Source organism: Pleurodeles waltl, chromosome 1_1 (assembly GCF_031143425.1).
Source record: "Pleurodeles waltl isolate 20211129_DDA chromosome 1_1, aPleWal1.hap1.20221129, whole genome shotgun sequence".
NCBI lineage: Eukaryota > Metazoa > Chordata > Amphibia > Caudata > Salamandridae > Pleurodeles > Pleurodeles waltl.
The window spans coordinates 354,276,941-354,349,029 of NC_090436.1; positions in this window are offsets into that span (position 1 = coordinate 354,276,941).

Below are 72,089 nucleotides of genomic sequence, written 5' to 3' on the forward strand. Positions count from 1 at the left end.
AAGTAAATAATAATAAAAAGATTAGTAGTAGTAGTAATAGTACAAATAATAATAATCTTACTTTTTATATGGAGTTTCATACATTATTTTTGAAGTTTCTAAGTGCTTTAACTAAGGTGTTACTATTGCCCATTTTAATGGTGCACAGTTTAATGACCTTGAAAGGATGGAAGTGTGAGTTGTCCTTGTCAGGATTCAAAGTTCTGATCTGCAGATCACATTAGTTGTCAAGGATGACCATTAACTTACTGGGCCATTTTTAATTACTGTCTCCACAATATACATACCGTCTCTGAGGCCTGAATAACATACATTAATCAGGGGTCTTCAGAGCAAATATCAGACATCTGGAATATGCAATACATATATCAGCGGCCTGAGTAATATATAAAACCTAAAGGCTGTGCACACTTTGCATATATCAGAGACCTTCTGAATACACTGTGCATACATTAGAGAACTGCATGCTGTGCATGTACACACGAGGGAGTGCATACTTGCACATGTTTGAGGCATGCATGCTGTTCATATGCATTTATGCATACTCAGGTTTTAAGTGATAAAGAGGGAAAACTGGATTTGTCCAATGATTGAATTTGGATGGTGGATAATTAAGAGTGAAATAGTAAAATACTCATTTTTGTCAGGTATTTAATACAATGCAGACATGGCTTCTAATAGAAGTAGAAGGCTTTAGAGAGAACATTTTTATGTAGCAAGCAAATCTCATAAATTACTTTTACCACTGAAAATTATATTTTGTTTGGGGTCAAGAGGTGACAAGACTAGAGAACAGGATTTTGTGAAGGGGCAAAGAAGTGTGACACTGCAGATTGAAGCGTAACATGTTTATCTATTATTTTCATAACTTACATTTGCAGGGGTGTAGCTTGGTCAGTAAGATTGGGGGGGGTGAGATTCAGATTTTCCAGCAATCACACTGGCATATAATGTTACAATACAGGATGCATGGGAAGGGCTTAAGAGGGCAGTGGAATGGGAGAGGAATGCAGTTTGGTAGGGGTACTAAGTGAGAGAAAACATAATATTTTGTAAAATAACAAAACATTTTGAAGACTTTCAAAGCAGAGGGAGAGAGTGTGTGTACGCTTTTGTCCGTGTGCGTGTAAAAAACTGACAGATACCTCCCCATACCTGACTGCAACCACATGTACCAAACTATTCACCAGAAAATACATTTATTAGGGGGGGTGTAACACCCTAAACACCCCCCCAGAGCTACGACCCTGCCTATTTGCCTATATTTTTTAGGCCAAGGAAGAAAAAGGGTTTCTCCCAGTATCACAGAGCGTGTTGGCCAACCATAGAATTGAGAAAGACTGAAACTGCAAAAGCTCACCTTTGTCTTTAAGTTGCAATAGAAACTGCATTGCATGTTAAAACCTAATCACACTCAGCAAAATATTTTGAACATTCCTGCATGTAACAGAGCTTGAACCCATGACCCAATAAGCATTGTTTGTTAACATTTTATTTACATCTTTTATACAAATTTCTTCAATGGGGGCCATGCCACCTTAAACCTAGGTACCTGACTACGGCCTTTGATCTTAATATGCTAAGAGCGCCCGAGTAAAGGCCTGCTTTAATGTTAGGCTGAGGATTTTCTCTTTCAAAACACTATAATGGCTTATTCCCGCTACTGGTATCTATAAACTTGGATAATATTGGACCAAGGTTGAATTTCACCATCATCCTCCTGGTTGTGATGGTCAGCATTATATTTTAACCATAGATACTGTAGCGAATATACTATTGTACAACTGATACACCTATTTTTTAAATTATTTTATGTTCAACATATTCTGATACACCTATTTTTTAAATTATTTTATGTTCAACATATTCTCAAAATGCTGCGCTGCACTTATTTTGGTATTAATATCCCCTATCTCCTATGACAGAAGCCCGCAACTACTGCTATTAAACATATGCCACCTAATAACTTTAAGGGAAAATGTATTGGTCTTTGTATGATATATCAGTACCTACTTTGAACTTGAATTTTGGTTGGAAGAAACCAGACCAGTCATATAATACTCCCACTTTAAAAACTGCTCCTCTGACCAAACCCTGAGTCTGCTTAAACATGCCCCACATCCACTCCGTCCAAATGCCACCACACAGGCAAACTAAAATATAACAACCACACCCAAATATGCTACCGTCCTAGATGCCAAAACCCATTACATCCCCTCCATCTGGGAACCAAATAACCCAAAGAAAATCAATGATGTATCTGCCCAAGTAACCTCTGAAGTATCACGTTTGTATATTTGTGAACAAGCACTCATTTATCATGTCACAGCTGTCTTCCTAAACTGTAGGCCCACAGTTTCCAAAGCCACATCTCCATCCACTCCCATCCTATATGATGCTTTTCACACTTTTAAAATTCACCTCATTCTCTATACTAGTTTTTGGCCAGGTTACAACAGTTTCCATCTCAACAGAATCAATAAATTGATTTGGGATTTTATTCATTCACAAGGAAATTTTCCTTACAAACCTCCATTGGGAAAAGAGTGAAGACTCCTATGCATCCCTTTTTAAATCCCTTTCAGCTGACAAGAACCTGTTCTTACATTGTACTTCCCCTACATACAAAATTGGCTCCATCTTGTATTTGATCTTCATAAAGAAAGAAATTTTACGAATCTCACACCTTCTACAAGTGCACTGCCCAGATCACTTCCTCATGCCCTCCAAATTATTTACCACAAGACTCTGGGGGTCATTCTGACCATGGCGGTAATTACCGCCATGGCGGAGGTCGGCGGTCGCACCGCCAACAGGCTGGCGGTGCACCGCTGGGCATTCTGACCGCGGCGGTTCAGCCGCGGCCAGAAACGGAAAGTCGGCGGTGTACCGCTGACTTTCCGCTGCCCGTCTGAATCCTCCATGGCGGCGGAGCGCGCTCCGCCGCCATGGGGATTCTGACACCCCCTACCGCCATCCTGTTCATGGCGGCTCTCCCGCCAATGGCATGGGCACGGCAGGGGCCCCCGTAAGTGGGCCCCAAAAGTATTTCAGTGTCTGCCCAGCAGACACTGAAATACGCGACGGGTGCAACTGCACCCGTCGCAACTTCCCACTCCGCCGGCTCAATTCTGAGCCGGCATCCTAGTGGGAAGGTTGATTTGCCCTGGGCTGGCGGGCGGTCTTTTGGCGGCCGCCCGCCAGCCCAGGGCAAATGTCAGAATCACCGCCGCGGTCTTTCGACCGCGGTGCGGTGTTCTGACGGCGGTACCTTGGCGGACGGCCTCCGCCGTCCGCCAAGGTCAGAATGACCACCTCTGTCTCCATATCTGTAAGAAACTGGGTTAATGGATGAGGGGGTGAAATCCTTCCCAAGCAGCAAACACAATTGTTCTCCGGGTGAAGTCACAAGCAAACCCTAAATTAATCTGTGCTCAGCCCTCGTGTACCTTGGCACAGAGCATTCAGGCTTAACCAAGGGACAACGTGTAAAGTATTTGTGCAACACTTGGAAAACCCTGAAAACACATCACAGGATGATCCCACACCAGTTTAGGAAAATGGGGTATTTTTAATAAATAAAACAAGTCCAAAATGACAAAAATTTAATTAGTAGAATCAGAGATATTGCATTTTAAATATTTTAATAAAAATAGTGCTAAAAGGTGTAAAAGGCCAACTGTGTATATTCGGTCAAAGTCACAAGTTCAGACAGACCATGATAAAATGCGGACCAGCTATAGAGGCTCAGGACCAGATGTACAAAGCTTTGGGTTTGTAATTTCTTAATAGCAAAAGTTTGGCATTCACTTTTAGGAAATCGCAAACAGCTATGTACAACAGTGTGTTTCTACACTGTTAGCAATTCCCAGTGGGTCGCTATTGGCCCACCTACTTAATATTCATGAGGTAGGTTGCAATTTGCGACCCATTGGGAATATCTAAGAACACAGGGATGGTGGCCTGCTGGGGACCACAGACCACCATATCTTGGTTTACGCTTCTATAAAGAAACATTTGTTTTATTGTTTCCTTAAAGGAAAACAGGATGCATTTCAAAAACAGGTTTTTTTTCTTCATTTTTTAAGAGTAGGCAGTGGTCTGTGGGACCACTGTCTGCTCTTAGAAAATGTGTGCACCCACATTCACAAAGGAGAAAGGGTCCCTTTGGGACCCCTTCCCATTTGCGAATGGGTTACCACCTATTTCGGTTGCACAATATTCTTACACCCCCCTGTAAGCTGCTATTAGAAAGGCACACTCTTAGCATGCCCCTTCCTAATAACATATCACAAACCCATTTTGCAATTCAGTAATAGGTTACTGAATTGCAGAATGGGGTTTGTACATACCAAAAGGCTTTTTTGTGTCCACAAACAGCCTGATTCTGCTAATCGGTTTATTGGCGAGCACAAAAAAGCTACATATGTCTGGACCTCAGTTAGGCCCACTGAATAAAGTACCTTATATGCTGGTTCACGGAGTGTTATGAGGATCTGCCATAAAGATGCGTCACACAGCCGAAGCAATGCATCAGTTCCCTGGTGCAGCGAGGCTGCAGTGTGAGGTCCTGCATCATTGGTAATGGTGCCATTGACAAGGGCTTGTGATGCAAAGTCCAGTGTCAATGATGTGTTTCCCAGTCAGGGTGATGAGTTGCTTCAGAGGCGGTGCCAGGATGCTTTGTGGAGTCGGACGTTGTCATTGAAATTGTCGTTGACAAGGGATGCAAGGGCCTGCACCAAGGATGCATTGCACAGTGGCAGTTCTGATGCGGCGACGGACTGTGATGCAATGCAGGTCTTTGCAGCAGTTCCAATCCACGCAGTAGATGCAATGCTTTAGATCTGATAGGGGTTGCGCTGCACAGCAGAGGAGCTGCGTTGGTTCTGCTGGAAACACAGAGGCTGGCAGAAAAACTAGACCCACCTCCAAGGGTCCAGAACTGAAGTGGCAACACTTGGCAGTGTAGAATCACAGATGGAAAAGCCCAGGAGCAGGTTCAAAGTTGTTGGAAGCCTGTTGCGTCCCTCCAACTTTAGATCAGGAGGCCAGCCAACTAGCCCTTGGAGTCACTCTGGGTTTCTGGATTCAAGAGATGTAGGTTCAGTCCTTCTCACTCAGGCAAGAGGGCAGCAGGTCAGCACATCAGGGCAGCAGTCCTTCAGAGCAGCAGTCCAGCAGAGTGTCAGTCCTTTCAACAGCACAGCAGTCCTTTGTGGCAGAGCATCCAAAGATCCAGAAGTGTACTGAAGAGTTGGTGTCTGAGGTCCAATATTTATACCTGGTGCTTTTCCTCTAGAAGGTGAGAGAAGCTTCTAGAAATCCCTTTTAAGTCCCTGTTCTGGCTCCAAACTAACTACAGAGGTTATGCAGACATTTATGTGGAGGCAGGACACGGCCTATTCAAGTCTACGAAGGGCTGTGCCCAGCTCTGCCCTTACATCCTGCCAGTGATGGCCCATCTAGGCATACCTAAGCTCTCTATTGTGTGTGGCTGTCAAGAAGGAATACACAAAGTTCAACTGTCAGCTACACCCAGTCATGAGACTGGCTACAGGCACTAAGGCCCTCATTACAAACCTGGCGGTCAAAGACCGCCAGGGTTGAATTGGCAATCGTACCGCCAACAGGCTGGCGGTACAATTCCCCATATTTGGACCGCGGCGGTAGCGTGTGGTCACACCGCCGGGACCAGCGGTTTTCCGCCATTGTTGTCCCGGCGTTTATGATCCACCAGGGCAGTCCTGCTTGCAGCCCTACCCTGGGGATTATGACTCCCTTTCCCGCCAGCCTGTCCCAGGCACAGCCCCACCCTGCTTTTCACTGTCTGCTGTGCAGACAGTGAAAAGCGCGATGGGTGCAGCTGCATGGCCGCAACACCGCCAGCTCCATTAGGAGCCGGCTGCAATGTTACGGCCGACATCCCCGCTAGGCCGGTGGGCGGAAACTCTGTTTCTGCTCGCCGGCCCAACGGGGATGTTGAAATGCACCCAGCGGGTTTGCGGCCGCATAGGCGCCCGCTTGGCGGTTCAACCTTGGCGGGCTTGTAATGAGGGCCTAAATGGCTAAGGCAGAAAAGTGCCAACTTTCTAAAAGTGATATTTTCATAAATTGTGATTTAAAATTCGACTTCATCTTAAATTAGGATTTTTCACTACAATTCCAAAGACACGGAACATAAACTGGTTACCTGCTCCCATTTGGAACTTACAGCCTATTACATGTAATAAGGTAACTCAAATGTTATCCAATGGGAGAGGAAGACTTTACAATAGTGAAAAACTAATTTAAGAGTTGTTCACCAGAAGGACAACTTAAAAGTACATGTCGAACGTTTCAAATACACTGCACCCTATCCTCTGGGTCTCAGGCCTACTGTAGGGGTGACTTATATGTAGTATATGTATTAAAAAAGAAGCTTTGAGCCTGGCAAAAGGTTTATTTCTGCACCAAAATGTGCAGTGCCACGTCACTTTAGAAATGGAGGGATGCGCTGTATTTACTAAAATAGGGCGCACCCCTGTGTTTACCCCGGCGCCCGCGCTACATTTAGCTGCCAACACAGACACGCTTGATCCATAGTGCAAGGGTGTCTGCGTTGAAAGAAGTGATTGTTTATGTGCAGGAAGTTGTCCCTTCTTGCACATAAACAATCCTCAATGGAAATTTGGCACTTCTATGTGTGCTGCAGAATGCAGCACACATAGAAGTAGCAAATCTCAATTTTTGAATGATTGGTTATGTGCAGAAAGAGACACTTTCCTGCACATAAACATTTATTCATGGCATTTTGCTCTTTCTGTGTGTGCTGCAGAATGCACACATAAGAGCCTGCTCCGCACTTCTTGAGTTCTGCAAGCAGCTGAAGACCTGGCTCTTCTTGTAAACACCTTAGGCACCTCACACCTACACACCTTCCGAAGCACTTGGATACCCTCTCGGGTGAATAGTGTGCTATGAAAATCAATATAACATGACATAAAATAGATTAATCTTTAGAACCTGACTTGAACTACAGTTTCCTGTAGTTATTAAAAATTCACCTAACTGAAAGTTTTTGATTGGTGAAAAGAATGACAACAGTCTTCATGTAATACACTATTACCAGCTGTAGTTTTTCTATGAATTTTAATTTCTATCCTAAAAGTGGTCGCAAAAAGCAGTCGCAAGTTTCGTACCAACTTTTCAAAACAACTGTTTCATTTTGTTAACCGGAATATGTAATAATAGGTTGAGTCACAAAATAAATTGTGGGTGGGGCGAAGGGGGTCACAGGACAACCGGCATAATTAATATTCATAGGTGCAAGGCAAGTTGCAACTCCCTGTTACTTTCTACAATGATGGTCATATTTGCCTGTGAGGGACAGCAGATCAATTTGCCTGTTATTGCATTTTAAAATGGAAATCTTTTCTTTGAAAAGCAGTCCTTAAATCTGACAGACAATTGGAGAATACACCATTCAAGGAATAGGTATTTTACTGTTTACTCTTCCTCTTACAGAACATATTGCAGACTAGTCCAGATTTCTCTGAGGAGTTCCTCGGATAGTGTACTTAGGCAAGATACTATAAAACTATTAACCCTGCTGCTGACCTTAACAAGACATAGATGTATCCCGCCTATACACACATGTGGTGTCTAAGGACCGAGGTATTTTCATGATATGACTTTACCAAGACAGACTACTTTTATAGAAACTAGAACTCAACTTCCACTAGGGAAGGAAGGAGGTTTTCAATGTTGTGATAAGTGGGTTGCTCTTGTTAATATGTATGGGATAAACCAACAATTACATAAAATTATCGGGGGGAGGGGTGCCAGATAGCAACATTAGAAAAGAGAATGCCACAGCCATCTGTTGGAGTGCATACACTGTTGGACTAAAAGCACACAGCAGGGGACTTATATGCATGTTTAGATGAGTACCCCTATAAATTATATTGGCAGAGAATCCCAGGGAAGGAGACAAACCAAGAAAGATGCCAGTGTTGTTGATGGAAAAGGAATTTAAGAAGGAGAACATACAGCACATTACAGATAAAGAAAAGGCCAACCAAATATTTCTGGAAGACATTAGTGGGGTTTCTAAAAAACAGCTAAAGAAACCTTTTTCTCAGACAGGGTCCCCAAATCACACCCAACTGCAGTAAAACTTGGAAAATGACAATTTAAGAGCAATTAGAAACATCTTTGAGTAGAGAAGAACTTGAGGTGACAACAACATAGCTCAGGGAAGTCAGTCTCAGGGAACAGATAGACTCCCACCTGAGTCCTACAAGGTAGCACCAATAACATTATTCAAAAAAAGCTTCGATGTAGCTAAAAAGGTTATGCAGAGTGATAATACCCACAACAAAAGAGGTTTTACTAATGGAGATGACCAAGCCAGATTTAGACCCATCAGATTTTCTTCATACAGACACCTAGCCATTATAAACAGAGGTATGAAAATTATTTGCAAAGCTCTGGTAATTAAATTTGCAAATGAAGGCCTACTAGGGCCTTTCAGGTTTACTAATGCACAAAAACATGATTTTAACCATCCGCTGGGTAGCACACACTCAATATAGCATATGAGAAAATGGGAAAGAATATGCAGTAGATTCCCCAGACATAGAAAATGCATTTGAATTGGTGTGCTAGGGATCCATGTCCCAGATGATGGAGAACTGTACCTCTCACCCATATATCAATGTAAGAAACTGGGTTATTAGTTTTGTGGCCTGCACATGTAATCGGTTCATAATTGCTCCTTACTGGGAACCAAGCACCCCATTGTAGCTCTTGACTCTCACAGGGTAAAAAATCAGCCGCAGGTTTTGTACCAACTTTTCAAAGAGTATTGAAGCAGATCAGTCCAAGGCCTACGTGGGGGAGGTAGTGTGGGCTAGTAATTACTATTTGTTGGAACACAATAACAACACTTCATAAATTATTCTCCAGTCAGTGCTTTTTCTCTAGAGAAAGGAAAAGTACATTTACTAGACACACTACTAAATACTACACAGTCATTTACAAATATATACATTGGCATATGGAAAGTACCAGTGGTGACATTGCATAATCACCTTTGACCCCCTAAAGGGGTCATGCACACGTAGAAGGTAAGTCGAGTGGCTTGGTGAAAGGCTCAAGATCAACAAACCACAAGTTAAATATATCATTTTGGATGTAAATTCCATCATCAGAAATAGTAATCATGTATAAATGCACCTATTAATGTAAATAAAACAAATGCACTTTGATCAGTATTCGCTGTCAACATCATTATATCAATAAAGCATTTACATTAGTAAAATATGTGCCTGTGTGTTTTATATAAACTTTCCAACCACAAAAATACAATCATAAGGACAGCCCCTAGAGGGAATCAGATTTTGATTACATCACTTACAACCATAGACTTAGCCCCTAGAGGATGCTGTACAAAATGTATCCTTTTCAAACATTTTCAGGTTACCATAAATGCAACAATAGAATAAGCCCCTAAAAGGTGCTGTGCTCCCAGATGTAGAGCAGATGCTCCAGCCTGTGAAGTACTTTAAAACAATGATAAAATCCCTGGAAGGTCCAGGACTCCTGGTCCCCACAGACATAGAGTCAGTCCTTGTTAAAAACTCTCAAGGGAGGAGTTGTTGCACTCCTGCAGCCCCCCTGCTTCCTATATTTTGTTGGTGGCACTTTCTGTCTATTTTGGGGGTCACCACTATCAGAAAAGTAGGCAACTACAAAAGCCCCTCAGGGCATTTTGGAGCACTCCAGCTGGAGCTGTGAATACTAAATGAACTGCTCTCCCACTGTGCCAAGGAGAGCTACTCTTATTTTTTCTTTGCCATGTGGTCTTGTACCAGTCAATATCGCCTTGTATGTTTTGTTTTGTTTTTGGGGGTGCCCAGTCCCACCTGGGAACCCCATGCCTCCTCTCATTGGGGACAGTAATGGGAGCCCACCGCTCAATGCCCCACCGGCTTCCATGAACCAGCACCTTCGTGTGTGGCCATGGGAAGCCATAGCTATTCTATCCATGCCCACTCCTGCAGGCAGGGATCACTTTTCTCAAGGTGACTGCCTGCTCCCCCCAGATATGGGCACAGGCAGTAGGGCAGGCCCACCACTACTGGGAGGGGTGCGATGGCACTCTCCCTACACTTTTGGCCTTTGGGGTTGGGGATAGCTTCCCAACTCCCTCTTGGTAGAATAGATAAATACACCCAGGTGTTGGGGAAATAAGGGATTCGAGAGATTCCAGGGATGGGCCCCCATATACGCCCACTCCCTGGAAGAATTAGAATAAACGTTGTGTGCCAAAACCCAGGCCATGGTCCACGCTTAGGGTAAAGTGAGGACATGCTCCACTCGATGAGGTTAGCTCAAAGGTCGTCCATCTTCTGGATTCCATAGCTCAAGCCCCGTTGGCCAATCTGGACGATCCTGGGCTCATTATACTCCTGGTGGTGGGCCCTAGCCACCAGGCATTAGAAGACCTGCACCCTCCAGAATGACATAATCCAAAGAGAGCTGCCTGTTCGGGCTTCCCATGCCAGCCTTTTTCCCGGTCATTGTCTCTCAGCAGAGAAGTCTAGGTCTTTCCACCAACTGGCCCTCAAGGTGTGTAAGGGGGCCTCCTTTGCTGGTGCTTGGGTAGACCCAGTGGTTGTGGGGTCAATTGGGCTTTAGTCCTCTGTAAACATCAGGAGCTTCTCCTTTCCAGCTGTCCATGGCAGCCCCAGGGTCCAGCAGCGAAGAACAGAGAACACCAAGCAAGAGAGAGTCTCCTTATTGGGCAAGAATTTTTAAAGGGGAGTGGAAAGTTCCTGAATCCAGGCAACCCTGGCTAATCGTAGATTGCCATCTCACCTCTCCACCCTGGTCCCAATCCTCTTGCACAGCATGCTGGGGTAGTTCAAAACGATATCATCCAGGAGTCAGTACTCATATCTCCTCTGGGGGCCTCAGCTCCGTCTCTCACTGACATCAGGGCAGTTCCTATCTCAAAACATTTTGAAAGGGTAAACACCCTCCTGTGTTGGCTTTAGAGGTCTGGGCTCCTTCCTTTGTTCAGTTTGGGCTCCAAACTGAAACTGAAACCTGAGCGGGAGGGTTGGACTGGAAGCAGTTGTAGGACACTGGAGGATATAAATGAAAATAAAACCTTTATGCCTTTTGATACTGCTAAGGATAAATTTGGTGTAGAGACTTGCCAGTTCAACTATTACACCAAAATGATAAAAGTGACAAGGAACATGTGGGAGGGTGTCCCCGACAGACTCGCTGACTCACCAACATTAAATACAAGGGGGTTGGATGATTTTAGCCATATATCGACCTTCAGCAATGGAAAACAATTGGCTCCATTACACATTCGACAGACATCGGTGGAAGTGGGGCATAGCTTCAAGGGGGTGTTTTTGGTGTTATACCCCCTAAAATGTATTCTGAAGTAGTTAGGCGGCAGTGCTCTCAGACCAGTATGGTGAGGTTGCTATCGAATTTCACATGGATTTGTCAAAACGTCCACACGGAGAAACTCTCTCACCTCCCCCCTTCTGTTTTGAAGGTCTTTGAGCTTGCTGGGTCTTTTAAAAAATACTGGGGGTCATTTCGACCTCGACGGTCTTTTGACAAGACCGCCGAGGGACTGCCGTGCTGAAGACCGCCAGTGGTGGCGGTTTTCCACTCGGCGTATTATGACTGCTGGCAGCCCTCTGTCCTTTTCCAGACGGAGAGCCGCCAGCAGCCATACTGGCAGTCGGCGGGGAAGTGGAGGTTGCTCCACCTCCACCGCCACGTCAACAGAACACCGCCCACCGAATCACATTCTGTGATTCGGCGTGGCGGTGTTCTGTTGACGGTGTGGTGGCAGCGGAGCAGCCCCCATGGATCCCGTCCCCTCCCGGAGGATCAACGGACCAGGTAAGTTGATCGTCCGTCAGGGAAGGGGGGTGGGGGGGTGTTGTGTGTTGTGTGCGTGTGTGTATGTAGAGGGGGGGTGTGAGTGCGTTTATGCATGCGGGGTTGTTGTGTGTTTGGAAATGAGTTTGTGTCTGTCTGTATGTATGTCTGTATGGATGTGTGCGTGTATGTCTGAATGTGGGTGTGTGCGTATGACTGTGTGTGTGGATGTTGGCATGTATGTTGGTGTGTGTGCGGGTATGTGTGTTGGTGGTGCCTGCATGCGTTTCGGGTGTGAATGTGTAATGTAATGTTGGGGGTAAGGGGTGGGGAGGGAGGTCCTGCCACCTTTGGGGGTGGCAGGGGTGGTGGGGGGTGTAGGGGAAGGACTCGGGGTGGGGGGTGGGGGAGACCCCTATCAGTGCCAGGGAAGGAATTCCCTGGCACTGATAGTGCTCACCACCATTGATTTCATGGCGGTTCCAAACCCCATGAAATCCATGCCGGTCAGCCGGGTCATGATACCGCCGGTATTGTGACGACCGCCGGGCTGTTGACCCAGGTCTCCAGCCCAGCGGTCGTCTCCGCCCTGGCGGTCGGATCGGAGAAGTGGCGGATGACCATGGCGGTAACCGCCATGGTCATAATTCACATTTTTTTACCACCAGCCTGTTGGCGGTAAGACCGCCGCTTCTCTGCCGACCGCCAGGGTTGTAATGAGGGCCACTGTGTTTCCTCCCACCCAGTAGTCCTACCAATCCATGCTTCGCTCCACCTCCCCTTCAGCTCCCCTCATGCACTGCTTGTTGTATTAATGTAGCTTAACTTGATATGCCAGTGTCAGCGAATGGCAGTTGTTGGAAAAACTACACATCACCCTACCTAAATCTTCCTGACCAAGATCTCCCCGGGTTGGAAAGGTGACATAGGAACACATTTAACAGATGGTGATTAGAAAAATGTATTGGAATACTCAAAGAGCATGAAGAGCAATGCCAGATTATTGCTGACTCCACAAGAGCTACTGTATCTTCAAAATGCTAAGAAACATTTACGCCGCAAAATCAGAGGAATGCCTGAAGTAGAACCACAATGACTCTGACTTATTACATATTTAATGTGTGTGTACAGTGATGGAGGCTTTCTAGAGGAAAGTGCTAGATCTGCTGAGAGAAAGTGTGGGCTTAATTGTTAAACATACACTGAGACAATGCCTAATGTGGCTCCATCCAGTACTGAAAAATGTGGTTTAATGTTGAAGTCCCCTCGTGTTTGCTGATGAAATGGTGCATGATGTTATGCTATCTGCAGTGGGCAGGCCCCTATTTCTGGCCATGGAAGTTGCCAAAGAATGGATGTTGGCTGAAGAGGTCAGTGTGAAACAAGTTCAAACAGAAAACAGATTTGGGGAGATTTGAGCAGCTGGCGTGTAATGCTGGCTTGTTGACGGACGTTGAGGTATCCACTGCTGCGACACAGCAAACTGGTTACTGAAATGTCAACTACTGATGTAGTTGACATTTTGCTAGGTTGATGACATAACTATAACATCAACAGAATTATTGGTAATGTGCACACATGAAAAAATGGCAATATGTTTTTTTTAAAAGTGTTCAAACATTCTACTGTCATCCAAAGTTACTTAATCTAACTCATTTCAAGTCTAATAGTTTTGCTAGTGTTGTCTATTTTGTTTATTGTTATTTTTTTAATATTTTACATTTCCTTTAATATTTATATTACTTTTAAAACAATATGTAATTTTTATTGTGATATATGTTATTGTTAATATGTGTTTGTAAATCTTAAGATATTGTTAATATCATTATTGCCATTGTTTATTTTGAATATGCATATATATGTAAATATATAAATATATAATGTATTTAGTTCACTGTATTAACACTTTTTTATATTACTTGTAATATTTAAACAAGGTTACATGTATGTTTTGGATATGTACGTTAGTTAATTTGTACTTTTAAGTTATCATTAATATATTTTATTTGATGTATTTTAAAAAATGTCTAACCATTTCTAATATATCTTAATCATATTATTATGTACTTTTTTTTTATTACTTTCAGTGCTATATATATTAACATTTTCCTACTTACTTATTTTTTGACGACATTCTGTTCCACAATATTATAGACACAATATGCTGGTAGTTTAACTACAAAGTATTTCAACTCAATAATTTTGCAGATAACATCTTTGGCACCATAATTCTGTGAGTTGATATTGTCAAATAACCGACTGCCCCCTGCAATCATTTACTTTCTCGCACTGAGTGTGTTGGTATTTTGCCTGATCCTGTGTGCACAGCCACCTAAAAAAAGTGCACTTCAGCACCCAAGCTAGTAAGCCAATATTTTACTTTGCTAAAGCGTTTTCTTTCCATTCTCTATCCTATTTAAATTTTTCTTGTCAGGCTTTCGTGTTTACACTATGTCCTCAGGTTACAGTAATTCAAAGTCAATCGTGCCCATTCTTTGCACCAAAAAGCAATACGTTCCTGTGATATGCGTTAAACCCAAAAGGTGTTCTATCACTATTGTAAATACAGCTGCCTGCTAGGCAGTTATTCCAAAGATATAAGCGATCATTCTTTCCTTTAAAAAAATACCGTAACATTTTTATTTCAAGCATATGGCTGCTGCATTTAGGCAGCAGCAGGTTTTCTTTTTGTTTTGCTTTTATATTTTTCCTGCACATGCTTGCGATATAAAATAAAAAATAAAAGTACTTGTTATTTCGATGCAAAATTGCACAAGCAACAGCGGATCAAATGCAATCTGAACATATCAGCGAAAAATTGCACAGCCACCAGTTTAATCAGTATTATTTGACCTCTGGCTTTTGCTGTAATTTTTCTGACATCTTTGATGTGCATTAGATACAAAAAGCAAAATAATTTCTACTGTACATTTGGGTCTTTTTCGGGTAATTTAGTAAATCATGATTATACGTTTTTTCAGGCCCTGCTAAATGGACAAGTGAACATATGCCAGAGCTGATAATCTAATGCATCACTGACAATGTAATTCATTATCGAGTCTCAGATTCACCAACTCAGGCGCAAAATGAAAAGCTACAATTTCTCATAAAAAGTAAAACTGTTTGCTTGTGCCAATAATTCTTCATTACAGAAAATACAAATCTAAAGGGCGGCAAGATGACCAATGTAATTCAATTTTGAGTAATCACATTACCTGCAATGATTTCATTTTTAGAGCCTCAATTGAAAATAGTGGTATCAAATCAGAGAAAGTATTGAAACGTTTGCCAGATCTTATATTTGAAGTCAGTTTTAGTTTTCTGACGAACGGTTCACAACTGCCTTCATCATTAAGGTGAATAGGTTTGTCTGGGTGATTAGTCAACACTTAAACCTTGTCCATATTGGATTTAACAATCGAGAAGCAGAATGAATGAAGATTGGCTGTCCTTGAGAATGCTAAATAGGAAAGTGCTATAAAGCTAGGGACAAAAACAAGAATCTGGACACGTAGGACAAGTTTCCATTACCCGAACTAAGGGCCTGCTTACGTTTTTGGTGGGCTGACCATCAGACCACCAATATGGCAGTGGGAAGGCAGCTGCCAAGGCGGTGGCTGCCCCACCTCCATATTATGATGTTTCCACCAAACTGGCCAGCGGAAGCAGAGAGGCAGGATTGGTCTCGGCTCTCATGGAGAGCAGAGGCCAGTACTGTAGCTCAGATGGTGCCCCCAGCACCTTCGCATTCTGAGGGTGCTGACGGGAATGCCCATGCCATGGAAAGGCCAGTGGAATGGCAAGTCGTAATCAGCATAGTGGTGCAGAACTCTGCACCACTGTGGCTGACCACGGCTTGCACTGCCGCAAACCCATCGGGATCTCTGATCCTGGCAGTGGCGGCGGTGTGCTGGTGGTCCGACCTCCACTATTGTAATGTGGCGATCGGACCGCCAAGGTTGCGGCTGTCCGGCCTCCACCACAGGTATGGTGGTCCATGTACCGCCATACTCGTAATTAGGCCCTAAGTCTATATGTAGCATGCGGAGTTTCCTGCTTTCCCTGTGTATACACTGTGGAGTAATTTTCCATCACAAATTGCCATTGGGAAGGTAAGTAAGTACTTCTATATATCGTTCATGTGCATAATCTATTTAAGCTCTCATTACAATTAGTGGTGTGTATAACTCAGCATAATTCTCTCTGGCAAAATTAGTCATAAATACCGCAAAAGTACTCACAATTATGGGTAATTGTGTGAGAAACATAATCCAGCATTTAGCGCTATTTTCTTAGTGCAAAATACATCCTTGCACCTAAGGTAGGCCCGAGGATACATTTTGCTCTAAAGCAATAGCACTAAGGCCCATATTTATACTTTTTGACGCAAAACTGCGCTAACGCAGTTTTGCGTCAAAAAAATTTGCGCCGGCTAACGCCATTCTGAAACGCCATGCGGGCGCCGTATTTATTGAATGACGTTAGCCGGCGTTAGCCGCCGGCACCGTCTGGTGTGCGTTAAAAAAAACGACGTACACCAGGCAGCGCCGGCGTAGGGGGATATGGGGCTTGGGCGTCAAGAAATGGGGCAAGTCAGGTTGAGGCAATTTTTTCGCCTCAACCCAATTTGCGCCATTTTTTTTTCACTCCCAACCCCCATAGAAATGACTCCTGTCTTAGCAAAGACAGGAGTCATGCCCCCTTGCCCAATGGCCATGCCCAGGGGACTTCTGTCCCCTGGGCATGGTCATTGGGCATAGTGGCATGTAGGGGGGCACAAATCAGGCCCCCCTATGCCACAACATTTTTTTGTAAAAAAACTTACCTGAACTTACCTTAATGTCCCTGGGATGGGTCCCTCCAGCCTTGGGTGTCCTCCTGGGGTGGGCAAGGGTGACAGGGGGGGTGCCTGGGGGCATGGGAGGGCACCTCTGGGCTCCTTCAGAGCCCACAGGTCCCTTAACGCCTGCCTTTTGCAGGCGCTAAAAAACGGCGCAAAAGCGGCCGTACGTCATTTTTTTTGACCCGCCCACTCCCGGGCGTGAATTTTGCCCGGGAGTATAAATCCGACGCACATGCCTCGGAGTCGATTTTTTAGACGGGAACGCCTACCTTGCATATAATTAACGCAAAGTAGGTGTCCACGCTAAAAAATGACGCTAACTCCATGGACTTTGGCGCTAGACACGTCTAACGCCAAAGTATAAATATGGAGTTAGTTTTGCGTCGGAATTGCGTCAAAAAAAACGACGCAATTCCGGCGCAAACAGAGTATAAATATGCCCCTAAATGCTACAGGATATGAACAGTAGTAGCCAGCGTCCCCTCACTAGCTCTTAGTTCATTGTTCCTCTGCTCATGCGGTAGGATTTTTGCCCCAAATTACTCTTAATTACTCAAGTTGGAGTAATTGCATAATTTCACTAATCGCGTATCACAAGTAATGCGTAGTTACTGAAATTACTACGATTACAATAGCATAATTAAAATTTTGCCCTGTTATAATTATGAGTGGCCAAGTAAATTTTGGCACCTATATGCGCAGGTGGAAATCTGGAATATCCACTGGAGACTATCCCTTGAGCTTAACACGAAGGACAAAATATTACTATGACAGAAATATTGAGAGAGAGAATATTTTTATCATTATTTTTAACAATTATATAAAAATGAAAATTATTATTTATTAAAATGTAGTGTAGTTCATTTAATTTTTGATGGTATTTAGTTTTTTGATACATTTATATTGGAATAATGTGTTAATATTTTTTCCGAGGCTTTTTGCTTTGACTTTTATTTTTGGGGTCTAGGGTAGGTAGGTTAGGTAGATATTTTTTGAAAATGTAATGTAAATTTCTATTGACTCCTTAGATATTTACTGATTTAAAATAAATTAGATAGCTTTTAAATATTTTATTGGTTTTCCTTAATTAAAAGTAACTGTTACAATACAAATATTGAGCGTGTAACCTAAAAGGAGGGAACCAGACAAAGGAGTAATAAATACAAGCATGATAATCCTGTGGGCCAGAAGCAGTTAGTGCTCAGAGAGAGGATAGCATGCTTACCTATGTACACCTCAATAAACAACAGGGTATTATAACTTGTATAATAGGAAGGGCAGACTTACTCTTACACTTTAGTTATGGCCACTGTTCAGACGTTATGATCTAACATACATGGAAATCAAGCTTCATTAAAAAATAAGGTTGTCCACTGGATCAGGAATGTCTGCCATTGCTGTTCCATCATACATCTGGACTTAATGTATGTTTAGCGCCATTCTGATCCAGTTGAAAAGCCAGATTACATGGAGGTGAGGCTAACTGATTAAAGCCTTGTTTGTGGCCTTATTTCATTTATACATAGACACCCATTACTGAGCTTAAAATAAAATGTAAAATTTGCCACACATTGCTCCAATATAGAGTGGGATTTAAGAGCCAGATGTACGACACAATTTTGCAGTCACAAAAGGCAAAAATCGACAATTGCGACCACAAAATAGCCTTGTACAATGTACCATCCCTATTTTGCGAGTCGGTATCCAGTTACAGACTTGCAAAATAGGGATTGTGCCTCACAATTAGGAAGGGCGCCCCTTCCTAATTGCCACTTGCTGTCCGATGTATGATTGTTTTGTGACTGTGAATGCAGTCGTAAAACAATCACAGTTAAAACCAATTTCAAATTGGTGTGAAGGGGTCCCCAAGGGACCCACTTCCCCTTTGTAAATGGTAGCAAAAATGGTTTTTCAGAGTTGGCAGTGTACCCACAGACTTCTATTTAAAAGGTGAATTTTCCATCCATCTGTCTGGGTGAAATATCACCTCCAGTATATGTACCATCAAATGATGAGCTAAACAAACTTCACAACCTAGTGGAGGGATATGATTGTCATCTGACATGTCCTGAATCAGAAAAAGTCTGGAGATTGACCATTCATATAAAAAAGAACACAGAATACTACAGAACAACTGGTGTATTGATCTAGGGTTTCACATTCAGATCCTTGGGAAACTACACACTAAAATATCATACATGCCTATTTAGAGGTTGGTGGGTGTAGCGTCTTCCCCAGCCTCGGTACCCGCCATTGACTCCGCCACACACTGAGCTGTATATTACACATCTTTATTCATCTTAACATTCTAAACCTGCATTCCCTTCATCACGCTCTAACATTTATATCACAGTTCTCTGGAGGAGCCAAAAACGGTTCCATCGTTAAGAAATCACACAACACTACATCTCCACCTCTGTTAAATACAAAATTTGATTTTGCTTACAAACATACACACCATCATAGTTCTTCGATGTTCCTTCAGGGCTCTCCAATTACTCATCCTGATTGTGTCTTCAGAAACTGGGAACCAGCAGTAGGAGTGTCCATGACCTGTGTAGTCGATGTAGGAGCAACAGCAGTCGGGGATTTTTAATTGTTCTTTCAGAACCAGTCTCTATGTTGACATTGGTATGTGGGGAGTGATGAGCTACATGTCAGAAATGCGAGGAATCTCACATGATGGACTTCCCTAGATGCTTGGCAGTCACCATGTGTCCTTTACTGGTTTACAACATGGAATGGCTCAGCACTGAATGGAGAAAAAGACTTATGTTTTCCCAGCTGACGTACGACCACTCAATCTCCTCTAGTGAAGACAATGGCCCTCATTACGACCATGGTGGTCTGAAGACATCCACGGCTGCGGTGGCAGTCTCACCGCTGACAAGTCCGCAGTGAAGACCCCCAAATTATGAGTTTAGCTGTTTGGCCAAAGCCAAACCGCCAATACTGTGCCTGTCCCCCCGCTTTTCCGAAGTCCATTGGGCTGGAGGTAAATGCCTCCAGCCTGGCGGACGCCGTAATAAGGCTAGCAGTATTAGGAGGCAGGAGGTCGCCAACATTTTTCTGGTGGTCGCACCGCCAGAAAAAGCTGGCGGTCTTGTATCCTGGCGACAGGAATAAGCATTCCTGTTGCCAGGATACACTCGCACACACTTCCATATACCTGCACGCATGCACTCACACACTTCTACACACAAACACACCCCCACTTATCCACGCAAACGTGACATACACAAACACTGCTGACACACACGCATTCCCTCCCCCCTCCAGCGCATACCCACATTCACAACCCCTCACCCACCTGCACCCATTCACGCCTCCTCTGCACTGCATAGACCCATTCACTCCCCCTTTCTGCACCGCACACATGCACTCACCCAATCCACCCACAATCGCCAACACCGACCTCACCCACATTCACAACACACACACACACCCCACCCCTCCTGTCGGGCGATCACTTACCTCATCCATCGAGGAGGTTGTCCGGGAGGGGACAGGTCTCAGAGCTTCCACCCCGACAGCACCCCACAACCAGGACACCGTCACGCCGTATTACGGGTCTTCCCCACCGACCACCAGCACAACTACTGTCGGATTTTCACCCGATTTGGATGGAAATCTGAAGGCAGTCATAATGTGGCGGTCTTAACACCACCAGCACTGGCGTTCTTTCGACACCTGCAGCTTTGGCGCTCTTTTAAAAAGACTGCCAAAGTCGTAATGAGGGCCAACGTCTATTGCATGTCGTCTGTTGTCACATAGGTCTTGATTTTCCTTTTATAATCCATGTCTTTGATATGGGTTTCTTCTAGAGTACTTGATCTTGTGTTGGTCTACTGAGGTAACTTGGCTGTCATTGCTCTCCCCCACATCAAAGTTTCAGGGCTTTCACCTGTGGTTGAGTAAGGATTCAAATGGTAAGCTTGCAGGGTAGAATTCAAGACAGTTTTAAGGTTGTGCTTTTCCAATGCCTCACGCTCAACAGCTGTGGCCAAAGAAGTGTGCTCTTCTGATGCTTTACATATTAGGGTGACTGAGAAAGTCTCTGAATTCTTGACTGTCGAAAAGTTGACCATTGTCAGACTTTTAAGACTACAGGAATGCCACATATCTCAAATATGCCATTTAAACTCTTGATGACTCTCTCTCTCTTGAGTGGTACTTGGGGGATCTTCTATCAATGGAAAACAGGAGTACTCATCAACAATCACTATCAGGTGCATGCCAATTCTCAGGCGGACTGGAAAAGTCAACAGCAATTCTTTCCCATATATGCTTTGGCGACTCTGATGTGCTTAAGATGTTTTCGATGACAGACAGCTGCACAGATGGCAGGCCTTCAACTCTCTTTCAACTCTTTCATCGAGATAAGGAATTCAGACTCAATCTCGGAGAGCTCGTTTTGTGGCAATGGCTCCAAGATCCTTCATGGGCTACTTCAGTCATCTGTTGTTGCAGACTCTCTGGAATAACAATTCTCGACCCCCTTAATAATGCCTGCTTTAGTCATGGACAGGGTATCCAAGACATTCTTAAACTTCTGGTATTCACTGTCACTGGCAAAAGGTTGAGCATGCTCATTCCAAGACTGATGTGTAATAATCTCTTATGTCAGTTTTAACATGCCACTATATTGACTCAAGGCAGTGATAGCATTGACAATTTGCTCCAATGAAATAGCAGCTGGTGTGATTGATTTCACAATGGACTTTATGTGCGCTGTAGCCCTTTTGGAAAGTGTACCTTGATACTGTGTAGGCACTCTGGAGAAGTAGTCATCAGGGTTTTGATCTTGAGTTGCATTTTAATCATAGACTCCCAACGTTCAATGGGAGGAGACATCTTGGCCTTTGAATTTCCAAAGATGGTCAACAATGCTTGATGATCTGTGACAAGTGCAAAAGGCTTTCTGGATAAGAACACATGGATATGTTCACAAGCCCACACCACTGCTAAACTTTCTTTCTCAGATTGTGAATAAACAAGTTCAGTTTGGGGCAAACTTTTGCTTGCGTAGGCCACAATATGTCTTCAAGCATTTGTGTGTCTGCTGTGTTGTGCAAGGATTGCATCTAACCCGACTAGGCTAGCATTAACAACAACAGCCCTGCCTAGTGCCCCTGGTAAACCTTAGAGACTTTGTCAGATTTCCGTTTACCAGAACCTTGGCCGAGGGGTGGGAATAAATATGCTTAACAGCCCTACAGAACTTATCGCCCAAGTTAGAGAGTCTCAAAATGATATTTAAATATTCCCAGTTCACTCTGTCAAAAGCCTTTAACGCATCCACGGCTATAACAGCAAAAGAGGCTTCTTGGGTAGTAGCCACATCTATAGCCCCAATCAAGTTGATTGTTAGTTCATGTAGGTACCTGCCTTTCATAAAATCCTTCTGATTCAGATGTATGAAACCGTTCATCTTTCCACCCAGTCTATCAGCCAAGATCTTGGTGAAAATCTTATAGTCACTGTTTAATAAAGATGTCAGTCTGTACGATTCACACTTCACCAGGCTTTTACCTGGCTTCAGGATCAAAGAAATAACCACATCATTCCATGAGGCTGGAATAAATACTCCATTCTCAAAGATCTCTTCAAACAATTCAGTCATAACTGGTATGATTGACTCTCCCAAAATCTTGTAAAGCTCAATCGAGATGCCATCCAGGCCTGCTGCTTTCCCACCTTTACCTCCTTTTAGAACTTCCCTTATTTCCACCAAGGACATTTGTTTATTCATATCCATCTGTTCCTCTTGTGTGAGCTTTGGGAGGGTGTCTTGCCCTAACCAAGTGCCCCCTCATCTTCTCCCACCTTCAACCCCTCTGAATAGAGTTGAGTGTAGAAGTTCTGAAAGGCAATCTCTAGCTCCTTACTATTCCTAGTTCTTCCCCCCAGGAAATTCAACTCAATTTCTTTATTTCGTACCTGGGCCATCTTGCTTTTCCAGACCAGCAGCTTCCCTGCACTTTCGCCATACTCAAAATGAGCTAATCTATCTGCTTCCCACCTACTAATCACCCTGGCTTGCAATACACCCTCTAGTTGCTGTCTCAGATCCCTCAACTTTTTTTATCAGAGCCTTCTTTCCTGCCCCCTCAATGGTATTTGATAACTTCTTCTCATAGCTTGCCATTTCTTGTTCTATCTGACCGATTCTGATCCAATACTGCTTATTTCTAAAACTCGCCAAACTCATGATTTTCCCACTGATAACTCCTTAGTCTCCACACACAATTTTGCAACAACCTCGCTATCTAGCAATAGTGATCGATCTAGTGTCCATCTCCTAGTCCCTGAATCCTGAGTGAGGTTCAAGTTTAAAAATAATGCCTTGTGATCCGATAAATGAGCTGGAAAATAATCGATATTCTCCACCAAGTTGCTTAACTCCTGATCTACAAGGAAATAATCTATCCCTGAGGCATCTCCATACTTTTTGTTATTGTAGGAAAACCCCCTCCTCAACTCAACTTTCAACCTCCAGATTTCCTATAACCCAAATTCGCTCATCATCTCTCTTAAGTATCATAGGGACTTAAGCTTACCTGCGGACCTACACTTAATTGATCTATCTAATTTGCCATCTAGAACCACATTAAAATCTCCTGCCATAATAAATGGTTCTGAAAAATCTAATTGCTGAAGAAACATCTTTCTGAGGGGCTCTATATCGTCACAATGCGGGCCATAAAACCCCACCAAAGTTATTCTCCTATCACTAATCTGCAACTTGAGAATGACCCACCTGCCTGCCATATCTGACACCTTTTCTAATATCTCACAATTGGCCTGCCTTTTAAGCAAAATAGCTATTCCCTTGGTATTAAAGTTATGATCAGTACACACACTGCTGAACCCAACTCTGGGTCTTAAACAAATCTAAACACTTGATCTTAGTTAAATGGGTTTCTTGTAGAATCTGAATCTGCACTGGGGAGTCCCTCAAATACTGTAATATTCTATCAGTCCTTCCCCCTGGTTCTCAAACCATTGACATTCCATGACAAAATTTGGATAGTAGAGCTTTTCCCCCCTGGAAGGCCCCAGAGCTATCCCTTCTCTCCACTTAAGATCGTCTTGACTATGATGAATGAGGATTTTTTCTCTATACAACCCCCCTGTGCACCCCATTCCAAATCACCCCTACCCCCACCATCGTGAACCCCCCGACCTATCCATCTCCCAATCCCACCCCATGGAGAACCCCCCCCCTGTAGTATGGATTGTTGTAAATCCAGATTTTAGGGCGGGCCCTGGGCTCTAAGGGCATTTCCAAAACTTAAACATCTAGTCCCTACTTCCCTCCCCCTTTGTGCTTTTCATGTCCTCTAGCAGCTCGTCAACAGCTTTGGGGTCTGTTGCACTATACATCCTATTATTATACATTATTCGAAGTGTGGCTGGAAACTTGAGTTGCGCTACCACTCCTAACTTATTAAATTCATCCAATCGCCTACCCAACTCCCACTTCTTCGCTATGGTTACACTAGAGAGATCTGACCTAATCTCAAACGTGAAATTTTCTCCTTGAATCGATTTTAGTTTCAACGCCTTTACTAGTATTTTTGTCCTTTAACACCTAAGTATGAAAATTAAAGCCTTTTTTTCGGGGCCTTGAGCTGTTGAGTTCTTTCCTAAAGGGGTCCCTATGGATCCTCTGAATATCGCCTGTGATCATTTCTTCGCTTTCGTCCAATGAAATGGTTAATAAGCGCCACTATATAGGATTAGAGGTCTGATCCTTCCACAGCTTCTGGCACATTTAAAATTCTCAAATTGTTCCTCCTTGCACTGTTCTCCAGCCGCTCCAGCTTATTTTGTAGACCTCGCTTGTTGCTTTTCAATACTTGAATTTCTTCTTTTCATATCTTCAACTCTTCTTTAATTGCTTCGACAGATTCTTCAAGGGCCAGAGTTCTTACTGCTAAGAGATCAAACTTATTTTCTAACACCTCGCATGCCTCTCTTATCTCTCCGTGATTCAGCTCAGAAGTTGCAAAGCCCTTTTTATTATCGTTGGAAAGAGCACGCAACATTAGATCCAGTTGGGGAGGTGGGGAGGTGGGGGTGGGCTATGTTATCGACTATCTCTGCCCCCGATTCATAAGTTAGTTGCACAGGCGCCTCTAAGACAGATATTCTCGAACTTTGTTGTTCGACATGTCTGTGGAGCCCTTTGCGAGGAAGATAAGGCAGGATACTGGAATTATCCTGTTCAGGTATAAGGGGTGGGAGTTGAAGACTGCGTTATATGCAGATGATCTTTTGGTATACACTGCAGATCCTACTATAGCCCTCCCTGTGCTTTTGGAGTTAGCAGAGAATTTTGATAAAGTATCTGGTTATCATATGAATGCAGGGAAGACGGAGATAATGTCCTGGAACCTGACAAAGGAGCAACAGCTTGGAAAGCAGGAGATGAGATATTTGGGTATCCAGATTACACAGGACATTAAGCAACTTGCATTGACGAATCAAAAAAGGTTACTGGCAGAGTGCACCAAGTTAATGCAAAGCTAGGTCCATCTCCCCTTGACAATCCTGGGCAGGCTCAATTTGTTTAAGATGGTGATTCTCCCTAAATTAAAATTTTTACACAATGCAATTACCTTACAATTGAACAAAGGATACTTGGGTGAAACCCAGCAAACAAGCAATAAACTCTTTCTTATGGGCATGTAAGGGGATCAATATATGATTGCAAAAAGCTGTGAAGGAGAAGAGAGAAGGGTGGTTTGGTTCTGCCCGATCTGCAGTATTATGCTTGGGCATTTCAACTTAGATCTTCAAGGATGCTCTTCTCCCACCCGGATACTACAGCAATAGGGGTTATGTTTAAAGCAATGTTGGCGTCTGTGAAAGGAGCATCTAAGCACTTTTTTTACAAGTTTGGATATCCAAAGTTCTTTAAAAAAGTAAGATTGAAGATATTACAAGACCTCACCAAAGGTTGGTATCAGTTGAGATCAGCAGTGAAGATTGGTTATATTCTCAAAGGGCACCTTTGTGGGATTCAACAGGCACCCCAGAATGTTTGAAGGATGTGCTAGCCAGACCTATTAGGCAGGCCGGCATAGAGTATTGGGGGGACCTGTTTAGGGATGGGTCCTTACTCCCATGGGAGGAGCACCGGAAGAGAACGGGGGGCTCTTTCCAGATTAAAGTATATTCAGTTAGATGTCTGGCCTCACAGGCAGAGCTCGGATTAGGGAACCCCTTGGAAGACAAGCTATTTGGAGAGGCTGCTAGCCAAAGAATATCATTTTGGTATTGGGATATTCTAGAAGCATTGGATAAAGATTTCAAATTACCTAATGTGTTGTGGGGCGATTATATGCCACGGACACGAGTGCAAGAGTGATAGATAGAGTCAATGCGCACCCTGTTTGGTATAGTTAAACCTGCCCCCTTAGGGAAAAACCACCTCTTCTCCATACATAGGGCTTATTTGTAAGCCAGACAGGCTTTCTAGAATGAAGAAGGGTGGGGTGGTAGAGTGTGCTATGTGCGGAATGAAGAATGCTACGGATATTCACATGTTCATGGACTACCCCGGGGTTTATTCTTTTTCGATAGAAGTGTGTGGAACTCTCTTGAGTATATTGTGGGTAGAATTAGGGTAAGCCTCCCATTGATCATTTTCGGACAATTTTAGGATTGTAACCTAAAGGACAGGGGACGGAGGAACCTGCTCTTATACTCAATCATTTGTGCAAGAAGAGACATTTGTCATAGATTGGGTCCTCATCACCCCCTCTGATTAGGGAATGGCTGAATGCTCTTCTTCATGTGTCCAAGTTGGATTTAGAGGCAGGAGCACTAAGTAGGAAAAAGGAGAAACTGTGGGCTCCTTTGGTAAAGTGGAGAGGAAAGCCAAGGTATTCATAGGGCTTGGAGCTGGTGATAAGGTCAATGTCCAATGATTATGCACCTGTTGTTCTATAAGAAACAAATCCCCCCTCCCATTTTTCTGGGTCTCTGGGTGAAGGCTGAGTGTAAGAGAATTGGCCTCCTTGGCACAGGTTTTTCCATGCATGAGAGGGTGCGATTGGTTATGGAATGGAGCTGGCCTGGAATCAGGGGTGAATGGGGACCAAGAAAACACAAAAAACCAACTTCAATATGAAGCTTTGGATTAAACTACACTATTTCAGTAGTGTTTTGAATAGCTTGTTCGATTCTCTTAAAGCTTTGCTTGCATTCATGTGACCAATAAAATGAAACATTAATTTTCTTCAAATCTCTCAATGGAGCACTCACAGTGGCAAAGTCTTGTATGTATCGGGAACAGTAACTGGCCATAACAAGGAATGAACGCAACATGGAAACATCTTGTGTGGGACTAGCAGTTGACAAAGCTTGCTTGATGCTGGGTCAGGTGTCATACCCCATCAGAAAAGATATGGCCAAAGAACTTTAACTTTGTCTCATTGAATTTGCAATTGTCAGCATCTAAAATTAAACCTGTATCAACAAGTAAACAACCTTTTAATCTCGAAATAGGCCATTATGTGTAGATAAGGTTATAATGTACCTGCAATTCTCCTTGTGCTCCAACTGATGATATCCTATGTTTAAATCAAGGAGAGAGAAGACTTTATCACCATTCGGTTGTGTTATCATGTTAGCAATGTGCGGAACTGGATGTTGTTCTCTTTCAATTGCCTTGTTCACGCATATCCACACTGATGCATTTAGCTCCCTCACTGTCCTTTTTGGGTACTGCCACCATGGGAGAAACCCGTGGCAATGGATCAGTAGAATGCTCAATGATATCATGTTTAAGTAATGATTTAAGATCCTTTTCAACAGCTACTTGTAAATGAAATGCAATTTGTCTGCATCTTTGAACAACAGGAGGCACATTCTTATTAATCTGTCGTTGAACGCTCATAGTTTTAAGCTTTCCTAACCCATGGAACAACAATGGGAACTGACTTACTGTTTTATGTTGACCATTCATGTTGCAGTTCACTAGGATCAGCCCAATATCAGCAGCCGTACTGAAACTCAGTGAACAGGCACTTGATGCAGTACTTTGAAGCATATGAATGGGTGCTTGCACCTTTGTCTTCTTGTGTTTCATCGTTGCTACCAATGAACCTAAACGTTTCAATGGCATTAATGCAGCCCATGTATATACTTTAGTTTTTGATGGCATCAGTCGTGGCACTGGAGATAACTCATTATATTTCTCCTCAGGCATAATGTTTATCAACGCATCACTGTTGACAATGAACGGTATTGAACAACCATTTACTTTCAGTGTAATCGTTGGACAGTGTTTGAATGACTTTGGTGCTTTTAAATGTCCACTTTTCTTCACATCCAGCCAGTCCAATATGTCCACATTTTTCTGAGGTAAACATCAACATTTCACAATCATCTTCTTCACTTTCACTAAGATATTGATACTTAAGAACATTATGACAATGATTTAGATGACAATTGACTTTGTTTGGTGTTGATTAGCATCAATTGGGGTTGTCACTTTGTGGTGAATCCATTTTAGTTTCCCACTGGGCACAGGAGTCAGTTTAGCCTTTGACTTGTAGGCCTTTTGCCCCTTCACCTAGTGACCTTTTACCCACTTAGTATGCTCTGATGTATTCCATTTATTTTATTATTTCTTTTAGCTTTCTGCCATTGCTTATATTTTAAAGAAATGTTTTGATTTTCATTACCAGAGCCACTCTGAGAAGGCATCATTATCTGCGTCACTATTAGTGATACATGTAGATATTGTCATCAAGTCCCTTTCTCACATATATGTGATAGGAACATCATGCACACTTGTTAGGGATTCTTTATGCAATTGCTGATAGAAGTCTGCTGCACTATCAGTGGTTTAGGAACATACCTGCGTCAGGTATCCAACATGATCTGTTTAAATACATCCCACATGGACAAGATCATTAGAGAGGTTCCTTCCAGGTACCACCTGTGCTGCATGTCACCTTACTGCAGAATACAGCCTTCATGTCTTCACGGAGTCTGATCTGGAGATCTCATTCCAAGGTAACGAGTGTTGGGGCGCATCTCATGAACATGGTACTGGCAGGTTAGGTTCATCATACCTAGCTCTCATTAAGGTATAGATTAGGCTTTCTTAGATAGGAATTTTATATCTCATGCTTATTGAAAGATGGTGGGGGTTTTCATATTCACAACTCTCATCTTCACCATTCTGCTATTATTACTGCTCATTATCATAATCATTGCAGCACACGCATTTCATCGTAGTTTGCAGTCTTTTCAATAAATGTATCAAAAACTCTCCTGCATCTCCTTCTTGAGACTTATTGCAAATCAGAGAAAAGGGTACCTTCTGTTCCACCATGACTTCCCTGAGAGGTCTTATCTGGAGTCCATGAGTAAGGTTGGCAGAATTCACCTTTTCTGTCTGAGTTTTGGTGAACTACTGCTTGTGAGCCAGGAGGGTTGGGCAGACAGTTTTGACTTGTTGTGGGAGTGACTCAGTTGCAACAAACAGAAGTGCTGTCATCCCTAAACCAGCAGTCTCACTAAGGAGCGAGAGTCCAACTACGACAACTTGGCCTTGTGGGTGTGCATCATCATCACTTCTAGAATGTCCGGATGGCCATTTTGTCTTCTCACTGCGATGCACTTACTTTTTCCTTTGCCTTGCAAACCCCTACAAAATGGATCTCCTTTGCACAGCCTTTGGATATCTGTCCAATGACGGGACATTTACCTTTGGGTAGAAACAACAATCCACACCCGAAACATAACTTCCTTTTCCATGTAGCCATCTCTTTGTTTCTTTCAGCCTTGTGCTTCTGCTTGCTTTTCATGTTCATTACTGACTCACTTTGGGCACCTCCAGCCTCCCTGTCAGCAGCTTGTCGATTTGGCATCTTGTTCTATGCTAAGAGTTTCTCTCACCATTCGCCGTCTGAATGAATCTGATAGGCACCCATCAATAACTTAGACCTATTGATTCCTCCTCATTAAACTCATTGAACTTAAAGTTTTTGATGACCGTATCCAATCTCTCAACAAATTTGACAATGGTTTCACCAATTATTTCATGTTCTACATCCGGCATTGGATTGAACTTGAGATTGAAGGCTTGTTTAATTTGACAGTATGTAACTCCCTAAGCTTGCACCATATTCTTTATGTCTTCTTTTATACCCTCACCAGCAAGATTCTTAAGGCAACTGATAATCTTATTGTTATCCATTTCTCCTAGTGCATCAGTGAAATCATCAAATGTGTCTATCCAAGCAGTCCATCTACCACCAATGTTCTGCTTTTTGAAGGTATCAAATGGTGGTGGTGGTTTCAGGAGGGAGGCAGCATAATAATTGTTTATGGCATTGTCTGACACTGAGAATGGAGTTCTCTCAGATACTTGCTGCTGTCCCCTAGGACCCGGTTCCTCTGTACCATCTCTAAGGCGCTGTGACATGCAGGCATCTGGGTCATCTCTGATAGCTGCGGAAAACGTGGTATCTTTCTTGGTTTCCTTTAGAAAAGCAGTCTTTGGCTCTTCTGATCACGTATTCAGGTGTGGACGGCTCCATATGAACACAATGGGCACTTCTCCTTGGGCCACTTCTCAGTGCTGCAGTATGATGACTCTCTTTAATGGGTTCTAGTAAGCAGATGGCCTTTTCTTGTAACTGAATTGCTGTGTTTACAGGCACCCTTTTGTGCTTTTCAACACCTGGTTGAAATCTTCCAGCATTTCTGATCACAACATTATCTTGCAATTTGCTGTCGCTGTTTGCTGCACTCTCAACACCTGATTGTATCCGCCTTCAGCCTCTGTATGATATATAGATTTATGTTGCATAGTAGCACTCACATCCCTTTAAGGCTTTACCAGCAGGTTCATGGCCGACGATGTGTAGATTTCTCAGTGAAGCATTCTTTATCTTTGAATGCTTTAGAGTGGCTGCAGTTGGGTTTTGACTCCACATATGTCAAATATCTATTCTGCACCTCGAAGGTGGTACACGTGGCACGCATGAGCAATTTGCTTGGACCATGGCAAACTCTCTGGAAGAGCACTGTTGATCTTCAAGTTACTTATCCCCTATCTCATCCCCAGTTGTAGCATGTTCCCCAACCTGGGTACCTGCCAATGAGTACGCCTCACCCAGAATTGTGTACTACATACACATCATTCATCTGTGTGTAGCCGCAAGCTCAACACTATAAACTTGCATTCACTTCACCATGCTGTAACACTTACATCATAATTCTACATAGCCTACAAGGAGCCAAAAGGGTTAGATCTAATTGTGGATAAGCCAACAAGGGCACCACTTCTGCCACTCAAGCCACAGCCTGACTGCCATTTCAAGAGTTTTCCATCAGGTCGTCAGAGATTATTTATCAAAAGTATTACCTTTGACATGGCAGAATCAGGTTCAGCGAAAAGTAACAATTCCAGCTGGTCCACCACCGGTTCGGGACCAGCCAGCATTTATGTCAATTTTCGAAGACAACTCTCCCACACCTGAAGTCCTAAAGTGGGGGCTAGACACTTTAATTAAATATGAAAACAAGGTCATGACAAGCTGGTACTTTTCTCCCAGCATCTGGGTGGCATTAGCTTGTCTTTATTTGCCCTGTGTTACCATGCTCAAGGTGGCAATCATTGACTGTTAGAAATGGGGTCTTTGGTTGGCAGTCAGTTTGCATTCTGTCCAAGCAGGGACCATCACTCTAGTCAGGGCAATGGAGAAACACACTTAGATAACCCCTTCTCACCCCCTTGGTAGCTTGGCAGAAGCAATGTGTAAAGTATTTGTACCAAATATACAGTAATACAGTGAAAATACTACAAAATGAACACCCCAGGAGTTTAGAACAATAGGTAATATTTATCTAAATCAAACAAGACCAAAACAACAAAAACCCATCATACACAAGTCAAGATATGAATTTTCAAAAGAATAAGAGTCTTACTCCATAGAAAACAATGGAAACGTTGTTGTTACACAAAGTACCTGGTTTGCGTAAAAAATAAAGTGGCACAGGCGAGCGTTTGTTGGAAAAGTCATCGCTGCATCAATTCCATACTCACAAGCGAGGCCGTGCATTGTTTCTTCTCCGGTCGGGTTGGTGATGTGTCGTTTTTCAAGAGAGCAATGCGTCAATTTCCGGACAGGGACCTCGGATCAGTGCAGGTTCACGATGACTTTGACGCCCAGGGACGATGCGTGGGAAATCTGGTCCTGCGGTGTTAGAAGACCGTGCTGCGTGGGGTTTGCGTCCTTATCAGCAGCTGCAAGCAGGTGTTGCGTCGTTTCTCCATCCTCGATGCATCAATCTCCCAACCACAATGCAGGTGGAGCGTCAATTTCAGCCGCAAAGTGGGTGGCGCATCATCTATCACCCGTGTTGCAGATGGTGCGTCAAAACTTTCCCCACGCAGCATTCTGTGCATGGATTTCAGCTCTTATTCTCCCAACTTCACCTTACAAGGGCCCAGGGACTGGATAGGCACCACTTGGCAGGGCAGGAGTCTCAGCAGAGAGTCCAGGTGCTGGAAGAGGAAGTCTTTGATGGCCCTGAGACTTCAAAACAGGAGGCAAGCTCAGTTGAAGCCCTTGGAGATTCTTCTTCAAGCAGGAATGCACAACAAATTCCAGTCTTTGTCCCCTTTCACAGACAGAAGCAGCAACTTCATGATAGCGCAACAAAGCACAGTCACAGGCAGGGGCAGCACCTCTACTCAGCTCTTCTCCTTGGCAGAGGTTCCTCTGTGTTCCAGAAGTGATCTAAATTCTGGGGTTTTGGGTCCACTACTTATATCCCTTTGTGCCTTTGAAGTAGGCAAACTTCAAAGAAAACTCTGTTGTTCAGAAGATCCTGCCTTGCCCAGGCCAGGCCCCATACACACACTAGGGGTTTAGAGAGTCCATTGTGTGAGGGCAGGCACAGCCCATTCAGGAGTAAGTGACCACTCCTTCCTCCACTCTAGCTCAGATATCTCATCAGGATATGCAAGCTACACCCCAGCTTCCTTTGTGTCACTGTCTAGAGGAGATTCACAAACAGCCCAACTGTCAGTCTGACCCAGACAGGGAATCCACAAACAGGCAGGGTCACAGAATGGTTAAAGCAAGAAAATGCCTACTTTCTAAAAGTGGCATTTTTAAACTTACAATCTAAAAACCAACTTCACTAAAATATGTATCTTTAAATTGTGAGTTCAGAGACACCAAACTCCATATTTCAATCTTCTCTCAAAGGGAATCTTCACTTTAAGAATATTTAAAGACCACCCCCATGTTAGCGTATGAGAGAGATAGGCCTTGCAACAGTGAAAAGTGAATTTGGCAGTATTTCACTGTTAGGACATGTAAAACACATCAGTACTTGTTCCATCTTTAACATACACTAAACCCTGCCCGTGGGGCTTCACAGGGCCTACCTTAGGAGTGTCTTAAATGTACAGAAAAGGGAAGGTTTGGGTACACTTGCCAGGTCGAATTGGCAGTGCAAGTCTGCACACAGAGACACTGCAGTGGAAGGTCTGAGACATGTTTACAGGGCTACTCATGAGGTGGCATAACGAGTGCTGCAGGCCCACTAGTAACATTTGTTTTTCAGGCCCTGTGTAACTCCAGTGCACTTTACTAGGGAACTACTAGTAAATCAGATATGCCAATCATGGAAAAGACAAATACACATACCCTCTACACAGGAGCACTTGCACTTTAGCACTGGTCAGCAGTGGTGAAGTACCCAGAGTACCAAAAACAGCAAAAACAGAGTCCAGCAAACAGTCACAACATGGGAAGCAGAGGCAAAAAAAGACAGGGGAGACCACACCAAGGATGTCAGGTCTAACACTGACAGTATAAAGCAAATCTGACATGGTACAGTAAGACCTGTGCTGAATATTATCAATGTATATGGTTCATGGCGTATCCATATTTATTTGTTCTACTGTCGCTCCTGTTTGAGTTTCACTTGTCTTATTAGGTGTCAAGTATTGGACACTGAGAAGATCTATTCTTGATTGCCCCTGAAAAGAACAACCCTCCCAGTAGCCACAGTGCCATGTCTCACAAAATTGTAGTGTGAAATGCGTCAATTAACTCCTTAAGCAGGTAGCAGTTAGGAGAAAAGAAACCTGTAGTTTAAATGAAGATGAGGATAAACTCTGAAGTGATCAGCATAGCACAAATGTCTCCCTGACATCAGGGAGGGGAAAAGAGCCAGGCATACATCCCTAAGTAGAATAAAGTAGATGTTCCAACTTCTAGAAGTCAAAATTCACGGACTACAAAACAAACAGAAACGACCTCTGTGCACTTCAAAGACCCTTCTTTGAAGTCACCCCCACTTCAAAGGAACAACCTGGTATAAGTACTGGACCTCTGACCCTACTAAATCAATACACTTCTTGACCTGTGAAGAACTCAGCCAGGAAGAAGGACTGCTATGCTGCTACAAGGACTATCACTCTGGACTGCTGCTCTGGAAGAACTGCTTTTCTGTTGTGCTGCCCTGCTACCCTGCTACCCTCTGCCCTGCTGAGGAAGGACTGGACCCATATCACTTGAATCCAAGAACTTTACGCCAACAGAAATATGCCCACAGCATTATGACCCATGAATCATCGTAGCGGACATTCAACCGCGGTAAATCATTGGCACATTGCACAATTCAAACTACACACACCTGACACATATCCACACACCACACCCACACCCACAAACCACTATAAAACACACACCCACATTACCCACAACCTTTTACCACTACAAACAATTTACAACAGAGAGAGAGACACACACCAGGAGCACCCACAGAACCAGAGTCACAGAACACCATCACCCATACAGCATCCACGCACCTCACAGCACACACCCCAACACATCACCCCACACACCCTCACACACACCACTCACACTACACCCATGGCACCACAAAGACACCCCAGGTTCTCAGAGGAGGAGCTAAGGGTCATGGTGGAGGAAATCATCCGGGGAGAGCCACAGCTATTTGGATCACAGGTGCATCAGACGACCATTGCTAGGAAGGTGGAGCTATGGCGGAGAGTCGTGGATAGGGTCAATGCCGAGGGACAGCACCCCAGAACAAGGGATGACATCAGGAAGAGGTGGAACGACCTACAGGGGAAGGTGCGTTCCGTGGTTGCAAGACACCAGATAGCTATACAGAGGACTAGCGGTGGACACCCACCTCCTCCCCCACAACTAGCAACATGGGAGGAGCAAGTCTTGGCAATAATGCATCCTGAGGGCCAGGCAGGAGTAGCAGGAGGACTGGACTCTGGTAAGTCAAATCTTCACTACTTTCACCCCCCTACCTGCATGCCCTCACCCCTACCCTCACCCCATCACCCCACCACCTCACATATACCCTACCATCACAACCCACCCATCCCAGTAATCAGCACTGCATGCACCACTAATGCATGGACACCACTCACAGCCCTGCATGGACACCCATTACCACAGCATGCACACTAGTGACAATCACTTAGCCAACCAAATCACAACTCACACAAGCCAAAGCTGCCTTGGTAATAACAACCATAGGGGAAAACATACCCATGCACAAGATGTCACACGCAGTAACAATAACACTGCTTTTACATACCCACAGGACCCACACACAACATCACCGGAGAAGAGGTGCCAGCAACATCCAGCCCCCATCCCTCAAAGAGGCCCACAGTTATGACAGCAGCTCTGCACGCCTAGATCAAATTGACCAACCCGGCCCATCAGGGACCTCTGGACAGTCGATGACCCAGGCACAGTCCCATACCACCATAGAGCCTCCCCCCTCAGGAAACACCACCGCAGCACCCACCCAGCAGGCCAATCCCTCTGTCCCCAAGACACATCAATCAGCAGTGTGTCCACCACTACAGGGACCCCAGGCAACCCCACAAACACAGGACGATCAGGGACCTGGGGTCAGTGGCAGTGGGCACACGATTCAGAGGACAGAGGCACAGGACAACAGGGAAGCTGGGAGGACTGCTGTGCGACAGGGGGAGGACAGGCCCAGGGAACTGACTCTCCACGAGGCACTCACCAACATCCTGGGAGCCTACCACCATTCCCAGGAGGCCATGGGCCAGATACTGGCCAAGTTGCAGGAGACCCAGCGGCTGCAGGAGGGACAGTGCCTGGGGATCAGGGAGGACCTGAGGGACATCCACACCACCCTGGTCACTATTGCAGGGGTGCTGGCAGACATAGCCAACACTATGAGGGAGGCAGTGGCACACCAACGGGCCCCTGACACTAGCCACGCCGATGAACAGCCCTCCACCTCCGCTGTCGCTAGTGCCCAGGAGGCCCCACCACAGGAACAACAGGCCACCAGCACCCCTCCCCCTGCAGGAGTAGAACCACCACGCAAAAGGTCCGTGCGATCCAGGCAGAAGCCAGAGAACATTGCCAAGACCCCGCCAGGAAATAAGACTCCCCTGAATGTCACCCTTGTGTCCCACTATGTCACCCTGTCCACCTTGAACTGCCATTGCTCCACTTCCTATGCCCCCTTAGACAATGCACCTGTGATAACAATAGACTGGACTCTATCCTGGACTTTCACCCATCAGCAACCCAGCCCATTGCAATAACCCCTCCACTTATTAGCACTGAAATAAACACCCTTGGAGCAAATACAATATTGAGTCTGTCAATTGATTGAAATATGTGTTCGTTTAAAAAGCTGTAAACATTGCAATTCAACTGTACAGTTATGTATACATAGGTATGACCTGTAGTGGGCAGCAGTAAACACACCAGGAGCCAGAGTGGGGCACAGATATCTAAAAGCAGAGATGCCAAAGGGTATAGTAAGTGGCCATAGAATTTGGAAAATCAGGCTGCCATGCAAAATGTCCAACACAAAACTGCAATGGAAGGTGAAGTTACAGTGTCTTACCTGTGTGTCACTTGAAGTACTGTTGAATTATAGTTGTTCTGTTGTCCACATTCTCTTCTTCTGCCTCCTCTTCGTCACTGTATACAGGTTCCACCGTTGCCACACAACCATCTCCAGCCTCATCCTCCTGCAGAAAAGGCACCTGGCGTCTCAAGGCCAGGTTGTGCAACATGCAACATGCAAAGATGATCTGGCAGACCTTCTTGGGTAAGTAGCACAGGGATGCACCTGTTAGATGGAGGCACAGGAATCTGGCCTTCAGGAGGCCAAAGGTGTGCTCAATAATCCTCCTTGTTCGCCCATGTGCCTCATTGTAACGTTCCTCTCCCCTGGTCCTGGCATTCTTCACTGGGGTCAGTAGCCATGAGGGGTTGGGGTAACCAGAATCACCTGTAAATATCGAGGAATACCGGTTAGCCAGACCCTCACCCTTAGGGCCAACCCCACGCCCATATACCAACAGACACTGGGTGGAGACCATGGGCTCACCTTTTAGCCACACCATGTGCCTCTGGAGTTGAGACATCACATATGGAATGCTGCTATTCCTAAAAATAAAGGCATCATGCACATACCCAGGATACTTTGCATTGACATGGGAGATGTACTGGTCCGCCAGGCACACTACCTGCACATTCAGAGAGTGAAAGCTCTTTCGATTTCTGAACACTTGTTCATTTCTCCGGGGGGGAGGGGAACAAAGGCAATATGTGTATCATCAATAGCACCAATGATGTTGGGGATCTGTCCCAGTGCATAGAGGTCAGCCTTCACTGTGGCCAAATCATCCACCTGGGGGAATACGATGTAGCTGCGCATGTGTTTCAGCAGGGCTGACAACATTCTGGTCAGCACGTTTGAGAACATAGGCTGTGACATCCCTGATGCAATGGCCACTGTCGCTTGGAAGGACTCACTTGCCAAGAAATGGAGCACTGACAGGACCTGCACAAGAGGGGGGATACCAGTGGGTGGCGGATAGCTGAGATCAGGTCTGGCTCCAATTAGGCACACAGCTCTTGGATTGTGGCCCTATCAAGTCTGTAGGTTAGGATAATGTGCCTGTCCTCCATTGTCGCCAGGTCCACCAGAGGTCTGTACACAGGGGTATGTCTCCATCTCCTATTTATCCTCAGCGATTGAACTCTAGGGTGAAAAACGGTGAGCAGATGGTCATATTCAAAGGTATCCTCAGAGTAAAATAACTTGCATTTTTTTACAGGAACAATATGTGAGCGTGTAGGTCCGTTGATGTGCCTATGTCTGCTGTGACGCAGTTAGGTGACATGGCCTGTTCCCCCCTGAAATGGCGGCCACCTGACCTGTGAGGAGGGACGAGTGGAAATGAGGTAATTACGCTGACGTTGTGCACCGTTGCAGGAGGCGGTCGATGAGCGCCGTGCAACACCTCATTGGTTATCATTGGGACCTACGGGTTCCAGGAGCCAATGGTACTGTACGCCGGCAGTGACGGTACGCACGCAGAGGACGTGATCGCCATTTTCTATCTGTTCACTCACTTGCTACCTGACCTTCAATAGGAGAGGACCTACACTGCAGGTGCTGCTGTGACCTGTGTCTGGAAGCGACCATGGCTCGAGTGTCTGGGGAAAGGACCCCTTCCTTCACTTCTGAGGAGTTGGAGAAACTAGTGGATGGGGTCCTACCCCAGTACCATTTACTTTATGGTCCTCCAGACCAACAGGTGAGTACACTGTGAGCACGATGCGTGGGGCATGAATGTATGGAGTGCTGTTTGTTTAAGCCTCATTTGGGGGGGGTGGCTGAGGGGACCTGGGCAGAGCACTGAATGTATGGTGGGCAATGTTTGTGCGTAAGGAGATGGGAGGGATATGGTGGGCCATGAGTGTAACAGGCCGGGCGGTATGACTAATACCTTTTCTTATGTATCTTTTTCTGCAGCTCAGCGTCCATCAGAAAAAGGGTATTTGGCGTGCCAACGAGGTGCGGTCCCTGGGGGTCTTTGACAGGCGGAGCACCCACTGTTGCAAACGATGGGAGGACCTGCGCCACTGGGCAAACGGCGGAGGCCCAGCTGGGGATGGCCTCCCAACGAGGAAGGGGTGCCCATCCTACCCTGACCCCACAGATGTTCCACATCATGGCGTGGCCTATCCGGAGCTGGATGAGTGCTTGAGGGCATCACAGCAGCCAGAAGGGGGTGAGTACAGTTTCAGAATCATGAAATTGCACGTGTTGAGGTGTTATCTGGGTGGGGGATGTGGGTCTGTGGGTGCCCCTAGGCCAGGACAAACATGGCAGGGTTGGTTCCATGATGGGCAGGCTCAGATGCACTCCAACCCCAAAAATGCTAGTGGGCATCTACTACTGGGCAGGGTCCTGTGGGTTTCAATCAATCAAAAAATGTTTATAAAACGCGCTACTCACCCGTGAGGGTCTCAAGGTGCTTGGGGGAGGGGGCCAGGAGGGTCACTGTTCGAACAACCTTGTTTTGAGGTTTTTTCTGAAGAGCAGGAGGTCTTCGGTTTTGCGGAGGTTGGTGGGGAGGGAGTTCCAGGTTTTGGGGGCGAGGTAGGAGAAGGAGTGTGAAAGTTCACTCTTTCGTTGAGGTATGTAGGGCCGGTGTTGTGGAGGGATTTGTGTGCGTGGATGAGGATCTTGAATGTGATTCTCTTGTTTATGGGGAGCCAGTGAAGGGTTTTGAGGTGTGGCGAGATTCGTTCATGGCGGGGGAGGCCAAGGACGAGGCGCGCTGCTGTGTTCTGGATTCTCTGGAGTTTGCGTGTGAGTTTGAGTGTGGTGCCGGCGTAAAGGGCGTTACCGTAGTTTAGTCTGCTGCTGATGAGTGCATGGGTGACTGTCTTCCTGGTCTCTGGGGGAATCCACTTGAAGGATTTTTGTGCGGAGTGTGAGGAAGCAGGAGGAGGTTTCAGGTGTGCTGCTATTGGCGTTAGGCATTGTACCCTATGGCCTGGTGACTAGCATTGTAACTGGGAGTGCGTGGCCTAGTGCTGTTCCCAGTGTGTTGTGTACACCAACGGTGGTGTTGTTGCTTGTATTGACAAAGTGTATCCTCTGTCTCTCCCCCCCTTTTTTATTTTGTCACCCTGTCCTTGTGTGCATTAGCATCATCTGGCGGAGGAACAGAGGCACCGGTGATGGAGGGAGCTGCATCCCACATGGCCCATGAGGCTGAATCCACCGATGGTGAGGGCACCAGTGGGACGGAGAGTGAGGGGAGCACCACAGCGGAGACTGGAGGGGACCGATCGGACATCGACACCTGCTCCGATGGAGGCTCCCTAGCGGTGGCTGACACCTCCGTGCCCACCCCAACTACAGGTACAGCTGCCACCCCCATACCAGCACCGCCCTCCCAGCAGTCCCAGAGTGTTTCCCGTGTCCGCTCACCCAGAAAGGTGGGCATCTCCTTCGTCCCAGGCACCTCAGGCCCTGCCCCAGTCAGCCCTGCTACCCTCAGTGAGGAAGTTATTGACCTCCTGAGATCCCTCTCTGTTGGGCAGTCAACAATACTGAATCCCATCCAGGGTCTAGCAGGGCATTTGCAACAAACAAATGCATTCCTGGAGGGCATTCAATCTGGCGTGGCGGCCCAACAGAGATCATTCCAGGCTCTGGCCAACTCACTGATAGCAGCCATTATCCCTGTCTCTAGCCTCCCACCTCCAACTCCCTCTACCCAGTCCCATTCCCATCAACCCCAGCCTATCCCAAGCACACCTTCAGACCTGCATGCACCCAAATCAACACACAGAGGTGGCTCAGGCAAACACAAGCACCACACTTCATCCCACAGGCACTCACACATGCACCATCCAGATGTAGACACTCCAACATCCACTGTCTCCACTGTGTCCCCCTCCTCCTCCTCGTCCACCTCCCTCCCAGTTGCATCTCCACTCACACCTGCATGCACTATATTCTCATCCACTATCTCCATTACCAGCACGCCTATCACTACACGCCGCTCACTGGCAGTCACCACCCCCACATCCATGCTGACGTCCCCTGTGTCCTCTCCCACTGTGTCTGTGCCCCCTCCTCCCAAAGTACACAAATGCAAGCACTCAGACACCCAACAGCTATCCATCTCACGACAGCATCCAGCCCATGCACCTGCACCCAAACACAGCAGACAGACTCCTCCTACAACCACTCCGTCTTCCTCCACTCACAAACCTTCACCCTCTTCTAGCCCCAGTGTCCCTAAAAGGCTTTTCCTCTCCACCCATGACCTATTCCCTGCCCCTCCCCCGTCCTTCACTTCGGGCCAGGGTGGGCAGAACCCAGGCCAGCACCTCAGCCACCCAGTCCACGGCCATTGTAGTTTCTGAAGCTACTGCAGGTGTGAGAGGCTCCAAGGAGACACCCGTCAGCACTGCCATTGTGCCTGCACCAGCTGCCAAGGGCAAGAAGGGTCCTCCAGCTAGCAAGGGCAAGGAGGCGCTACCAGCTAGCAAGGGCAAGGAGGTACCACCAGCTAGCAAGGGCAAGGAGGCACCACCAGCTAGCAAGGGCAAAAAGGGACCACCAGCTACCAAGGGCAGGAAAAAAACACCAGCTGGCAGAACAAGGAGGCACCACCAGCTGCCAATGGCAGGAAGGGAACACCATCTGCCAATGGCAATGTAAAAGGCACAGATGCCGCAGGAAGGATGGATTCAGTGCCTGGTGCTGGAGCAGCATCTGGACAAACAACAGCAGCCATGGCACTTCAACCATCCAAAGCTGTGGGGGAAGGTCTGGAGCCTCCCCCCAACACTGGCAGCACCGCCACCCTCACCGCCGCCAGCACCACCACCTGCACCGTCACCTGCACCATTGCCAGCAGCAGCAGCCCCAGTGGCTGCAGAAGAAGGGCTGGAGCTTCCCCCACCCCTGACAGCACCGCCGCCAGCCCCGCAACTGCCACCACTGAGTAGCTGTCACCGCCGGCGGGCAGTGTGTAGTCATGCCTTCAAGGGCTGTAATGCGTCCTGGCCCCTGCAACAACTGTGGGTGTGACACCCAGGTGAGAGACTGTGACCTTGCACCATCCATGATCTGCATCGCTGGGCACAAAGCCCCCTCCAGAACCAGTGGACGAAGGCATCCACTCACTCCCTCCTTGCCAGGATGAAGCACACTGGGCACAAGGCCCCCTCCAGAACCAGTGGAAGAAGGCATCCACTCACCCCCTCCTTGCCAGGATGAAGCATACTGGGCACAAGGCCCTCTCCAGAACCAGTGGAAGAAGGCATCCACTCAACCCCTCCTTGCCAGGATGAAGCACACTGGGCACAAAGCCTCCTCGAGAACCAGTGGAGAAGCCATCCCTTGAGAGACTGTGGCTTTGCACTCCCCAGGACCAAGCAGTGGGCAAACCACACCCTAGAGAGACTGTGGCTTTGCACTTCCCAGGACCAAGCAGTGGGCAGACCACCCACTTGAGAGACTGTGGCATTGCACTCCCCAGGACCAAGCAGTGGGCAAACCACCCACTAGAGAGACTGTGGCTTTGCACTCCCCAGGACATCGCAGAGGGCATGTAGCCCCCTTCAGGAGCAGTGGCGTTTTACCATTCTCCGGCAGAGGTGCCACACACTTCCCCTTCTCCCTGAGGTGGCTGTGTATCTTCGACCTGATGCCCCAGCAGTGTTCTCTCCGTATTGAGGCAGGAGTCAAGTGTGGCCTTTTCCCATGTGTTATGGCCCTGTGGGCTACGGACATTTTGGACTGGGCATTGTCCCTCCATTTGTATATATTGTAGATACTGTTTTGTACTTTAAGGACGTATTTCTTGAAATGTATATTATTACACTGGCTTTACTCACATCCTTTTGTCCTTGCGTTATTCCTGAGGGTTATAGGGTGGATATGTAATGTTGTTGCATCTGTTTGTGTGTATGGTGTTGGGAGTGGAGTTGGGGGTGTTGCGTGTTGTGTGTGTGTGTCACTCTCTTTCCCCCCCCCCCTTGTGTGCTAGGTGCAATACTCACCGTGGTCGTCTTCGCCGCCGTTCGTGTTCCTGATGTAGGAGGAGATATACCAGCATGGGGAAGATCTGCAGTTCGGGCTCCATGGTGTCGTGGTTCTTACTTGAGTGTCGAGAGGTGAGTCGTTTCCCTTCTGTGTACTATTTCCACTGTGCTTTTGATGGCTCTGGTACTGCCCCGGAAAAGCTGGCGGATTGGCTTGTTGTAATACTGTGGGCGGTACATTGTCTTCCGCCTGGCTGTTGGCGGTTACCGCGGCAGTGCTTATTGCTACCGCCATGCCGGTCGGTGTGTTAAAGTGGCTGTCTGTGTTGGCGGGTTCCACTGTGGTCAAAATTCAATTTTATTTTTACCACCAGCCTGTCGGCGGCATTACCACCGTTTTGACACCGACCGCCAGGGTTGTAATGAGGGCCTTTGATCCTTCAACACCCACAGCACTTGGACTTTGCTTGCTGCAAGTCTGTCCCTACCAAGTGGTGCCAATCCAGTCCTGGGCCCTTGGAAGTGGTTATAAAGCACTTCAACTGCTAAAATTCATGCATTGCTGACGTTCTGCACGGTCTGAATCGACACATCTCCTTCGAGGACTTTGCGTTTATCGGCTGCACAGCTCAAAGACAACGCATTGCCTTCATCGCAAAGGGTTCTCCGATGGCGCATCTCTGACTGCACAAATTGGGACCGGTGCTCTGTTGGACTGACCCTGTGGATAACAGGGTCAGTACTCTGTGTATGGTTTCTGAGCAGAGTGCACAGCATAAAAAGCTACATGCTCAACCACAGGAAGACTATTGCCGTACATTTGTTTCTCAGCCTTAGGTCTCCTGTTACTACATTCCTAACATTGCTCTGCCCTGTTCCTCTGCTTCCTTGTGATTGGTGCTGGCATCACAGCATTCTAGCATTTTTCTGGGGTCCTCGCATTTCTTCGGGGTTCTCGGCTCCTTTGTTGATGCTGCAGCATCGGGTCTCTCTCAGTCCTCATTCTTTTGGAGCTGACTCGCTCTCCAGACCTGAAAAACTAAAACAAAGAGACAAGAAATGAGCTCACCTGGTGAACCATTCCTTGAATAACATGGCACATGCACTCATCATTTTCATTAAACTAAGAGATACTCATCTGATATGTTTTCATGGTTACTGCAATTCTGATTCCTTGTTCCATGCTTTACGTCTAGAAAATCAGCACATGAACTTCAGTATAAGCAAGACTATGTCAACAACAAATTTTACTGACCTGTGTTACTCAACTGAACTCACCTCCTTGCGATTTGTGGGATATTACAGTACATAATTGTTTCTGATCTTTAGTGCAGGAAGTTATGCATATGTATGTATAGGTTTGTTTTTTTCTGTTTCAGCTCTTCATGTTGCAAGTTTCTAGATAATTTCAAATTGAGCTTATTCAATGACAATTTAGGTATGCTACATTATGTTTTATTTCACACTTCCCTAATCATAACGGTTCCCATTTATGATATTGACAGGGGTCTTTCTCATGTTTTAAATAGAATCACACGAACTTGCAGTATTCCTGCACACATTTAATAAGTTGGAAGAAGAGATCACTAGGTATTTAGAAAAGGGTTGATGGTCCAAGTAAAGGGGATGTCACAGTCACATTTTAAAAAAAGTAAAACACTGTCATGTTTAATTTACAGGAGAGACTGAAAGGACCTTGGGGGACCCAGAAGTAGGATGTCCTGGACTTTGGAAACATCTTCTCCTTTTGTTTCACCTCTTCCTCATTGGGCAGGTTTCACTTTGAATTGTTGGGTCTTCTTGTCTGATGGAGAGGTTGGAACCTATCCTCACGACCACATTTCACCCCCCAGAATACTGTAATGTCCATTAAGATCCTGACACACATCGCCTGCACCGAAAGGGATCAACGCTGATGCATGGCCTCCTCTGCTCCTCGCAATGGGTTTTTTACATTGACGCATCCTCCATCCAAAGGTACTTTTCCCAGTTGACAAGGTTGGTCCCTGTTCCTGACCCACGCTCCATTGCGGTCGGCTTGAACTTTGAGATTTGACCAGGTCAAGCATGACCGGATGGTCCAGGTCGGTGTTTTATTTTTCTAAGCACTATATTTGCTGATATTCATATCACAACTTCTACCTTTAAGATTTTTCATTTTTTTTTTTTGGTTCATTACATTAAGTTCTATTTCTCTAACTATGCGTGGTGTCTTTTTGTGTAGTGTTTTCACTGTTTTACTTTTTTAAGTGTTGCACACATATTTTTCACATTGTCTCCTCAATTAAGCCTACTTGCTCTGTGCCAAGCTGCCAGAGGGTGAGCACAGGAATTTATGGTGTGTAACTGACTTTTGCCAACTGGAGACCTCATTTCTAACAAGCAGGTTTGCAGGGGATCCTGTATATTTTAAAGACTTAACTGCTCAGTGCAAATTGCATTTTGCATTTTTTAATCAATAGACAGTGGCTTTTACTCTTTCATACATAGTGAAAGAAGCTTGAAATTGGGCAGTTCCGCCTATGAATAATGATGTTCCTTTACTTAATCAATAAGACACATTTATGACCAGTTTTGATGCTGTTTTTAATGCTACCATGTCGTACATGCCACCCAAATGGGATTATTCACCTTAATGCTTAGAATAGGAAATATTACTGCTATAGACACCTATTATAATGGGTGTTGGAGCAAGTTAAAAAATGTTTTTTCTTTAGTACCCAACTGATCTACGGTTAAAGATCCTATGATTGATCTCACCCTTCAACTAGAAGCTCAGCTAGCCTCTAAAAAGCAGAAGAGTACTGGCCAGTACACAAAGGTCTGACTCAAATAATTTGGGGGTTTTGAAGAGCAAAATCAAGCAGGAGAACTGATGCATACTGGTAAACTAAACTCTTCTTTACTTAAAGAAGAAAGGAAACATAGACGCAAAGAATTGGCTTGTTGGTACATTGGAAAAACAGCACATTTTGTTGGGCCTGGCTATCAGTAAATTCTGTCCCCCTTCTGTTTCTGCGATGCCACTTCCTCAAGGTTGAGCCCATCTATCCATTTTGCTAACCACTGCAGTTGAGTTGAAGATAATGCAGTCTAAAGTTTGAGGCACTTAATCCCCATCCCTCACTGACTGTTACAGTCTGCACAAGGCCACCCTTTGCCTAGCATTCCCCCATATTAGAGACCTCAATAAAAGATCAGTTCTCTTTAAATCACTCTGAAATACCCATAAAGGGAGGGTGTTGAAAATATTAAGGAGCTTAGGCAACATAACCATTTTGGCCAGGGCAATTCTGCCCATACTAGACAAAGGTAATGATATCTAGGAAGCAATATAACTTACAAGGGCTCATACCATGAAGCCTACATTTTCATTTGTCAAACCTTACTAAGCTTGATACACTTTCAAGGTAGCAGGAAGAGCATGCTCCCAGACAATTTTGATAGCAGTGAGCGGTTCAGGATCAACTCACTCTGATGAACATCAGAAGGCACATGTTGTTGACCTATTCACCTGCAGTCCTTAAATGACACTAAACTCACCTAGATATTGTACCACAAGTCCTAAGTCAGCTTCCCATTTCTCAAAAACAAGAGCATATCATCAGCATGCAGAAAAATGGTATGTGTACTTGTCATTAAACTATGCCTCCTTTTTTCTCCCTCTTATCTCAAGATCTCAAAAAAGGGCTGCATCTCCAAAGTGAAGTCTGTGGGGGACATTGGGCAACATTGTATGGCACCTCAGTATATTATGTATGTCCTAAATATGACCCTGTCTGTTCTCACCCTGATAGTTGGGTACTAATTACAACAATGAGATTTATTTTGACCATTCTTGTTCCATTTCCATGCAATCTAATATGGCCACAGATATTTCAAGGTGTCAAATGCATTTTCTCTGTCAATTGACACCACTAAGGTGGTAAGTTGGAGTCCCTTTTGTTTTATGTATAATCCTAAATGATCATCTCATTTTCAATGAGGTATTTCCAATGGGGAAGAAGAAATGTTAGTCTTTATGCCCCAGTGACAAAATTACAATAGGTATAACCATTTTGAATTAGCTTAACTGAGAATTTTTTAATCCATATTCAGTATGCACAGAGTCTTATTGAATGCCTTGTACAGTGGATCTCATCACGATTTCAGCGGAGATACTATCATGGCTTCTTTGGTTATGGGAGAGAATATGTTAAGATCCTTTCCTGCTCCATATATTCTAGTCAGTTGTGGAACCAAGAGGTTTTCCCATTCCTCCAAGACACCTTTTATCTCACTCTCTCACTGTGGTATTCAATGCCAGTAGACATGCATCTGAGACAACTCTCATTAGGGAGATATCAAAGTAGGAGTTGAGAACATACATGCTTGGATCATCTCTTTCCCTGCAAAGACAAGACATGTACTCTAAGAATAAGTTATTGGTTTCCAATTGAGTGAATGTTAACTGATATTGTTTGCCTCTGATCTGAAGGACCAGTGAACCTCTTAATTCTGGCCTCATCAGCCAAGCTAATAAGCTCCCAGCTTTGTCACCTTTGCTGTGCACGCTACTCATACATTCAGTATGATCCTCACATCTCAACCTTTCCACAGTTGCTGTAAATTTCTCTCTTTCAGTCCTATGCTCCCCGGTAGGGTCATATGATATCTCTTACTCTAGTTTATGTAAGTGCCTGTCCAAAGTGACTTATTATTGTTGTCTTGGCTTCCGGACCTCAACCACATCTTCAGTGAGCAATGACCACTCACTACTACTTTAAATACCTCCCACTTGATTTGTACATTCAAGGCAGTGCTTTGATTATCTCTAAAGTAATTTCTGATTGAGTTTTTCCAAGGGACTCTCTGAATGCCTTATCCCTCAACTTGAAGTTAGTTTTTGTAACCTCCACATGGGCATTACAGGACTGTGCTTTCCTTGTGTTAGTGTTGTAACTAGAAGACTGTAACCTGATAATGTGCACACCAGATATTGTGAGTCAAACTCACAATGGAAGTATTGAGAAGGGGGATGTGATCGATCAAAATCGGTATCCAAAATGCAATTACCATCTCCTCCAAGTGTCACCATAAATTGAGCATTTGTGGACAATGTCTCAAGCAGCTTATGCAGGAACCCCACCTGATCTAAATTATGGCAATAGAAACTTATATTGGCTGTCTGTCCAGTTTTCCACCAACACTACTTTTTAATCATACGAAGGCTACCTGCCAAAAAATTAAGGGCCATATGTATGAACACATTTTCCCTTAGACACAGAATGGGCAAAACCCTTTGATACATCTGCCTCTAAATCCCTTGGGTTTACCCTGAGGTATTTTTAATGTTTAGCTTTCAGCTGGACACCTGTTACTGTCCTGATAAAAAGTATCTAAGAACTTCCTTCAAGGTTGAGTCCACCAGAGTGGTACGTACCTGCTCTGGTGTGGAAAGGCCGACAAGCATGAAGCATGCCACAATAATTTGTGTGTGAGGCAACTTCTCCAATGTCTTTTTTCCCTTCTGATGATTTATACTGTAGGTAAGTGTGGGTTATTTCCTCACCCCCCCCCCCACTCAAGCACTGGTTGTGACATCTATATAACTAACCCCGGCATCTGCATTGGAGTTTTTCAAAGTCATGCTTCCTGAGAAGCGTCTCCAGCAGGAATATAATCTGAGCTCCCCTGATTGTTAGATATTTGTGCATTTTCAATCTCTTAACAATGAAGCACACACCTCACACATTCCATGTTAAAAATGTGTATTTGTTCAACTTACCCTTAAAGATAGGTATACTTTTCATTCTGTTCCCTCAGTGGGTGGGGTCCTCTGAGCCCAGTACATGTTTTATCTCGCTGTACCTATCCAGTCCATTTCACATGTCCCACTTTGCTTTATCAAAATCCCACTTTCCAGTACACATAAGCATTTTTCTATCCAATCAATCAATCAATCAATCAATCAAAGCACTTATAAAGCGCGCTATGTACCCGTTAGGGTTTCAAGGCGCTGAGGGGGGGGGGTAGCTGCTATCGGTTGAAGAGCCATGTCTTGAGGAGTCTCCTGAAGGTGAGGAGGTCCTGGGTCTGGCGCAGGGAGGTGGGGAGTGAGTTCCAGGTCTTGGCGGCGAGGTAGGAGAAGGATCTGCCACCGGAGGTCTTGCGCTGGATTCGGGGAACGGTGGCGAGTGAGAGGTTGGTGGAGTAGAGTTGGCGGGGGGACGTAGAAGTTGAGTCTGTTGTTCAGGTAGGCGGGTCCGGCGTTGTGTAGTGCTTAGTGCGCGTGGGTGAGAAGTTTGAAGGTGATCCTCTTGTCCACGGGGAGCCAGTGGAGGTCCTTCAGGTGGTGGGAGATGTGGCAACGGCGGGGTATGTCGAGGATCAATCGGGCGGATGCGTTCTGGATGCGTTGGAGTCGTTGGATGTCTTTTTTTGGGATGCCTGTGTAGAGTGCGTTGCCATAGTCAAGTCTGCTGCTGACGAGGGCTTGGGTCACCGTTTTTCTGGTTTCCGTAGGGATCCACTTGTAGATTCTGCAGAGCATGCAGAGGGTATTGAAGCAGGAGGAGGAGACTGCGTTGACCTGTTTGGACATGGTGACAGCGGAGTCGAGGATGAATCCGAGGTTGCGTGCGTGGTTGGTTGGTGTTGGAGGGTGCCCCAGCGCGGAGGGCCACCAGGAGTCGTCCCAGGCCGAGGGGGAGCGACCGAGGATGAGGACTTCCGTCTTGTCGGAGTTTAGTTTCAGGCGGCTGTTTCTCATCCATTCGGCGATAGATTTCAGTCCCTCGTGGAGGTTGGTTTTGGCGATGTGTGGATCTTTAGTAAGGGAGAGGAGGAGCTGGGTGTCGTCGGCGTAGGAGAGGATGCTGAGGCTGTGCTGGCGGGCCAGTTGTGCGAGGGGTGCCATGTATACGTTGAACAGCATTGGGCTTAGCGAGGAGCCTTGGGGGACGCCGCAGATGAGGTTGGTGGCTTTGGATCGGTAGGGTGAGAGTCGGATTCTCTGGGCTCTATCGGAGAGAAAAGAGGAGATCCAGTTGAGGGCTTTGTCTTGAATTCCGGCTTTGTGGAGTCGAGATAGTAGGGTGCGGTGGCAGACCGTATCGAAAGCGGCGGAAAGGTCTAAGAGGATGAGGGCTGAAGTTTCGCCGTTGTCCATTTGTTGTCTGATGTCGTCTGTGGCGGCGAGGAGTGCAGTCTCGGTGCTGTGGTTGCGTCTGAATCCAGATTGGGAGGGGTCCAGGATGGAGTTGTCTTCGAGGTAGTGGGTGAGCTGTGCGTTGACGATCTTTTCGATGACCTTCGCTGGGAAGGGGAGGAGGGAGATCGGTCTGAAGTTTTTGAGGTCGTTGAGGTCAGCCTTGGGTTTCTTGAGGAGGGGTTGGATATTGGCGTGCTTCCAGCTGTCTGGGAAGATTGCGGTGTCGAAGGATAGGTTGATGATCTTGCGGAGTTTGGGGGCGATGGTGGAGTCGGCTTTGTTGAAGACGTGGGGTGGGCAGGGGTCAGAGGGAGATCCAGAGTGTATGGAGTTCATGGTCTTTAGGGTTTCGGCGTCGTCTACGTGGGTCCAGGTGGTGAGGCGGTCGGCGTGGGGGGGGTTGTTGGGGGTGGGGTCTGGCGGAGGTGTGGTGTTGAAGCTGTCGTGGATGGCAGCGATTTTCTGGTAGAAAAAGGTGGAGAGTTCGTCGCAGAGTTTCTGGGATGGTGGGACGTCGTTGACGTTGGCATTGGGGTTGGAGAGCTCCTTCACGATGCAGAAGAGTTCCTTGCTGTCGTGTGCGTTGTTGTTAAGGCGTTCTGTGAAGGGGGAGCGTTTGGCGAGTCGGATAAGTTGGTGGTGTTTGCGGTTGGCTTCTTTGTGGGTTGCTAGGCTGTCGGGTGTGCGTTCGAGAATCCATTTTTTCTTGAGTTTCTGGCAGGTGCGTTTGGAGGTGATCAGTTCTTCTGTGAACCAGGCTGCTTTTTTCTTTTCTTGGTTGACGGTGGGCCTCTTGAGTGGTGCGAGGGAGTTGGCGCCGTTGAGGATCCACTGTTGGAGGTTGATGGCGGAAGAGTCCGGGTCGGTGGGGTCGGGCGGTGGGTTCTTGGCGAGGGTGCTGGTTAGTTGGTCTTTGGTTACTTTTCCCCAGCGGCGGTGTGGCGGTAGCGGGTTGCGGTGGTGTTCGGTGATTTTCTTGAATGTGAAATGGACGCAGTGGTGGTCCGTCCAGTGGAGTTCGGTGGTGTGGTTGAATACGATGTTGTTGCTTGCAGTGAAGAGTGGGTCTAGGGTGTGACCGGCGACGTGGGTGGGTGTGTTGACCAGTTGACGGAGTCCGAGGTTGGAGAGGTTGGTGGTCAGTGATGCGGTGTTGGCGTCATTGTTCTTCTCCAGGTGGAAGTTGAGGTCTCCCAGGAGGATGTAGTCTGAAGAGGCGAGGGCGTGGGTGCTTGCGAGGTCGGAGATGGTGTCGCTGAAGGGGGCTCTTGGCCCTGGAGGTCGGTATATGAGGGTTCCTCTGAGGGTAGTGTTGGGGTCCGTGTGGATCTGGAAGTGAAGGTGTTCGGCTGTCTTGAGGGTGTCGTCCGTGTGGGTGTGGATCTTGAGGGTGGATTTGTGGGCGATGGCTATTCCTCCGCCGATTCCGTTGGTGCGATCTCTTCTGGTGATCTTGTAGCCGTCAGGGATGGCGATGTCTGGGGCCGAGGAGTCGTTCCACCAGGTTTCGGTTAGGAAGGCTACATCTGGGGCGGTGGTGTCGAGCAGGTCCCAGAGCTCGATGGCGTGCTTTCGTGCGGAGCATGTGTTAAGAAGGATGCAGTGTAGGTGGTTTGTGTTGGTTGTTGCAGGCTTCGTTGTTCTGTTGCAGGTGCAGTTGCAGGTGTGACAGGAAAAGGGTCCTTTGGTGTGCTTCTGGGTGGCCTGGAAGCATTCTGTGGAGGGTCCAGGGTTGAGGGCGAGGATTTCGCTGGCCGAGTAGCGAAGGATGGGGATGCGGGGGGCGTGAGGACCAGGGGGGGTGGCGCTGGACGCGGTCCAGGCGCGGACGGGCGCGGACGGGCGCTGACGGGCTTGTCTCTGGCGCGCCTCTAGCGCGCCAGCGGCGCGGACGCGCAGCGCCAGCCATTAAGAAGGGAGGGGGGGAGGGAGGAGCAGCTGGGAGGTGGGAGGCGGGGGAGCGGCGAATGTGGGCGCGAGGGGGGCGGTCAGCGGGGAGGCAGAGGCAGTGAGAGAAGGCAAGGGGGGAGCGCACAGGGGGCAAAATACCAGGAAACAAGGCACAATAACAGGAATACGGCACAATTCAAAACAGTCACAAAACTACGCAAAATGGCACAAAAACTATTGGAATACAGCAATCAGAGGGGCACAAATGGGGGCTAGAGCGCAAGGAGGCAGGTGCTAAAAAAGTGGAACAAAACACTTACTGGAACGGCGAGAAGGTGGCAGAAGCCACGGGAATCGAACACGCTAGCAGCAGCGTGGGCGGGGGTCAGGGGCACGAGACAGCAGGGTGGTGCTGCGGACGTGGAGGGCGAGCTCTGGACCAAAACAGGGCAGAGGTCGCTCACTCGCGACGCGCAGCACCAGCCATTAAGAAGGGAGGGGGGAGGGAGGAGCAGCTGGGAGGCGGGAGGGAGCGGCGAATGGGGGCGCGAGGGGGGCGGGCCGCGGGGAGGCAACGGCAGTGAGAGAAGGCAAGGGGGGAGCACACAAGGGGCAAAATACCAGGAAATAAGGCACAATAACAGGAATACGGCACAATTCAAAACAGTCACAAAACTACGCAAAATGGCACAAAAACAATTGGAATACAGCAATCAGAGGGGCACAAATGGGGGCTAGAGCGCAAGGAGGCAGGCGCTAAAAAAGTGGAACAAACCACTTACAGGAACGGTGAGAAGGCGGCAGAAGCCACAGGACTCGAACACGCTAGCAGCAGCATGGGCGGGGGTCAGGGGCACGAGACAGCAGGGTGGTGCTGCGGATGTGGGGGGCGAGCTCTGGACCAAAACAGGTCAGAGGTCGCTCACTCGCGACGCGCAGCGCCAGCCATTAAGAAGGGAGGGGGGAGGGGGGAGGGAGGAGCAGCTGGGAGGCGGGAGGGAGCGGCGAATGGGGGCACGAGGGGGGCGGGGCCGCGGGGAGGCAGCAGCAGTGAGAGAAGGCAAGGGGGGAGCGCACAAGGAGCAAAATACCAGGAAACAAGGCACAATAACAGGAATACGGCACAATTCAAAACAGTCACAAAACTACGCAAAATGGCACAAAAACAATTGGAATACAGCAATCAGAGGGGCACAAATGGGGGCTAGAGCGCAAGGAGGCAGGCGCTAAAAAAGTGGAACAAAACACTTACAGGAACGGCGAGAAGGCGGCAGAAGCCACAGGACTCGAACACGCTAGCAGCAGCGTGGGCGGGGGTCAGGGGCACGAGACAGCAGGGTGGTGCTGCGGACGTGGGGGGCGAGCTCTGGACCAAAACAGGTCAGAGGTCGCTCACTCGCGACGCGCAGCGCCAGGCATTAAGAAGGGAGGGGGAGGGAGGAGCAGCTGGGAGGCGGGAGGTGGGAGGGAGCGGCGAATGGGGGCGCGAGGGGAGCGGGGCCACGGGGAGGCAGCGGCAGTGAGAGAAGGCAAGGGGGGAGCGCACAAGGGGCAAAATACCAGGAAACAAGGCACAATAACAGGAATACAGCACAATTCAAAACAGTCACAAAACTACGCAAAATGGCACAAAAACAATTGGAATACAGCAATCAGAGGGGCACAAATGGGGGCTAGAGCGCAAGGAGGCAGGCGCTAAAAAAGTGGAACAAAACACTTACAGGAACGGCGAGAAGGCGGCAGAAGGCGGCAGAAGCCACGGGACTCGAACATGCTAGCAGCAGCGTGGGCGGGGGTCAGGGGCACGAGACAGCAGGGTTGTGCTGCGGACGTGGGGGACGAGTTCTGGACCAAAACAGGTCAGAGGTCGCTCACTCGCGACGCGCAGTGCCAGCCATTAAGAAGGGAGGGGGGAGGGAGGAGCAGCTGTGAGGCGGGAGGCGGGAGGGAGCGGCGAATGGGGGCGCGAGGGGGGCGGGCCGCGGGGAGGCAGCGGCAGTGACAGAAGGCAAGGGGGGAGCACACAAGGGGCAAAAAACCAGGAAACAAGGCACAATAACAGGAATACGGCACAATTTAAAACAGTCACAAAACTACGCAAAATGGCACAAAAACAATTGGAATACAGCAATCAGAGGGGCACATATGGGGGCTAGAGCGCAAGGAGGCAGGCGCTAAAAAAGTGGAACAAAACACTTACAGGAACGGCGAGAAGGCGGCAGAAGCCACGGGACTCGAACACGCTAGCAGCAGCGTGGGCGGGGGTCAGGGGCACGAGACAGCAGGGTGGTGCTGCGGACGTGGGGGGCGAGCTCTGGACCAAAACAGGTCAGAGGTCGCTCACTCGCGACGCGCAGCGCCAGCCACTAAGAAGGGAGGGGGGAGGGAGGAGCAGCTGGGAGGCGGGAGGCTGGAGGGAGCGGCGAATGGGGGCGCGAGGGGGGCGGGGCCGCGAGGAGGCAGCGGCAGTGAGAGAAGGCAAGGGGGGAGCGCACAAGGGGCAAAATACCAGGAAACAAGGCACAATAACAGGAATATGGCACAATTCAAAACAGTCACAAAAATACGCAAAATGGCACAAAAATAATTGGAATACAGCAATCAGAGGGGCACAAATGGGGGCTAGAGCGCAAGGAGGCAGGAGCTAAAAAAATGGAACAAAACACTTACAATAACGGCGAGAAGGCAGCAGAAGCCACGGGACTCGAACACGCTAGCAGCAGCGTGGGCGGGTGCCAGGGGCATGAGACAGCAGGGTGGTGCTGCGGACGTGGGGGCCGAGCTCTGGACCAAAACAGGTCAGAGGTCGCTCACTCGCGACGTGCAGCGCCAGCCATTAAGAAGGGAGGGGGGAGGGAGGAGCAGCTGGGAGGCGGGAGGCGGGAGGGAGCGGCGAATGAGGGCGCGAGGGGGGCGGGGCCGCGGGGAGGCAGAGGCAGTGAGAGAAGGCAAGGGGGGAGCACACAAGGGGCAAAATACCAGGAAACAAGGCACAATAACAGGAATACGGCACAATTCAAAACAGTCACAAAACTACGCAAAATGGCACAAAAACAATTGGAATACAGCAATCAGAGGGGCACAAATGGGGGCTAGAGCGCAAGGAGGCAGGCGCTAAAAAAGTGGAACAAAACACTTACAGGAACGGCGAGAAGGTGCCAGAAGCCACGGGACTCGAACACGCTAGCAGCAGCGTGGGCGGGGGTCAGGGGCACGAGACAGCAGGGTGTTGCTGCGGACGTGGGGGGCGAGCTCTGGACCAAAACAGGTCAGAGGTCGACCAAGATCTACACAATCTTATGTCCTCCCACAGCAACCCAGGAAGAGCTAATGAAGGGGGTGCTTCAGACTAGTCCAATGATTCCTCACCTTGCCCAGCTCACTGGCCACTTTGTTGCATGTTCAGCACCTGAGACCAGTACATCTATGCATCTGTCATGTGCTATATAGTTGTACAGGAGCTCTTTCTCCTTAGTTCACATTAGCCATGATTCATCCTGCTTCAGGGGCTTCACAGGTTATCTGTAACTCAAGCTGTAACTGTCAGAAGGCTCAGAGGAGTCCAGGTCTGAGCTGGAGCCTAAGGAACCTGTGGACCCCATATTTCCTGTATCAGACCAATCAATGATTAAAGCCATTGCTGCCTTCACAAATGCCACTCTTTCTGCTTCTGTCTGACTTTTCTAAGATCACTTCAAATCCTGTTTCCCCTGTTGCCTCAAATGCTGTGGCTTTTGGGGTGAACATCTGTCCTATGACCTGCCATCCTTTCCTGTTTTATATTTCTAGAATAATTGCCATACTTCTGCTGGTTCAGTATGAAAGACAGTTTTCCCATCTGCCATGAGTTTCAGTTTTGCAGAGAACAGCAACAAAGAGCCCTTCATCTCGAAGGCACCTTGGCTCACTATTCTGCTGGACTGCAGTCATTTAGCTTGGAAGTATGAAGACTTCCTAGCTTTCTTTGTTGCAAAACACATAAAACAATCTATTTCATTTAAATATGGTACAATTTGTCACGGCTTGACAGCTATACATTTTATGAGGTATGTGACCACTCCTCATTGAAACACAGGAGTCTCAAAAGAACCTAAAAAATGCAAATGTTACCAATTTTATACCTAAACAATTCTTCCTTACCTAACCTAAAACAGCCCTGATGTGGCATCTGTTCCTAACAGTGTCAGCTGAGTCATTATTATCTTCATTGTCCATGATATCTTACACACCCAGAAGGCTATGACCTGTGAACCAGATCAGTTTCACTAATAACTGTGTTGATAACTACAATCCAAATAAAGTTTCCATATCAATCCTATTCATCAAATGGTTTGCTCTTCGGAACAAAACTGGACCTGAGGGAAACAGAAGAAGGGCTGCACCTGCTGCTGAGACCTGTAAAGAGACCTGAAATGCTAGACCCACTCTAACTACCTAAGACAAGGAAACGAACTCCAAGTGTTAGTTGACTGACATCCCGTTAAGCTACAGGGACACAACAAGGTGCTAGATGCTGTTTTTACTACAGAGCCCACCAGACCAGTGCCAACTGCAGCTGCCCTGGACCCTGCTGACAGCTTCTGCTGGGATGAATCTTGACCACCAAATGCTGTTTGTGGGGGCGTGGGACACTTGGTTGTGTCAAAGTACATTCCTCCTACCATCCTGAAAAACCTGAGACATAGAAACTTTTGTGCTCCAAAGCCCTCCAGAGGACTAGGATAAACCTGCCAAATCATTCCCATGAATGTGCCAGGTCAAAGATTCAGGTTGCTCAACTTTTCCACAACAGCAAATCAGTTTCAGCAGGATGTTGTGGGGTGGGTATTCAGCCTCATGGAGCCTTGTTCGACTAAAGCTTGCAGCTTTGCCCTGCTAGAGGACTCAAAGATCCAAAAAAGTGGCTAGGCTCAAATATAGAAATCTTCAAGGGGCAAAGGTGTATCGGGCCAGCAAGGGACCTTTCTTGCGGGCAAATTTTGAATTTCTCACACTCAGAGCTTTCTTGCCAAAAGTAAACAGCTTCTCTGAGAGGCTATTATGCCTCATACAGCCCTTCTCTGCTATAGCCTCGTAATTTTTTACTTCCACTTCAAAGACTAAGGGCCTGATTTAGACTTTGGCCAATGGGATACTCTTTCGCAAATATGATGGATATCCTGTCCACCGTATTACAAATGCCATAGCATACAATGTAATTGTAATATAATAGACGGGATATCCATCACAATTGTGACGGAGTATACCATGCGCCAAAGTATATCTCAGGCTAAAAGTCAAAGCTTCTGAACAGGATGAATCTGGTTTCTGTACCCAACCAGCATTCCATTGTACTCAGCATTAAATCACACCTAGGTACCAGTCAAGTGCAACCAGATGACCGTGGGTCATTATCGTGAGAAATTGGGGTTTTAGTTGACTGGGGTGTGAGCCCTGGTCAAGCAACAGCCCCAATCCCTTGCAGGTTAAACCACAAAAAGTTACCAAATTAGCCTATGCTTAACCCTGGGTAGCTTGGCACCCAAAGCAGTCAGGCTTACCTTAGAGGCAATGTGTTAAGTATTTATGCAGTACATAAACTGTAATATAGTAAAAACTCAATACAATAAAAATCCCAAATCAATTTAGAATAAACAAAGAAAATTAGGAGGAGGAAGGCATAAACGTTTGGTGGTGGCCTTGTAGAGAGGGCCATCTCCAACACAACCCTCCTCCAGCCTAAAACCAGGGTAAATTAATCAATACCTTGATTGACTTCACTGCTTAGGAGACAGAATGTGGACAATGGCCCTTAACTGCATGGGCACTTGTCAGTTCTTCACCTCTCTGAATGCAGTTGGACCCTGCTTTCTACACTCCTCTGAGCCACTGAACTGACCCATGAGGAACCCTTCTCCTCACCTTGAGGCCCCATTTGTGCAGCACATAACCTTAATTTGCTCACAGATGTATCCCATTAGTAGGACAGTACCACCATGGCCAGCAAAGTGATGTGTTCATTCCACCCCGTGGATCACACTTCTGTTTCTCAACCAAAGGAAAACTTTGTCCATAAGGACAACAACCAACAGAGGCCACTGACAGCTGTCAGTGTCAAGAGTCAGGCCCCAGCTCTCCCCGGGGTCTCCGGCATCTGAGGGTTCTCAGAGTGGGGAGGGGGGCAGACGCCTCAGGTGGTAGGCACCTTTTTCTGCTCCCCCTTCCACCAGTTCAGGTGTGATACCCTGAGACTGGTCACTCAGCCCAGGATCTGTAACTTGAGGCTGAACAGGAGTCAGGGGTGAGTCCTTCCTCCCCTTCCTCCTCTATTTGGCCCTCTGTACTCTCTGCTGTAGAGTGGTATCCCCAGAAAACTGAATTGGCAGGTTGCGTGTGGTGGCTTCCCCACCAGGTTCTCCTGACACTGTGGATCTCCCAACAGTGGATGTTCCCATGGTACAGACCAGGTCCCCTTGCTTGCCTTTCCTCTGGGAACAGCCCAAGCAATGTGGATGGAAAAGGGGCACCCTGGGTCTCTCCCCACCATAACTTCCCCTTCTAACACTGGAAGGGATTTGGGATCCCTTTACCCCCACACTGCACTGGGACCTGTCTGGGACACTAAGTACCTCCCCCTCACTCTGGGGGAACCTGAGCCAGCCTACTTTGGATCACTCCCCAATGCCTTCACAGACATGCTGGTACTTAACCATAGGCCTGCCTCCTTTGCAAGCTCCCTGAGGTCAGTGAGCTTACAATCCACCAGGTGTTGATGTAGCTCTCGAAAACAGTGACTGAACATGTGCTATCTAGCAATCAAATTGTACAGCTCATCAAAAGTGTTTACCATGCTACCCTTCACCCAACCATCCAGTGCCTTGCAAAGGTAACCCACAAAATCCCCCCAGAACTGGTGAGACAGTTTCCTACTGCCCTCAATTCTCAACCTGCACTCTTCTGGGGTGAAGTCATATCTCCTGACAAGGGTCTCCTTTATAGTGGAATACCTCAGCCTCTGCCCCTTCTCTAAGGCCAGGAGGGCTTCCCTACAATCACTAGGTATATGCTCCCCAATCCTCCTCAGGGATCCTGTGTTCTTCTAGAGTGGTCTTACATACCTCAAACCACCTGTCTATGTCACCCCCTCCATAAAGTCAGGCACCAGGGGGAGTATTTACAAGCCCCATGCACTACCGGTGCATCACGTTTTGTGGCGCACCGGCAGGGCCTAGTGCAGACCCATTTCTACAAGTCCAAGCAAAGCCACTTGACGTGGCTTTTCATGGCCTTGTAGATATGGTGTAAGGCAACGCACCTCAAGTTGCTGCGTTTCCTTTCCCTGCATCAGGGAGGCGTACCATGGGCTTTACAGTGTGTGTTTCCATGCAACACCCAGGGGTTTTGACACATTCCCAGGTTTACAAGAGTCTGTAAATTTGGGAATGCTTCAGAACTGTACACCTTCCCAGGGCAGGTGCAAGAAGGAGAAATATCTTTATTTTGCCTCTTTTTTCCCTCTTTCTATGAGTGCTGCTGAATGCCACATACATTGCAAAAGAGGAAAATGCCTCTCTGGATTGTTTTTGTGCAGGAAGATGTCCCTTCCTGTATAAAAACAATCCTGCCCATAATGTAGACACCCTTGCACCATGGTGCAAGGGTGCCTGTATTGGTGCTAGGCAGCAATGTGTGTGCCAGCACAGGGGGAAAGGACAGAACTGCACTGTATCCTGTAAATATGGTCCATTTCTGCCTTTTCAAATTGGCATGGGGCAGTGCAGCAGAAAGGACTGCAACACTGCTGTATGTCAATTCCTAGTAAATATGCCTCAGGTCTCTGGGTAGCTGGACTCTTCCTTCAGCACTGGACATGGAACTTTCACTGTCACTATTTCTGCCAGACTCTACTAACTGTTTGGATGTCAAGTCCAGCTCCTTGAGACAGAACTCATGGGCCATCCTCTTCTCCTCAATGACCAGTCTATTTTCCTCCACAGCTCTCTCAGACTCAGCCTTCCTCTCCTCCGCCAGCTCCTCTCTCTTCTGCAGCTAGTTGGGCCAGCTGCAGTCTCAGGTCTCTCACAGCATGTCTATCCTATATCTCCTCAGAAAATAGGGCTTAGGGGGAGACACTGATTCCTGCAGGGGATCCAGCAGCGGACTCCCTCTCTGTGGGCTCCCCATCCTCCTCTGGAGCTTCTCCAAAGTCATTTTCCTCTCCTCTGTCTCCTTCTTATAGCCACTGCCCTATTGGTCCTTTGAACGATCCAGGAGGTTCCAGGGCTTTGGGTTCTTTAGAACTCTAAAGGAGTTCTCCTCCTCAGTGTCTTCTGTTGCTGTTCCACCCCAGTGTTTGAGCACAAATGCATGATGGCCTAGATTAGTGGATCTTCTCCTCACAGGCAGCCCCCTCTCCTTGCAGAACTTGATTAACTCCTTCCTAGTGTAGGATGCCAGGAAGCTGAGATCCATGGGCATTCTGTCAAGACCTCACAGGTGCCACAACCAAATAAAAAGAGTCCTAAGTTGTTAAAGGTGAAGCAGGAGCCAAATTTAGAAAAATGACCAATTAAGAGAAAAATTGAGAATTTAAAAATCAATTCTGATGCCAAATTTCTTATCTGGGATTTTTGTGTAACACAAATCTCTGTATGGTACTGCACAAACACAAGTGCTGATCCACATCACTGAACACCAATTTAAGAAATTGGGTGGTTGGTTGACTGGGCTGTGAGCTCTGATCAAGCAGCAGCCACAATCAATATATCAAAAAATATCAAATTAATCTGTGCTTATCCCTGGTGAGCTTGGGACAAAAAGCAGTCAGGCTGAACTTAGAAGCAACATGTTAAGTATTTATGCAGTACACAAATAGCAATGCAGTAAAAACACAATACAATAAAACTCCTAATTCCAATTTAGAAAACTAGAGAACATTTTAATAAATCATGTGACATCAAAACCATTAAACTCTAATTAATAGAACCAGAGTTATGATTTTTAAAATTTAAAGGTTCAAAATAGCAAGTCCTCCGTTTTGGAAAATGGCCACCTGGGTACCTTTAGCACCACAACCAAGGGTCTAGGAGTGGATTGAGGCCTACAGGCTGGGTTCAGGTGTGGGTTCAAGATAGTGTGCACCTATTATCTCCCTGCAGCTTTAAACAGGAGGCCAGCTAAACTAGCCCTTAAAGTAACTTTTGAAGTCCCGGGTGCAGGTGAGGATGCAGGGCTCCACAGCAAGGCTAGCCTGCCTGAATGTTCAAGGCAGGCTACAGGCAACACAACAGGCCTCCCAGTTGCAGCAGCAGTCTGGTACAGTGCACAGCAGATCACAGCAGCAGGTAGTCCTCTGAGAGCCCTTCCGCAGGTCCAGTAGTAAACTGAAGAGTCGGTCTGAGAGCCTTATTTTTGTACCCGGGTGCCCTGCTTCTATATGTTGGGAGAAGATTTCAGAAGAGATTCTTGAAGTTCCAGGAGTTCCCTTCCTCCCCTTTCCTGGTTCCTAGGTGGCTGCACTGACAATACAGGGTTGTTAAGCCTATTGTATAGTGGCAGAGCCCAGCCTATTCACGTGCAAGAGGGGCTGTGCTTCGCTCCGCCCTCGCATTAAGTCAGTTAATGGCTAATTCAGGCTCTGCTAAACCCACTATTGTGTGACTAAATGGGGTTAATTCACAAAGTCTCAACCGTCAGTTACACCCAGTCATGTGACCTAAAGCAAGCTGCAGGCACAAAGGGCAGGAAAATGCTTCCTTAAATACATTCTAAAAGTGGCATTTTCAGACTTGTGATGATCAATTTGACTTTACCATTAAAGAGAGTTTATCATTACAAGTTCATAGGTACTAGACGTGACATAGCTACCTCCTCTGGTTTAGGAATGACAGCTTATTAAATATAATAAGGACTCCCCAATGTTATCCTATGGGAGGGATAGGCCTCACAGGAGTGAAAAATGTATCTGGGAGTTTTTCACTAGTAGGACATGTACAATTTAAAAGCACGTCTTAACATTTAATTACACAGCACCCTGCCCTGTAGGCTACCTAGGGTCTACCATAGGGGTGACTTATATGTAACAAAAGGGGAGTTTAAGGCTTTGCAAAGGGTTTTAAATGCCAAATCAACATGGCAGTGGGACACTGCCTTCAGGCTGTAATAGCAGGCCTGGGGCATGTTTTAAAGTGCTACTTAAGTGGTAGCATTTCATTTAAAAGCTCTGGGTATTTGGTATGCCACTCTATAAGGGACGACTTACATGTAAATTAAATATGCCAGTCAGGTATATGCCAATCAAATCATTTTTTAGGGAGAGAGAGCAAGTAGTTTATCACTGGTTAGCAGTGGTAAAGTGTACAGAGTCCTAAGGTGAACCCAGCAAAATCCAGTAAAAAGTAGGAAGAAGAAGGCAAAATGTTTGGGGGTGACCCTGTAGAGAGGGCCATTTCCAACAGTTACATAACTCTTTTTAGTGCTATTTTTATTTAAAACGTTTATAATTCATGTATCCGGTTCCCAATATTGGATTTTTGTAGATTTGGTGACATTTTGTTCATTACATTATTCTCTTTTATTATGAATTGGAGTGGGATTTTTACTGTGCTGTATTTTCAGATTGTTCAATGTTTTGGTACCTCTAAATGCTCTGCACATTTTTCTTAAGTTAAGCCTGTTGTAGGGTCACAAAGGTCCTCTGCATGGTAGGAGGCATGTACCCCTGACCTGAGTGCCCAGCCGTACTGTTGTCTGATTGTCTAATGCTGACTTTTTGTGTTCTAGGTGAACACGGATCTTGCATGTGCATTATGACAAAGGCCTGTCTTACAGATTGTGGTCTTGTTGGGCCAGGAGTGGTGCCCAAACTCTATTCTCATAGTGGGGGATAGCTACTGTCTTCACCAGGTTTTAAGCAGCACAAGCATGGTGGTGCAAGCATACCGTGTAGTGATCAGTAGTAGTTAGGATTTTATTGCTCTGTTTCACTGGAGTGAGACCTACAAGCTCACTCACCTATATTTAAAAGATCTGCTGCTGTGTGCTTATCCCAGCCTTGATCCTTGACCTACCTCAGGTAGATGTGGAGTGCTGCACTGCTCAAGATTGGTGACTCTGTGTTGATTGCATGTGTGTCTTGGAATGGTACAGTACAAGGATGGTGCAGAACTGTGCAGTATATCTGTTGTTAGTGCACATGCGGGATGTGTGTATCCCTGAGAGGAATATAGCACATGAGAGATGTAGTGCTAGGCGGTGTGTGCCCACGGACTGTATGTGCTGGATATATGTGAGATTGAATGAAGTACAATGCATGAAGAGTGAAGAGTTGTGCAGCGCACACACAGTGAGTGTGTGTGCTGGCAGTGTGTATCTTTTAAAATAAGCACACCCTGGTTGAATATGGGGAAGCTTCAATACTAAACAGTGCACGCACATTGAGTGTGTACTGAATGCATGTTTACATGTAAATGTACGATGCATGAAGGTATTAGTGCTGGACAGTAAGGGCTCTGGGTTACATTTTAGGAAGACATGAGGAGGAGAGGAATTGCCCCAGATAGATTTGTGGATTGCTGCATTCGTGTGAGCTGGGAGAGACACATTGGAGGGAAGAGTCTCCCTTTACATTTCAAAGACTGTTCATCGATTCAGTAATAGATCACAAGGAAAGGGCCTGGACACACATCTTAGGAAGGGAGATAGGTCTGATAAGAGAATCATAAAGAGGAGTAGTGTGGGTCTGAGATTAAACCTTTGAGGCACATTTCACAGTGACTGACATCCAGTTGTAAACTCTGGTCAGTCCCCTGAATGGACAATCAGCTTCGCAATTGTGTCTAGTGTAACAGACCTCTTTCATGAAGGAAGATGAAAAGGAAAAGTGTTTATTTAAAAAGAAGCAGAACCCCCACATAAAACATCAAAGATCCAGGCCCTAAATTACATTTTGTGTCATGGGAAAGGATTATAAGAAGGTTTGGTTGAGTTCCCAAAAACGTGTCAGCAGCCAAGCATCCAGACGTCCTATAGGAGAAGGGGAAGCACTGGAAGACTTGTGTCTGTGACAAGGACTGGGGAAAAGAGCTGCTAGGCCCTCATTACAACCCTGGTGGTCAGTGTTAAAGCAGCGGTAATACCACCAACAGGCCGGCGGTAACAAAAATGGAATCATGACCACGGCGGAAACTGCCAACACATACAGCCACTTTAACACTCCGACAGCCAAAGTGGTAGCAACAAACACTGCGGCGGTAACCGCCAACAGCCAGGCGGAAGACAGTGTACCGCCCACCCCATTACAACCTGCCTATCCGCCTGCTTTTCTGGGGTGGTACTAATGCCATCAAAAGCACGGCGGAAACAGTACCTTGAAGGGAAACCACTCACCTCTCGACACTCAAGGAAGAACCAGGATGACATGGAGCCCGAACTGCAGGTGTTACCCATGCTGGTGTATCTTCTCATATACCAGGAGTACCAACGCCACCCATGATGACCACGGTGAGTACTGCACCTAGTACACAGGGGAGGGGGGGAGGAAAAAGAGAGTGACACACACACACAACACGCAACACCCCCACCCTCACCCCCAACACCATACACACAAACACATGCAACAACATTACATATATACCCCGTAACCCTCTGGAATAACACAAGGACAAAAGGAATGGAGTCAAATGAGTGTAATATTAGAAATATAATTCATAAATAAAACAGTATGTACAATATATACAATATATACAAAATGAGGGACAATGTCCACACAATAATAGTCTGTGGCCCACTAGGCTATAACACATAGACCAAGCCCACACTTGACTCCTGCCTCAAAACGGAGGGAACACTACAGGGGCATCAGGTCGAAAACACACAGACACTTAGGGGGAAGGGGAAGGAGGGGCACCTCAGCCAGAAGATGGTACTGCGCTACTGCTCCTGGTGGGGGCTCCATGCCCACTGTTTGGTCCTGGGGAGTGCAAAGCCACAGTCTCTCAAGTCTCTCAAGTGGGTTCTCTCAAGTCTCTCAAGTGGGTGGTTTGCCCACTGCTTGGTCCTAGGGAGTGCAAAGCCACAGTCTCTCAAGTCTCTCAAGTGGGTGGTTTGCCCACTGCTTGGTCCTGGGGAGTGCAAAGCCACAGTCTCTTAAATGGGTGACATGTTCCACTGGTTCTGGAGGTTTTTTTTTGCCCAGTGTGCTTCATCCTGCCAAGGATAGGGTGAGGGGATGTCTTTCCCCACTGGTTCTGGAGGGGGCTTTGTGCCCAGTGTGCTTCATCCTAGCAAGGATAGGGTGAGTAGATGCCTTTCTCCACTGTTTCTGGAGGGGGCTTGGTGCCCGGTGTGCTTCATCCTGCCAAGGATACGCTGAGTGGATGCCTTTCTCCACCGGTTCTGGAGGGAGCTTCGTGCCCAGTGATGCAGCACATGGGGAGGTGCCAGGTCACAGTCCCTCACCTGGGTGTCAGAGCCACGAGATTTGCAGTGGCCAGGATGCATGATAGTCCATGGAGGGAGGGCTACAGTCCATCTGCCGGTGGCTACGGCTGCACAGTGTTGGTAGTGTCGGTGGTGGTGCTGCCAGTGGTGAGGGGAGGCTCAGGCCCTTTTCCTGCAGCCTCAGACGGCTGCCCACTGGGGTTGCTGCTGATAGCAGTGGTGCTACTGTCAGCGGTGCAGGTGGCAGTGCTTGCAGCGGTGCTGCCCGCGGTGCAGGTGCCGGTGCTGCCAGTGGAGGGGGGAGGCTCCAGCCCTTCTCCTGCAGCCTCGGACGGCTGCCCACTGGGGCTGCTGCTGCTGACAGTAGTGGTGCTTGCGGCAGTGCAGGTAGCGGTGCTGGCCACGGTGCAGGTGGCAGTGCTGGGGGTTGTGCTGGTAGCCACCAATCCTTCACCTGCAGGCTTGGACGGCTGACCTGCCTTGGCTGGTGTTTTGTACCCCTTCCTGCTCTTGGCAGATGGTGGTGACACTTTGGGTCTGGCAGCTGGAGTCTTTGAGGTGGCCTTGCTGGGTGGTTGCGGCTCCTTCCCCTTGCTGGATGCTGTCCCTTTCTTCATCTTGCCAGTTGGCGGAATGTTTTTGCCCTTGGCAGGGGTTGCTGGCACACTGGCTTGGCTGACGGGTGTCCCCTTTGAGCCTCTGACAGCTGCAGACACCACAGCGGACATGGATTTGGTGGCTGAGGTTCTGGGCTGGGTTTTGGCCACCCTGGCCCGAGGTGAAGGACGGGGGGGAGGGGTAGAGAAGAGGTCATTGTTTGCTAGGAAGAGCTTCTTAAGGACATTTGGGGCGGGAAGAGTGTAAAGGTTTGGGAGTGGAGGAAGAGGGAGTGGTTGTAGGAGGTGTCAGTCTGCTGTGTTTGGGTGCAGATGCATGATCTGGATGCTGTTGGGAGGTGGATGGCCGTTGGGTGGGTGTGTGCTTGTCTTTGTGTACTTTAGGAGGAGGGGTCACAGACACAGTGGGAGAGGACACAGGGGACGTGTGCATGGATGTGGGGGTGGTGACTGCAAGTGAGAGGTGTGTAGTGATGGGCGTGCTGGTGATGGAGGTAGTGGATGAGGATGTAGTGCATGCAGGTGTGAGTGGAGACGCAACTGGGAGGGAGGTGGACGATGAGGAGGAGGGGGACACAGTGGAGGCAGTGGATGTTGGTGTGTTTGCATGGGGATGGTGCTTGTGTGAGTGCCTGTGAGATGAAGTGTGGTACTTGTGCTTGCCTGAGCCTCTTCTGTGTGTTGATTTGGGTGAATGCTGGTCTGAAGGTGTGCTTGGGATAGGCTGGGGTTGAGGGGATTGGGACTGGGTAGAGGAAGTTGGAGGGGGGAGGCTGGATACAGGGACAATGGCTGCCATCAGTGCGGAGGCCAGAGCCTGAATTGCTCTCTGTTGGTCCGCCACGCCAGAGTGAATGCCCTCCAGGTATGCATTTGTTTATTGCAAATGCCTCCCGACACCCTGGATGGCATTCAGTATGGTTGACTGCCCAATAGTGAGGGATATCAGGAGGTCAATAGGGCAGCAGGGCTGACTGGGGCAGGGCCTGAGGTGCCTGGGGCAAAGGAGATGCCCACTCTCCTGGGTGAGTGGGCACAGGAAACATGCTGAGGGGCTGCTGGGAGGGCAGTGCTGGTGGAGGGGTGGCGGCCGTACCTGTTGTTGGGGTGGGCACAGAGGTGTCCGCCACCGCCAGGGAGCTTCCATCAGAGGAGGTGTCGCTGTCTGTGGTCTCCCCTCCTGTCACCGTTGTGGTGCTCCCCTCGCCCTCCGTCCCACTGGTGACCTCAACATTGGTGGATTCGGCCTCCAGGCCCATGTGGGATGCAGCTCCCTCCGTAGCCGGTGTCTCTGCTCCTCCTCCAGATGATGCTAATGCACAAAAGGACAGGGTGACAAAACAAAAAGGGGGGGAGAGACAGAGGAAACACTTGGTCAATGCCAGCAACAACACTACCGTTGGCGTACACAAAACACAGGGGGCAGCCCTGTGCACTAGGCCATGCACTACCAGTTACAAAGATAGTCACCAGCCCATGGGGTACATAGCATAACGCCATCAGCTGCACACCTGAAACAAACAGGACCCTGACCAGTAGGAGATGCCCACTAACACCATTGGGGTTGGAGTGCTTCAGAGCCTGCCCAAAAAGGGACCTACCCTGCCATCTTTGCCCTGGCCTAGGGGCACCCACAGTCCACATCCCCACCCAGGTAAAACATTAACGTGCGAAAAGTCATGGTTCTGAATTTGTACTCACCCCCTTGTGGCTGCTGTGATGCCCTCAAGCGCCCATCCAACTCCGGATAGGCCACCGCCAGGATGTGGAACATCAGGGGGGGCAGGGTACGACGGGCACCCCTTCCTCGTTGGGAGGCCAGCCCCAGCTTGGCCTCCGCTGTCTTCCTTGCCCAGCAGCACAGGTCCTCCCACTCTCTCCAACTCCTCCGAAGTGAAGGCAGGGGCCCTTTCCCCAGACACATGAGTCATTGTCCCTTCCAGACACAGGTCACAGCAGCACTTGCAGTGTAAGTCCTCTCCTGTTGAAGGTCAGGTAGCAAGTGAGTGAACAGATAGAAAATGTCGGTCATGCCCGCGGCGGTGTGTACCGTCACTGCCGGCATACATCGCCATTGGCTCCTGGAACCCATAGAGCTTAATGTTAACCAATGCGAAGTTGCACGGCGGTCATCGACCACCGACCGCAACGGCGCACAACGCCAGCAGAATTACCTCATTTCCACTTGTCCCTCCTCACAGGTCAGACAGCCACCATTTCAGGGGGCCACAGGCCATGGCACCTAACTGCGTCACAGCAGACATTGGCACATCAACTGACTCTCAGATTCACATACTGGTTCTGTAATGAAGATATGCATCATTATTACAATAGATGTGTGAATATGATGCTCTGCTCACCGTTTTCCTCCCTAGACTTCAACAGCTGAGGATGAATATGAGATGGAGACATCCTCTAGTGTATAGACCCCTGGTGGTCCTGACGACAATGGAGGATAGACACATTATACTAACCTACAGACTTGATCGGGCCACAATCCAAGAACTGTGTGCCCAATTGGAGCCAGACCTGATTTCAGCTATCTGCCACCTCACAGGTATCCCCCCTCTAGTGCAGGTCCTGTCAGTGCTCCATTTCCTGGCAAGTGGTTCCTTCCAAACAACAGTAGCCATGGCATCAGGGATGTCTCAGACAATGTTCTCCAACGTGTTGACCAGAGTGTTGTCTGCCCTGCTGAAACACATGCGCAGCTACATCGTATTCCCCCAGGTGGAGGAGTTGGCAACAGTGAAGGGAGACTTTTATGCCCTGGGACATATCCCCAACATCATTGGTGCCATTGATGGTACCCATGTAGCATTTGTCCCTCCCCCGCCCCGGAGAAATGAACAAGTGTTCAGGAATAGAAAAAGCTATCACTCTCTGAGTGTGCAGATGGTGTGTTTGGCGGATCATAACATCTCCCATGAGAATTCCAAATATCCTGGCTTTGTGGATGACGCCTTTATCTTGAGGAATAGCAGCATCCCATATGTGATGGCTCAGCTCCACAGGCACCTGGTGTGGCTAATAGGTGAGCCCAAGGTCCCCACCCAGTATATATTGGTGTATGGGTATGGGGTTGTCCCCAAGGGTGAGTGTGTGGCTAACAGGTATCCCTCGATATTTGCAGGTGACTCTGGTTACCCTAACCTCTCATGGCTACTGACCCCAGTGAGGAATGCCAGTACAAGGCAGAGAAACATTATAATGAGGCACATGGGCAAACAAGGCAGATAATTGAAAGAACCTTCGGCCTCCTGAAGGCCAAGTTCAGGTGCCTCCATCTGACTGGTGGATCCCTGTACTACTCACCCAAGAAGGTGTGCCAGATCATCATTGCATGTTGCACAACCTGGCCTTGAGACACCATGTGCCTTTTCTGCAGGAGGATGAGCCTGGAGATGGTCTTGTGGCCGCGGTGGAGCCTGTGGACAGTGAGGAAGAGGAGGCAGAGGATGAAGATGTGGACAACAGACATTCTCTCATACAGCAGTACTTCCAGTGACACACAGGTAAGACACTAACTTCACTTTACATTACAGTTTTGTGTTGGACGTTGGACATGGCTGCATGATTTCCCTATGTCTATGGCGACTTAATGTACCCTTTGGCATCTCTATTTTCAGATCTCTGTGCTCCATTCTGGCTCCAGGTGTGTTTACTGCTACCTACTACAGGTCATTCCAATGTATATATAACTGTAATTGACAGACTCCAGACTTGTATTTTTCCAAGGGTGTTTATTTAAGTGCTAAGAGGTTGAGGGGGATGTGCAATGGGCTTGGGTGATGGTGGAGGAATGTCCAGTTAGAGTCCAGTCTCTTTGCATCACAGGTGCATTGTCCAATGCGGCATAGGAAGGGGAGTAATGGCAGTTCAAGGTGGACAGAGTAACAGAGTGGGACACAAGGGTGACAATCAGGAGAGTCTTATTTCCTGGTGGGGTCTTGGCAATATTCTCTGGCTTCTGCCTGGATCTCAGGGACCGTTTGCGGGGTGATTCTCCTTCTGCAGGGGGTGGGGTGCAGGTGGCCTGTTATTCCAGTGGCAGACCCTCCTGTCCACTAGTGCCGGCAGAGGTGGAGGGCTGTTCTTCGGTGTGGCTAGTGTCAGGGGGCCGTTGGCCATGTCAGTCAGCACCCCTGCAATGGTGACCAGGATGGTGTGGATGTCCTTCAGGTCCTCCCTGATCCCCAGGTACTGTCCCTCCTGCAGCAGCCGGGTCTCTTGCAACTTGGCCAGAATCTGGCCCATGGTCTCCTGGGAATGTTGATATGCTCCCAGGATCCCTGCAAGTGCCTCTTGGAGGGTGGGTTCCCTGGGCCTGTCCTCCCCCTGTCGAACATCAGTCCTCCCAGCTTCCCTGTTGTCCTGTGCCTCTGTCCACTGAACCATGTGCCCACTGCCATTGACCCCAGGTCCCTGATTGTCTTGGGTTTGTGGGGTTGCCTGGGGTCCCTGTAGTGGTGGACACACTGCTGATTGACGTGTCCGGGGGACTGTGGTATGGGCCCGGTGGGTGTGTGCTGTGCTGGTGTTTCCTGAGGGGGGAGGGTCTGTGGTGGTATGGGACTGTGTCTGGGTACCCGACTGTCCAGAGGTCCCTGATGGACCAGGTTGGTCACCGTGATCCAGGCGTGCAGAGCTGCTGTCATCACTGTGGGCCTCTTCTGTGGGGGGACTGGATGTTGGTGGCACCTCTTCTCCAGTGACATTGAGTGGGGGACCTGTGGGGATGTAAATGCAGTGTTATTGTATATGCGTGTGCCAGCTTGTGCATGGGTGTGTTTCCCTGTATGGTTGTGATTGCCCTGTCAGCTTTGCCTTGTGTGCATGGTGATTTTGTGGGCTGGGTGATTCTCTCTAATGGGCATGCTTTAGTGATGGGTGTCCATGCAGGTCTGTGATGCGTGTCCATGCATAGGTGTTGCATGCAGGGCTTGGTATTGGGATGGGTGGGTTGTGATAGTGGGCTATTTGTGAGGTGGTGGAGTGATGGGGTGAGGGTTGGGGTAGGAATTTGTCATGGCATGCAGGTAGGGTGGGGGATATAGTAGTAAAGATTTGACTTACCAGAGTCCAGTCCTCCTGCTACTCCTGCCAGGCACTCAGGATGCATTATTGCCAAGACTTGCTCCTCCCATGTTGTTAGTTGTGGGGGGGTGGGAGGGTCCACCGCCAGTCCTCTGTACGGCTACCTGGCGTCTTGCACCCAAGGAACGCACCTTCCCCCGTAGGTCGTTCCACCTCTTCCTGATATCATCCCTTGTTCTGGGGTGCTGTCCCACAGCGTTGACCCTGTCCACAACTCTCCGCCATAGCTCCATCTTCCTTGCAATGGACGTCTGCAGCACCTGTGATCCAAATAGCTGTGGCTCTACCCGGATCATTTCCTCCACCATGACCCTTATCTCCTCCTCTGAAAACCTGGGGTGCCTTTGGGGTGCCATGGATGTGGTGTTAGTGGTATGTGTGAGAATGTGTGGGGTGATGTGGTGTGTGCTGTGAGGTGCGTGGATGGTGTATGGGTGATGGTGTTCTGTGGCTCAGATTGAGTGGGTGCTCCTGGCTTGTCTCTCTCTCTCTGTTAGCTGTCTTTTTTTTCATTGAAAGGGTTGTGGGTAATGTGGGTGTGTGTTTTATAGTGGTGTGGATGGGTGGGTGTATACAGTATGTGTCAGGTGTGTGTAGTTTGAATTGTCCTATGTGGTGGAGTTTTGTAAGTGTGTGTGTATTATGAGCGCGGCAGTGTGTACCGCCAATGGTTTACCGCGGTTGAAAGACCTCTGTGGTGATTCGTGGATCCTGATACTGTGTGTGTATTCCTGTTGCCGTAACGGTGTGGGTTTTGGTACCGCCAATTTATCAATGACCTTTGATCTGGCAGACTTGTGTAGGTGTCTGTATAGTGATGGATTTCTCTGTGTGGGTCATAATACCCGTAGCGGTATACCGCAGCGGTCACGGTATGTTGGCGGCCGTCAGCACGGCGGGAGGCGGCATTTACCGCCAATGTTGTAATGAGGGCCCCAGTCTCCCTGCTCAGAGAGGGGACATCACTTACGGGGTCACTGGTGGACTGAGTTTAGGCTAGGTGCGCAGGACTTGTGACTGCACAGATCAGTGACCCTTTATGCCAGGAGGGGCCACCGTAGTGATTGCAATCGCCTAAGGAGAAACATCGCCTGGATCATCATTACCACATCAATACTGTATGCCATAGAGAGGCTGCAGCTACCACTTTGGTCTAGAGTTCAAGATACCACCCAGACCGAAGAACTGCTGTGACCAGCGGCTTGAGCCTGCATGACATTATCTGCACCTGACGA